This window comes from Nothobranchius furzeri, chromosome 16, assembly GCF_043380555.1.
Source record: "Nothobranchius furzeri strain GRZ-AD chromosome 16, NfurGRZ-RIMD1, whole genome shotgun sequence".
Lineage (NCBI taxonomy): Eukaryota > Metazoa > Chordata > Actinopteri > Cyprinodontiformes > Nothobranchiidae > Nothobranchius > Nothobranchius furzeri.
This window is the reverse complement of record NC_091756.1, coordinates 20,127,208-20,199,296: the sequence shown is the minus strand read 5'-3', so window position 1 is coordinate 20,199,296 and position 72,089 is coordinate 20,127,208.

Below are 72,089 nucleotides of genomic sequence, written 5' to 3'. Positions count from 1 at the left end.
TGAATGTCCTAGAGAGATCAGGTTTTTTTAGTGTACTCCAATCAACAGCCCCTACAACCACAAAAAGGAATGGAGTCATTAGCACTTATGGTTTTTAAATGGCACCCAGAATTATGTTGCACGAAGCACAATTTCACATCATTCTGGGTTCATTTGTGTGAAAACAAGGTCCAATCAGGCTGAAACGTTACAGGAAGGTAGAATCTATTGAGTTGTAAGTGATTTGAACGTTTCATGATGATAGCACTTTCCTAAGGGGGTCAAACCATGTCCCAAAGGTCACCGGGCCTGGTGTCACTTTAAAGAAGTAGTCCAGTTACCCCTTTGTGGGCTTATAACTTGGCTTCTGAATGTCCTAGAGAGGTCAGGTTTATTTTACAGTACTCCAATTAACAGCCCCCATTACCCAAAAAAGGAATGGAGTCATTAGCGCTTATTGTTTTTAAATGGCACCCAGAATTATGTTGCACGAAGCACAATTTCACATCATTCTGTGTTCATTTGTGTGAAAACAAGGTCCAATCAGGCTAAAACAATACAGGAAGGTAGAATCTATTGAGTTGTAAGTGATTTGAACGTTTCATGATGATAGCACTTTCCTAAGGGGGTCAAACCATGTCCCAAAGGTCACCGGATCTGGTGTCAATTTAAAGAAGTAGTCCAGTTATACATTTGTGGGCTTACAACTTGGGTTTGGAATATCCTAGAGAGGTCAGGTTTGTTTTAGAGTACTCCAATTAACAGCCCCCATTACCCCAAAAAGGAACGGAGTCATTAGCAGTTATGGTTTTTAAATGGCACTCAGAGTTATGTTGCACGAAGCACAATTTCACATCATTCTGGGTTCATTTGTGTGAAAACAAGGTCAGATAAGGCTGAAATGTTACACCAAGGTAGAATCTATTGAGTTGTAAGTGATCTGAACGTTTCATGATGATAGCACTTTCCTAAGGGGGTCAAACCATGTCCCAAAGGTAACCGGATCTTGTGTCAATTTAAAGAAGTAGTCCAGTTACACATTTGTGGGCTTATAACTTTGCTTCTGAATGGCCTAGAGAGATCAGGTTTGTTTTAGTGTACTCCAATCAACAGCCCCTACAACCACAAAAAGGAATGGAGTCATTAGCACTTATGGTTTTTAAATGGCACCCAGAATTATGTTGCACGAAGCAAAATTTCACATCATTCTGGGTTCATTTGTGTGAAAACAAGGTCCAATTAGGCTGAAACGTTACAGGAAGGTAGAATCTATTGAGTTGTAAGTGATCTGAACGTTTCATGATGATAGCACTTTCCTAAGGGGGTCAAACCATGTTCCAAAGGTCATCGGATCTGGTGTCAATTTAAAGAAGTAGTCCAGTTACACATTTGTGGGCTTATAACTTGGCTTCTGAATGTCCTAGAGAGATCAGGTTTGTTTCAGAGTATTCCAATCAACAGCCCCTACAACCACAAAAAGGAATGGAGTCATTAGCACTTATGGTTTGTAAATGGCACCCAGAATTATGTTGCACGAAGCACAAGTTCACATCATTCTGGGTCCATTTGTGTGAAAACAAGGTCCAATCAGGCTGAAACGTTACAAGAAGGTAGAATCTATTGAGTTGTAAGTGATCTGAACGTTTCATGATGATCGCACATTCCTATAGGGGGTCAAACCATGTCCCAAAGGTCACCGAGCCTGGTGTCACTTTAAAGAAGTAGTCCAGTTACACCTTTGTGGGCTTATAACTTGGCTTCTGAATGTCCTAGAGAGGTCAGGTTTGTTTTAGTGTACTCCAATCAACAGCCCCTACAACCACAAAAAGGAATGGAGTCATTAGCACTTATGGTTTGTAAATGGCACCCAGAATTATGTTGCACGAAGCACAATTTCACATCATTCTGGGTCCATTTGTGTGAAAACAAGGTCCAATCAGGCTGAAACGTTACAAGAAGGTAGAATCTATTGAGTTGTAAGTGATCTGAACGTTTCATGATGATCGCACATTCCTATAGGGGGTCAAACCATGTCCCAAAGGTCACCGGGCCTGGTGTCACTTTAAAGAAGTAGTCCAGTTACACCTTTGTGGGCTTATAACTTGGCTTCTGAATATCCTAGAGAGGTCAGGTTTGTTTTAGATTACTCCAATCAACAGCCCCTACAACCACAAAAAGGAATGGAGTCATTAGAACTTATGGTTTGTAAATGGCAACCAGAATTATGTTGCACGAAGCACAATTTCACATCATTCTGGGTTCATTTGTGTGAAAACAAGCTCCAATCAGGCTGAAACGTTACAGGAAGGTAGAATCTATTGAGTTGTAAGTGATCTGAACGTTTCATGATGATAGCGCTTTCCTAAGGGGGTCAAACCATGTCCCAAAGGTCACCGGGCCTGGTGTCACTTTAAAGAAGTAGTCCAGTTACCCCTTTGTGGGCTTATAACTTGGCTTCTGAATGTCCTAGAGAGGTCAGGTTTATTTTACAGTACTCCAATTAACAGCCCCCATTACCCAAAAAAGGAATGGAGTCATTAGCGCTTATTGTTTTTAAATGGCACCCAGAATTATGTTGCACGAAGCACAATTTCACATCATTCTGTGTTCATTTGTGTGAAAACAAGGTCCAATCAGGCTAAAACAATACAGGAAGGTAGAATCTATTGAGTTGTAAGTGATTTGAACGTTTCATGATGATAGCACTTTCCTAAGGGGGTCAAACCATGTCCCAAAGGTCACCGGATCTGGTGTCAATTTAAAGAAGTAGTCCAGTTATACATTTGTGGGCTTACAACTTGGCTTTGGAATATCCTAGAGAGGTCAGGTTTGTTTTAGAGTACTCCAATTAACAGCCCCCATTACCCCAAAAAGGAACGGAGTCATTAGCAGTTATGGTTTTTAAATGGCACTCAGAGTTATGTTGCACGAAGCACAATTTCACATCATTCTGGGTTCATTTGTGTGAAAACAAGGTCAGATAAGGCTGAAATGTTACACGAAGGTAGAATCTATTGAGTTGTAAGTGATCTGAACGTTTCATGATGATAGCACTTTCCTAAGGGGGTCAAACCATGTCCCAAAGGTAACCGGATCTTGTGTCAATTTAAAGAAGTAGTCCAGTTACACATTTGTGGGCTTATAACTTTGCTTCTGAATGGCCTAGAGAGATCAGGTTTGTTTTAGTGTACTCCAATCAACAGCCCCTACAACCACAAAAAGGAATGGAGTCATTAGCACTTATGGTTTTTAAATGGCACCCAGAATTATGTTGCACGAAGCAAAATTTCACATCATTCTGGGTTCATTTGTGTGAAAACAAGGTCCAATCAGGCTGAAACGTTACAGGAAGGTAGATTCTATTGAGTTGTAAGTGATCTGAACGTTTCATGATGATAGCACTTTCCTAAGGGGGTCAAACCATGTCCCAAAGGTCATCGGATCTGGTGTCAATTTAAAGAAGTAGTCCAGTTACACATTTGTGGGCTTATAACTTGGCTTCTGAATGTCCTAGAGAGATCAGGTTTGTTTCAGAGTATTCCAATCAACAGCCCCTACAACCACAAAAAGGAATGGAGTCATTAGCACTTATGGTTTGTAAATGGCACCCAGAATTATGTTGCACGAAGCACAAGTTCACATCATTCTGGGTCCATTTGTGTGAAAACAAGGTCCAATCAGGCTGAAACGTTACAAGAAGGTAGAATCTATTGAGTTGTAAGTGATCTGAACGTTTCATGATGATCGCACATTCCTATAGGGGGTCAAACCATGTCCAAAAGGTCACCGAGCCTGGTGTCACTTTAAAGAAGTAGTCCAGTTACACCTTTGTGGGCTTATAACTTGGCTTCTGAATGTCCTAGAGAGGTCAGGTTTGTTTTAGTGTACTCCAATCAACAGCCCCTACAACCACAAAAAGGAATGGAGTCATTAGCACTTATGGTTTGTAAATGGCACCCAGAATTATGTTGCACGAAGCACAATTTCACATCATTCTGGGTCCATTTGTGTGAAAACAAGGTCCAATCAGGCTGAAACGTTACAAGAAGGTAGAATCTATTGAGTTGTAAGTGATCTGAACGTTTCATGATGATCGCACATTCCTATAGGGGGTCAAACCATGTCCCAAAGGTCACCGGGCCTGGTGTCACTTTAAAGAAGTAGTCCAGTTACACCTTTGTGGGCTTATAACTTGGCTTCTGAATATCCTAGAGAGGTCAGGTTTGTTTTAGATTACTCCAATTAACAGCCCCTATTACCCCAAAAAGGAATGGAGTTATTAGCACTTATGGTTTTTAAATGGCACCCAGAATTATGTTGCACAAAGCACAATTTCACATCATTCTGGGTTCATTTGTGTGAAAACAAGGTCCAATCAGGCTGAAACGTTACAAGAAGGTAGAATCTATTGAGTTGTAAGTGATCTGAACATTTCATGATGATAACACTTTCCTAAGGGGGTCAAATCATGTCCCAAAGGTCACCGGATCTGGTGTCAATTTAAAGAAGTAGTCCAGTTACACATTTGTGGGCTTATAACTTGGCTTCTGAATGTCCTAGAGAGATCAGGTTCGTTTTAGTGTACTCCAATCAACAGCGCCTACAACCACAAAAAGGAATGGAGTCATTAGCACTTATGGTTTGTAAATGGCACCCAGAATTATGTTGCACGAAGCACAATTTCACATCATTCTGGGTCCATTTGTGTGAAAACAAGGTCCAATCAGGCTGAAACGTTACAAGAAGGTAGAATCTATTGAGTTGTAAGTGATCTGAATGTTTCTTGATGATCGCACATTCCTATAGGGGGTCAAACCATGTCCCAAAGGTAACCGGATCTTGTGTCAATTTAAAGAAGTAGTCCAGTTACACATTTGTGGGCTTATAACTTTGCTTCTGAATGGCCTAGAGAGATCAGGTTTGTTTTAGTGTACTCCAATCAACAGCCCCTACAACCACAAAAAGGAATGGAGTCATTAGCGCTTATGGTTTTTAAATGGCACCCAGAATTATGTTGCACGAAGCAAAATTTCACATCATTCTGGGTTCATTTGTGTGAAAACAAGGTCCAATCAGGCTGAAACGTTACAGGAAGGTAGATTCTATTGAGTTGTAAGTGATCTGAACGTTTCATGATGATAGCACTTTCCTAAGGGGGTCAAACCATGTCCCAAAGGTCATCGGATCTGGTGTCAATTTAAAGAAGTAGTCCAGTTACACATTTGTGGGCTTATAACTTGGCTTCTGAATGTCCTAGAGAGATCAGGTTTGTTTCAGAGTATTCCAATCAACAGCCCCTACAACCACAAAAAGGAATGGAGTCATTAGCACTTATGGTTTGTAAATGGCACCCAGAATTATGTTGCACGAAGCACAAGTTCACATCATTCTGGGTCCATTTGTGTGAAAACAAGGTCCAATCAGGCTGAAACGTTACAAGAAGGTAGAATCTATTGAGTTGTAAGTGATCTGAACGTTTCATGATGATCGCACATTCCTATAGGGGGTCAAACCATGTCCCAAAGGTCACCGAGCCTGGTGTCACTTTAAAGAAGTAGTCCAGTTACACCTTTGTGGGCTTATAACTTGGATTCTGAATGTCCTAGAGAGGTCAGGTTTGTTTTAGTGTACTCCAATCAACAGCCCCTACAACCACAAAAAGGAATGGAGTCATTAGCACTTATGGTTTGTAAATGGCACCCAGAATTATGTTGCACGAAGCACAATTTCACATCATTCTGGGTCCATTTGTGTGAAAACAAGGTCCAATCAGGCTGAAACGTTACAAGAAGGTAGAATCTATTGAGTTGTAAGTGATCTGAACGTTTCATGATGATCGCACATTCCTATAGGGGGTCAAACCATGTCCCAAAGGTCACCGGGCCTGGTGTCACTTTAAAGAAGTAGTCCAGTTACACCTTTGTGGGCTTATAACTTGGCTTCTGAATATCCTAGAGAGGTCAGGTTTGTTTTAGATTACTCCAATTAACAGCCCCTATTACCCCAAAAAGGAATGGAGTTATTAGCACTTATGGTTTTTAAATGGCACCCAGAATTATGTTGCACAAAGCACAATTTCACATCATTCTGGGTTCATTTGTGTGAAAACAAGGTCCAATCAGGCTGAAACGTTACAAGAAGGTAGAATCTATTGAGTTGTAAGTGATCTGAACATTTAATGATGATATCACTTTCCTAAGGGGGTCAAACCATGTCCCAAAGGTCACCGGATCTGGTGTCAATTTAAAGAAGTAGTCCAGTTACACATTTGTGGGCTTATAACTTGGCTTCTGAATGTCCTAGAGAGATCAGGTTCGTTTTAGTGTACTCCAATCAACAGCGCCTACAACCACAAAAAGGAATGGAGTCATTAGCACTTATGGTTTGTAAATGGCACCCAGAATTATGTTGCACGAAGCACAATTTCACATCATTCTGGGTCCATTTGTGTGAAAACAAGGTCCAATCAGGCTGAAACATTACAAGAAGGTAGAATATATTGAGTTGTAAGTGATCTGAACGTTTCATGATGATCGCACATTCCTATAGGGGGTCAAACCATGTCCCAAAGGTCACCGGGCCTGGTGTCACTTTAAAGAAGTAGTCCAGTTACACCTTTGTGGGCTTATAACTTGGCTTCTGAATATCCTAGAGAGGTCAGGTTTGTTTTAGATTACTCCAATCAACAGCCCCTACAACCACAAAAAGGAATGGAGTCATTAGAACTTATGGTTTGTAAATGGCAACCAGAATTATGTTGCACGAAGCACAATTTCACATCATTCTGGGTTCATTTGTGTGAAAACAAGCTCCAATCAGGCTGAAACGTTACAGGAAGGTAGAATCTATTGAGTTGTAAGTGATCTGAACGTTTCATGATGATAGCGCTTTCCTAAGGGGGTCAAACCATGTCCCAAAGGTCACCGGGCCTGGTGTCACTTTAAAGAAGTAGTCCAGTTACCCCTTTGTGGGCTTATAACTTGGCTTCTGAATGTCCTAGAGAGGTCAGGTTTATTTTACAGTACTCCAATTAACAGCCCCCATTACCCAAAAAAGGAATGGAGTCATTAGCGCTTATTGTTTTTAAATGGCACCCAGAATTATGTTGCACGAAGCACAAATTCACATCATTCTGTGTTCATTTGTGTGAAAACAAGGTCCAATTAGGCTAAAACAATACAGGAAGGTAGAATCTATTGAGTTGTAAGTGATTTGAACGTTTCATGATGATAGCACTTTCCTAAGGGGGTCAAACCATGTCCCAAAGGTCACCGGATCTGGTGTCAATTTAAAGAAGTAGTCCAGTTATACATTTGTGGGCTTACAACTTGGCTTTGGAATATCCTAGAGAGGTCAGGTTTGTTTTAGAGTACTCCAATTAACAGCCCCCATTACCCCAAAAAGGAACGGAGTCATTAGCACTTATGGTTTTTAAATGGCACTCAGAGTTATGTTGCACGAAGCACAATTTCACATCATTCTGGGTTCATTTGTGTGAAAACAAGGTCAGATAAGGCTGAAATGTTACACGAAGGTAGAATCTATTGAGTTGTAAGTGATCTGAACGTTTCATGATGATAGCACTTTCCTAAGGGGGTCAAACCATGTCCCAAAGGTAACCGGATCTTGTGTCAATTTAAAGAAGTAGTCCAGTTACACATTTGTGGGCTTATAACTTTGCTTCTGAATGGCCTAGAGAGATCAGGTTTGTTTTAGTGTACTCCAATCAACAGCCCCTACAACCACAAAAAGGAATGGAGTCATTAGCACTTATGGTTTTTAAATGGCACCCAGAATTATGTTGCACGAAGCAAAATTTCACATCATTCTGGGTTCATTTGTGTGAAAACAAGGTCCAATCAGGCTGAAACGTTACAGGAAGGTAGATTCTATTGAGTTGTAAGTGATCTGAACGTTTCATGATGATAGCACTTTCCTAAGGGGGTCAAACCATGTCCCAAAGGTCATCGGATCTGGTGTCAATTTAAAGAAGTAGTCCAGTTACACATTTGTGGGCTTATAACTTGGCTTCTGAATGTCCTAGAGAGATCAGGTTTGTTTCAGAGTATTCCAATCAACAGCCCCTACAACCACAAAAAGGAATGGAGTCATTAGCACTTATGGTTTGTAAATGGCACCCAGAATTATGTTGCACGAAGCACAAGTTCACATCATTCTGGGTCCATTTGTGTGAAAACAAGGTCCAATCAGGCTGAAACGTTACAAGAAGGTAGAATCTATTGAGTTGTAAGTGATCTGAACGTTTCATGATGATCGCACATTCCTATAGGGGGTCAAACCATGTCCCAAAGGTCACCGAGCCTGGTGTCACTTTAAAGAAGTAGTCCAGTTACACCTTTGTGGGCTTATAACTTGGATTCTGAATGTCCTAGAGAGGTCAGGTTTGTTTTAGTGTACTCCAATCAACAGCCCCTACAACCACAAAAAGGAATGGAGTCATTAGCACTTATGGTTTGTAAATGGCACCCAGAATTATGTTGCACGAAGCACAATTTCACATCATTCTGGGTCCATTTGTGTGAAAACAAGGTCCAATCAGGCTGAAACGTTACAAGAAGGTAGAATCTATTGAGTTGTAAGTGATCTGAACGTTTCATGATGATCGCACATTCCTATAGGGGGTCAAACCATGTCCCAAAGGTCACCGGGCCTGGTGTCACTTTAAAGAAGTAGTCCAGTTACACCTTTGTGGACTTATAACTTGGCTTCTGAATGTCCTAGAGAGATCAGGTTTTTTTAGTGTACTCCAATCAACAGCCCCTACAACCACAAAAAGGAATGGAGTCATTAGCACTTATGGTTTTTAAATGGCACCCAGAATTATGTTGCACGAAGCACAATTTCACATCATTCTGGGTTCATTTGTGTGAAAACAAGGTCCAATCAGGCTGAAACGTTACAGGAAGGTAGAATCTATTGAGTTGTAAGTGATTTGAACGTTTCATGATGATAGCACTTTCCTAAGGGGGTCAAACCATGTCCCAAAGGTCACCGGGCCTGGTGTCACTTTAAAGAAGTAGTCCAGTTACCCCTTTGTGGGCTTATAACTTGGCTTCTGAATGTCCTAGAGAGGTCAGGTTTATTTTACAGTACTCCAATTAACAGCCCCCATTACCCAAAAAAGGAATGGAGTCATTAGCGCTTATTGTTTTTAAATGGCACCCAGAATTATGTTGCACGAAGCACAATTTCACATCATTCTGTGTTCATTTGTGTGAAAACAAGGTCCAATCAGGCTAAAACAATACAGGAAGGTAGAATCTATTGAGTTGTAAGTGATTTGAACGTTTCATGATGATAGCACTTTCCTAAGGGGGTCAAACCATGTCCCAAAGGTCACCGGATCTGGTGTCAATTTAAAGAAGTAGTCCAGTTATACATTTGTGGGCTTACAACTTGGGTTTGGAATATCCTAGAGAGGTCAGGTTTGTTTTAGAGTACTCCAATTAACAGCCCCCATTACCCCAAAAAGGAACGGAGTCATTAGCAGTTATGGTTTTTAAATGGCACTCAGAGTTATGTTGCACGAAGCACAATTTCACATCATTCTGGGTTCATTTGTGTGAAAACAAGGTCAGATAAGGCTGAAATGTTACACCAAGGTAGAATCTATTGAGTTGTAAGTGATCTGAACGTTTCATGATGATAGCACTTTCCTAAGGGGGTCAAACCATGTCCCAAAGGTAACCGGATCTTGTGTCAATTTAAAGAAGTAGTCCAGTTACACATTTGTGGGCTTATAACTTTGCTTCTGAATGGCCTAGAGAGATCAGGTTTGTTTTAGTGTACTCCAATCAACAGCCCCTACAACCACAAAAAGGAATGGAGTCATTAGCACTTATGGTTTTTAAATGGCACCCAGAATTATGTTGCACGAAGCAAAATTTCACATCATTCTGGGTTCATTTGTGTGAAAACAAGGTCCAATTAGGCTGAAACGTTACAGGAAGGTAGAATCTATTGAGTTGTAAGTGATCTGAACGTTTTATGATGATAGCACTTTCCTAAGGGGGTCAAACCATGTTCCAAAGGTCATCGGATCTGGTGTCAATTTAAAGAAGTAGTCCAGTTACACATTTGTGGGCTTATAACTTGGCTTCTGAATGTCCTAGAGAGATCAGGTTTGTTTCAGAGTATTCCAATCAACAGCCCCTACAACCACAAAAAGGAATGGAGTCATTAGCACTTATGGTTTGTAAATGGCACCCAGAATTATGTTGCACGAAGCACAAGTTCACATCATTCTGGGTCCATTTGTGTGAAAACAAGGTCCAATCAGGCTGAAACGTTACAAGAAGGTAGAATCTATTGAGTTGTAAGTGATCTGAACGTTTCATGATGATCGCACATTCCTATAGGGGGTCAAACCATGTCCCAAAGGTCACCGAGCCTGGTGTCACTTTAAAGAAGTAGTCCAGTTACACCTTTGTGGGCTTATAACTTGGCTTCTGAATGTCCTAGAGAGGTCAGGTTTGTTTTAGTGTACTCCAATCAACAGCCCCTACAACCACAAAAAGGAATGGAGTCATTAGCACTTATGGTTTGTAAATGGCACCCAGAATTATGTTGCACGAAGCACAATTTCACATCATTCTGGGTCCATTTGTGTGAAAACAAGGTCCAATCAGGCTGAAACGTTACAAGAAGGTAGAATCTATTGAGTTGTAAGTGATCTGAACGTTTCATGATGATCGCACATTCCTATATGGGGTCAAACCATGTCCCAAAGGTCACCGGGCCTGGTGTCACTTTAAAGAAGTAGTCCAGTTACACCTTTGTGGGCTTACAACTTGGCTTCTGAATATCCTAGAGAGGTCAGGTTTGTTTTAGATTACTCCAATTAACAGCCCCTATTACCCCAAAAAGGAATGGAGTTATTAGCACTTATGGTTTTTAAATGGCACCCAGAATTATGTTGCACAAAGCACAATTTCACATCATTCTGGGTTCATTTGTGTGAAAACAAGGTCCAATCAGGCTGAAACGTTACAAGAAGGTAGAATCTATTGAGTTGTAAGTGATCTGAACATTTCATGATGATAACACTTTCCTAAGGGGGTCAAATCATGTCCCAAAGGTCACCGGATCTGGTGTCAATTTAAAGAAGTAGTCCAGTTACACATTTGTGGGCTTATAACTTGGCTTCTGAATGTCCTAGAGAGATCAGGTTCGTTTTAGTGTACTCCAATGAACAGCGCCTACAACCACAAAAAGGAATGGAGTCATTAGCACTTATGGTTTGTAAATGGCACCCAGAATTATGTTGCACGAAGCACAATTTCACATCATTCTGGGTCCATTTGTGTGAAAACAAGGTCCAATCAGGCTGAAACGTTACAGGAAGTAGAATCTATTGAGTTGTAAGTGATCTGAACGTTTCATGATGATAGCGCTTTCCTAAGGGGGTCAAACCATGTCCCAAAGGTCACCGGGCCTGGTGTCACTTTAAAGAAGTAGTCCAGTTACCCCTTTGTGGGCTTATAACTTGGCTTCTGAATGTCCTAGAGAGGTCAGGTTTATTTTACAGTACTCCAATTAACAGCCCCCATTACCCAAAAAAGGAATGGAGTCATTAGCGCTTATTGTTTTTAAATGGCACCCAGAATTATGTTGCACGAAGCACAAATTCACATCATTCTGTGTTCATTTGTGTGAAAACAAGGTCCAATTAGGCTAAAACAATACAGGAAGGTAGAATCTATTGAGTTGTAAGTGATTTGAACGTTTCATGATGATAGCACTTTCCTAAGGGGGTCAAACCATGTCCCAAAGGTCACCGGATCTGGTGTCAATTTAAAGAAGTAGTCCAGTTATACATTTGTGGGCTTACAACTTGGCTTTGGAATATCCTAGAGAGGTCAGGTTTGTTTTAGAGTACTCCAATTAACAGCCCCCATTACCCCAAAAAGGAACGGAGTCATTAGCACTTATGGTTTTTAAATGGCACTCAGAGTTATGTTGCACGAAGCACAATTTCACATCATTCTGGGTTCATTTGTGTGAAAACAAGGTCAGATAAGGCTGAAATGTTACACGAAGGTAGAATCTATTGAGTTGTAAGTGATCTGAACGTTTCATGATGATAGCACTTTCCTAAGGGGGTCAAACCATGTCCCAAAGGTAACCGGATCTTGTGTCAATTTAAAGAAGTAGTCCAGTTACACATTTGTGGGCTTATAACTTTGCTTCTGAATGGCCTAGAGAGATCAGGTTTGTTTTAGTGTACTCCAATCAACAGCCCCTACAACCACAAAAAGGAATGGAGTCATTAGCACTTATGGTTTTTAAATGGCACCCAGAATTATGTTGCACGAAGCAAAATTTCACATCATTCTGGGTTCATTTGTGTGAAAACAAGGTCCAATCAGGCTGAAACGTTACAGGAAGGTAGATTCTATTGAGTTGTAAGTGATCTGAACGTTTCATGATGATAGCACTTTCCTAAGGGGGTCAAACCATGTCCCAAAGGTCATCGGATCTGGTGTCAATTTAAAGAAGTAGTCCAGTTACACATTTGTGGGCTTATAACTTGGCTTCTGAATGTCCTAGAGCGATCAGGTTTGTTTCAGAGTATTCCAATCAACAGCCCCTACAACCACAAAAAGGAATGGAGTCATTAGCACTTATGGTTTGTAAATGGCACCCAGAATTATGTTGCACGAAGCACAAGTTCACATCATTCTGGGTCCATTTGTGTGAAAACAAGGTCCAATCAGGCTGAAACGTTACAAGAAGGTAGAATCTATTGAGTTGTAAGTGATCTGAACGTTTCATGATGATCGCACATTCCTATAGGGGGTCAAACCATGTCCCAAAGGTCACCGAGCCTGGTGTCACTTTAAAGAAGTAGTCCAGTTACACCTTTGTGGGCTTATAACTTGGATTCTGAATGTCCTAGAGAGGTCAGGTTTGTTTTAGTGTACTCCAATCAACAGCCCCTACAACCACAAAAAGGAATGGAGTCATTAGCACTTATGGTTTGTAAATGGCACCCAGAATTATGTTGCACGAAGCACAATTTCACATCATTCTGGGTCCATTTGTGTGAAAACAAGGTCCAATCAGGCTGAAACGTTACAAGAAGGTAGAATCTATTGAGTTGTAAGTGATCTGAACGTTTCATGATGATCGCACATTCCTATAGGGGGTCAAACCATGTCCCAAAGGTCACCGGGCCTGGTGTCACTTTAAAGAAGTAGTCCAGTTACACCTTTGTGGACTTATAACTTGGCTTCTGAATGTCCTAGAGAGATCAGGTTTTTTTAGTGTACTCCAATCAACAGCCCCTACAACCACAAAAAGGAATGGAGTCATTAGCACTTATGGTTTTTAAATGGCACCCAGAATTATGTTGCACGAAGCACAATTTCACATCATTCTGGGTTCATTTGTGTGAAAACAAGGTCCAATCAGGCTGAAACGTTACAGGAAGGTAGAATCTATTGAGTTGTAAGTGATTTGAACGTTTCATGATGATAGCACTTTCCTAAGGGGGTCAAACCATGTCCCAAAGGTCACCAGGCCTGGTGTCACTTTAAAGAAGTAGTCCAGTTACCCCTTTGTGGGCTTATAACTTGGCTTCTGAATGTCCTAGAGAGGTCAGGTTTATTTTACAGTACTCCAATTAACAGCCCCCATTACCCAAAAAAGGAATGGAGTCATTAGCGCTTATTGTTTTTAAATGGCACCCAGAATTATGTTGCACGAAGCACAATTTCACATCATTCTGTGTTCATTTGTGTGAAAACAAGGTCCAATCAGGCTAAAACAATACAGGAAGGTAGAATCTATTGAGTTGTAAGTGATTTGAACGTTTCATGATGATAGCACTTTCCTAAGGGGGTCAAACAATGTCCCAAAGGTCACCGGATCTGGTGTCAATTTAAAGAAGTAGTCCAGTTATACATTTGTGGGCTTACAACTTGGGTTTGGAATATCCTAGAGAGGTCAGGTTTGTTTTAGAGTACTCCAATTAACAGCCCCCATTACCCCAAAAAGGAACGGAGTCATTAGCAGTTATGGTTTTTAAATGGCACTCAGAGTTATGTTGCACGAAGCACAATTTCACATCATTCTGGGTTCATTTGTGTGAAAACAAGGTCAGATAAGGCTGAAATGTTACACGAAGGTAGAATCTATTGAGTTGTAAGTGATCTGAACGTTTCATGATGATAGCACTTTCCTAAGGGGGTCAAACCATGTCCCAAAGGTAACCGGATCTTGTGTCACTTTAAAGAAGTAGTCCAGTTACACATTTGTGGGCTTATAACTTGGCTTCTGAATGTCCTAGAGAGGTCAGGTTTGTTTTAGTGTACTCCAATCAACAGCCCCTACAACCACAAAAAGGATTGGAGTCATTAGCACTTATGGTTTGTAAATGGCACCCAGAATTATGTTGCACGAAGCACAATTTCACATCATTCTGGGTCCATTTGTGTGAAAACAAGGTCCAATCAGGCTGAAACGCTACAAGAAGGTAGAATCTATTGAGTTGTAAGTGATCTGAACGTTTCATGATGATCGCACATTCCTATAGGGTATCAAACCATGTCCCAAAGGTCACCGGGCCTGGTGTCACATTAAAGAAGTAGTCCAGTTACCCCTTTGTGGGCTTATAACTTGGCTTCTGAATGTCCTAGAGAGATCAGGTTTGTTTTAGTGTACTCCAATCAACAGCCCCTACAACCACAAAAAGGAATGGAGTCATTAGCACTTATGGTTTGTAAATGGCACCCAGAATTATGTTGCACAAAGCACAATTTCACATCATTCTGGGTCCATTTGTGTGAAAACAAGGTCCAATCAGGCTGAAACGTTACAGGAAGGTAAAATCTATTGAGTTGTAAGTGATCTGAACGTTTCATGATGATCGCACATTCCTATAGGGGGTCAAACCATGTCCCAAAGGTCACCGGGCCTGGTGTCACTTTAAAGAAGTAGTCCAGTTACACATTTGTGGGCTTATAACTTGGCTTCTGAATGTCCTAGAGAGGTCAGGTTTGTTTTAGTGTACTCCAATCAACAGCCCCTACAACCACAAAAAGGAATGGAGTCATTAGCACTTATGGTTTGTAAATGGCACCCAGAATTATGTTGCACGAAGCACAATTTCACATCATTCTGGGACCATTTCTGTGAAAACAAGGTCCAATCAGGCTGAAACGTTACAAGAAGGTAGAATCTATTGAGTTGTAAGTGATCTGAACGTTTCATGATGATCGCACATTCCTATAGGGGGTCAAACCATGTCCCAAAGGTCACCAGGCCTGGTGTCACTTTAAAGAAGTAGTCCAGTTACCCCTTTGTGGGCTTATAACTTGGCTTCTGAATGTCCTAGAGAGGTCAGGTTTATTTTACAGTACTCCAATTAACAGCCCCCATTACCCAAAAAAGGAATGGAGTCATTAGCGCTTATTGTTTTTAAATGGCACCCAGAATTATGTTGCACGAAGCACAATTTCACATCATTCTGTGTTCATTTGTGTGAAAACAAGGTCCAATCAGGCTAAAACAATACAGGAAGGTAGAATCTATTGAGTTGTAAGTGATTTGAACGTTTCATGATGATAGCACTTTCCTAAGGGGGTCAAACAATGTCCCAAAGGTCACCGGATCTGGTGTCAATTTAAAGAAGTAGTCCAGTTATACATTTGTGGGCTTACAACTTGGGTTTGGAATATCCTAGAGAGGTCAGGTTTGTTTTAGAGTACTCCAATTAACAGCCCCCATTACCCCAAAAAGGAACGGAGTCATTAGCAGTTATGGTTTTTAAATGGCACTCAGAGTTATGTTGCACGAAGCACAATTTCACATCATTCTGGGTTCATTTGTGTGAAAACAAGGTCAGATAAGGCTGAAATGTTACACGAAGGTAGAATCTATTGAGTTGTAAGTGATCTGAACGTTTCATGATGATAGCACTTTCCTAAGGGGGTCAAACCATGTCCCAAAGGTAACCGGATCTTGTGTCACTTTAAAGAAGTAGTCCAGTTACACATTTGTGGGCTTATAACTTGGCTTCTGAATGTCCTAGAGAGGTCAGGTTTGTTTTAGTGTACTCCAATCAACAGCCCCTACAACCACAAAAAGGATTGGAGTCATTAGCACTTATGGTTTGTAAATGGCACCCAGAATTATGTTGCACGAAGCACAATTTCACATCATTCTGGGTCCATTTGTGTGAAAACAAGGTCCAATCAGGCTGAAACGCTACAAGAAGGTAGAATCTATTGAGTTGTAAGTGATCTGAACGTTTCATGATGATCGCACATTCCTATAGGGTATCAAACCATGTCCCAAAGGTCACCGGGCCTGGTGTCACATTAAAGAAGTAGTCCAGTTACCCCTTTGTGGGCTTATAACTTGGCTTCTGAATGTCCTAGAGAGATCAGGTTTGTTTTAGTGTACTCCAATCAACAGCCCCTACAACCACAAAAAGGAATGGAGTCATTAGCACTTATGGTTTGTAAATGGCACCCAGAATTATGTTGCACAAAGCACAATTTCACATCATTCTGGGTCCATTTGTGTGAAAACAAGGTCCAATCAGGCTGAAACGTTACAGGAAGGTAAAATCTATTGAGTTGTAAGTGATCTGAACGTTTCATGATGATCGCACATTCCTATAGGGGGTCAAACCATGTCCCAAAGGTCACCGGGCCTGGTGTCACTTTAAAGAAGTAGTCCAGTTACACATTTGTGGGCTTATAACTTGGCTTCTGAATGTCCTAGAGAGGTCAGGTTTGTTTTAGTGTACTCCAATCAACAGCCCCTACAACCACAAAAAGGATTGGAGTCATTAGCACTTATGGTTTGTAAATGGCACCCAGAATTATGTTGCACGAAGCACAATTTCACATCATTCTGGGTCCATTTGTGTGAAAACAAGGTCCAATCAGGCTGAAACGCTACAAGAAGGTAGAATCTATTGAGTTGTAAGTGATCTGAACGTTTCATGATGATCGCACATTCCTATAGGGTATCAAACCATGTCCCAAAGGTCACCGGGCCTGGTGTCACTTTAAAGAAGTAGTCCAGTTACACCTTTGTGGGCTTATAACTTGGCTTTTGAATATCCTAGAGAGGTCAGGTTTGTTTTAGAGTACTCCAATTAACAGCCCCAATTACCCCAAAAAGGAATGGAGTCATTAGCACTTATGGTTTTTAAATGGCACCCAGAATTATGTTGCACGAAGCACAATTTCACATCATTCTGGGTCCATTTGTGTGAAAACAAGGTCCAATCAGGCTGAAACGTTACAAGAAGGTAGAATCTATTGAGTTGTAAGTGATCTGAACGTTTCATGATGATCGCACATTCCTATAGGGGGTCAAACCATGTCCCAAAGGTCACCGGGCCTGGTGTCACTTTAAAGAAGTAGTCCAGTTACACCTTTGTGGGCTTATAACTTGGCTTTTGAATATCCTAGAGAGGTCAGGTTTGTTTTAGAGTACTCCAATTAACAGCCCCAATTACCTCAAAAAGGAATGGAGTCATTAGCACTTATGGTTTGTAGATGGCATCCAGAATTATGTTGCACGAAGCATAATTTCACATCATTCTGGGTTCATTTGTTTGAAAACAAGGTCCAATCAGGCTGAAACGCTACAAGAAGTTAGAATCTATTGAGTTGTAAGTGATCTGAACGTTTCATGATGATCGCACATTCCTATAGGAGGTCAAACCATGTGCCAAAGGTCACCGGGCCTTGTGTCACATTAAAGAAGTAGTCCAGTTACCCCTTTGTGGGCTTATAACTTGGCTTCTGAATGTCCTAGAGAGATCAGGTTTGTTTTCGTGTACTCCAATCAACAGCCCCTACAACCACAAAAAGGAATGGAGTCATTAGCACTTATGGTTTGTAAATGGCACCCAGAATTATGTTGCACAAAGCACAATTTCACATCATTCTGGGTCCATTTGTGTGAAAACAAGGTCCAATCAGGCTGAAACGTTACAGGAAGGTAAAATCTATTGAGTTGTAAGTGATCTGAACGTTTCATGATGATCGCACATTCCTATAGGGGGTAAAACCATGTCCCAAAGGTCACCGGGCCTGGTGTCACATTAAAGAAGTAGTCCAGTTACCCCTTTGTGGGCTTATAACTTGGCTTCTGAATGTCCTAGAGAGATCAGGTTTGTTTTAGTGTACTCCAATCAACAGCCCCTACAACCACAAAAAGGAATGGAGTCATTAGCACTTATGGTTTGTAAATGGCACCCAGAATTATGTTGCACAAAGCACAATTTCACATCATTCTGGGTCCATTTGTGTGAAAACAAGGTCCAATCAGGCTGAAACGTTACAGGAAGGTAAAATCTATTGAGTTGTAAGTGATCTGAACGTTTCATGATGATCGCACATTCCTATAGGGGGTCAAACCATGTCCCAAAGGTCACCGGGCCTGGTGTCACTTTAAAGAAGTAGTCCAGTTACACATTTGTGGGCTTATAACTTGGCTTCTGAATGTCCTAGAGAGGTCAGGTTTGTTTTAGTGTACTCCAATCAACAGCCCCTACAACCACAAAAAGGATTGGAGTCATTAGCACTTATGGTTTGTAAATGGCACCCAGAATTATGTTGCACGAAGCACAATTTCACATCATTCTGGGTCCATTTGTGTGAAAACAAGGTCCAATCAGGCTGAAACGCAACAAGAAGGTAGAATCTATTGAGTTGTAAGTGATCTGAACGTTTCATGATGATCGCACATTCCTATAGGGTATCAAACCATGTCCCAAATGTCACCGGGCCTGGTGTCACTTTAAAGAAGTAGTCCAGTTACACCTTTGTGGGCTTATAACTTGGCTTTTGAATATCCTAGAGAGGTCAGGTTTGTTTTAGAGTACTCCAATTAACAGCCCCCATTACCCCAAGAAGGAATGGAGTCATTAGCACTTATGGTTTTTAAATGGCACCCAGAATTATGTTGCACGAAGCACAATTTCACATCATTCTGGGTTCATTTGTGTGAAAACAAGGTCCATTCAGGCTGAAACGTTTCAGGAAGGTAGAATCTATTGAGTTGTAAGTGATTTGAACGTTTCATGATGATAGCACTTTCCTAAGGGGGTCAACCCATGTCCCAAAGGTCACCGGATCTGGTGTCAATTTAAAGTAGTCCAGTTACACATTTGTGGGCTTATAACTTGGCTTCTGAATGTCCTAGAGAGATCAGGTTTGTTTTAGTGTACTCCAGTCAACAGCCCCTACAACCACAAAAAGGAATGGAGTCATTAGCATTTATGGTTTGTAAATGGCACCCAGAATTATGTTGCACGAAGCACAATTTAACATCATTCTGGGTCCATTTGTGTGAAAACAAGGTCCAATCAGGCTGAAATGTTACAAGAAGGTAGAATCTATTGAGTTGTAAGTGATCTGAACGTTTCATGATGATCGCACATTCCTATAGGGGGTCAAACCATGTCCCAAAGGTCACCGGGCCTGGTGTCACTTTAAAGAAGTAGTCCAGTTACACTTTTGTGGGCTTATAACTTGGCTTCTGAATGTCCTAGAGAGGTCAGGTTTGTTTTAGTGTACTCCAATCAACAGCCCCTACAACCACAAAAAGGAATGGAGTCATTAGCACTTATGGTTTGTAAATGGCACCCAGAATTATGTTGCACGAAGCACAATTTCACATCATTCTGGGTCCATTTGTGTGAAAACAAGGTCCAATCAGGCTGAAACGTTACAAGAAGGTAGAATCTATTGAGTTGTAAGTGATCTGAACGTTTCATGATGATCGCACCTTCCTATAGGGGGTCAAACCATGTCCCAAAGGTCACCGGGCCTGGTGTCACTTTAAAGAAGTAGTCCAGTTACACCTTTGTGTGCTTATAACTTGGCTTTTGAATATCCTAGAGAGGTCAGGTTTGTTTTAGAGTACTCCAATTAACAGCCCCAATTACCTCAAAAAGGAATGGAGTCATTAGCACTTATGGTTTGTAGATGGCACCCAGAATTATGTTGCACGAAGCATAATTTCACATCATTCTGGGTTCATTTGTGTGAAAACAAGGTCCAATCAGGCTGAAACGCTACAAGAAGTTAGAATCTATTGAGTTGTAAGTGATCTGAACGTTTCATGATGATCGCACATTCCTATAGGAGGTCAAACCATGTGCCAAAGGTCACCGGGCCTGGTGTCACATTAAAGAAGTAGTCCAGTTACCCCTTTGTGGGCTTATAACTTGGCTTCTGAATGTCCTAGAGAGATCAGGTTTGTTTTAGTGTACTCCAATCAACAGCCCCTACAACCACAAAAAGGAATGGAGTCATTAGCACTTATGGTTTGTAAATTGCACCCAGAATTATGTTGCACAAAGCACAATTTCACATCATTCTGGGTCCATTTGTGTGAAAATAAGGTCCAATCAGGCTGAAACGCTACAAGAAGGTAGAATCTATTGAGTTGTAAGTGATCTGAACGTTTCATGATGATCGCACATTCCTATAGGGTATCAAACCATGTCCCAAAGGTCACCGGGCCTGGTGTCACATTAAAGAAGTAGTCCAGTTACCCCTTTGTGGGCTTATAACTTGGCTTCTGAATGTCCTAGAGAGATCAGGTTTGTTTTAGTGTACTCCAATCAACAGCCCCTACAACCACAAAAAGGAATGGAGTCATTAGCACTTATGGTTTGTAAATGGCACCCAGAATTATGTTGCACAAAGCACAATTTCACATCATTCTGGGTCCATTTGTGTGAAAACAAGGTCCAATCAGGCTGAAACGTTACAGGAAGGTAAAATCTATTGAGTTGTAAGTGATCTGAACGTTTCATGATGATCGCACATTCCTATAGGGGGTCAAACCATGTCCCAAAGGTCACCGGGCCTGGTGTCACTTTAAAGAAGTAGTCCAGTTACACATTTGTGGGCTTATAACTTGGCTTCTGAATGTCCTAGAGAGGTCAGGTTTGTTTTAGTGTACTCCAATCAACAGCCCCTACAACCACAAAAAGGATTGGAGTCATTAGCACTTATGGTTTGTAAATGGCACCCAGAATTATGTTGCACGAAGCACAATTTCACATCATTCTGGGTCCATTTGTGTGAAAACAAGGTCCAATCAGGCTGAAACGCAACAAGAAGGTAGAATCTATTGAGTTGTAAGTGATCTGAACGTTTCATGATGATCGCACATTCCTATAGGGTATCAAACCATGTCCCAAAGGTCACCGGGCCTGGTGTCACTTTAAAGAAGTAGTCCAGTTACACCTTTGTGGGCTTATAACTTGGCTTTTGAATATCCTAGAGAGGTCAGGTTTGTTTTAGAGTACACCAAATAACAGCCCCCATTACCCCAAGAAGGAATGGAGTCATTAGCACTTATGGTTTTTAAATGGCACCCAGAATTATGTTGCACGAAGCACAATTTCACATCATTCTGGGTTCATTTGTGTGAAGACAAGGTCCAATCAGGCTGAAACGTTACACGAAGGTAGAATCTATTGAGTTGTAAGTGATCTGAACGTTTCATGATGATAGCACTTTCCTATGGGGGTCAAACCATGTCCCAAAGGTCACCGGATCTGGTGTCAATTTAAAGAAGTAGTCCAGTTACACATTTGTGGGCTTGTAACTTGGCTTCTGAATGTCCTAGAGAGATCAGGTTTGTTTTAGTGTACTCCAATCAACAGCCCCTACAACCACAAAAAGGAATGGAGTCATTAGAACTTATGGTTTGTAAATGGCAACCAGAATTATGTTGCACGAATTACAATTTCACATCATTCTAGGTCCATTTGTGTGAAAACAAGGTCCAATCAGGCTGAAACGTTACAGGAAGGTAGAATCTATTGAGTTGTAAGTGATCTGAACGTTTCATGATGATAGCACTTTCCTAAGGGGGTCAAACCATGTCCCAAAGGTCACCGGATCTGGTGTCAATTTAAAGAAGTAGTCCAGTTACACCTTTGTGGGATTATAACTTGGCTTTTGAATATCCTAGAGAGGTCAGGTTTGTTTTAGAGTACTCCAATTAACAGCCCCAATTACCCCAAAAAGGAATGGAGTCATTAGCACTTATGGTTTTTAAATGGCACCCAGAATTATGTTGCACGAAGCACAATTTCACATCATTCTGGGTCCATTTGTGTGAAAACAAGGTCCAATCAGGCTGAAACGTTACAAGAAGGTAGAATCTATTGAGTTGTAAGTGATCTGAACGTTTCATGATGATCGCACATTCCTATAGGGGGTCAAACCATGTCCCAAAGGTCACCGGGCCTGGTGTCACTTTAAAGAAGTAGTCCAGTTACCCCTTTGTGGGCTTATAACTTGGCTTTTGAATATCCTAGAGAGGTCAGGTTTGTTATAGAGTACTCCAATTAACAGCGCCAATTACCCCAAAAAAGGAATGGAGTCATTAGCACTTATGGTTTGTAGATGGCACCCAGAATTATGTTGCACGAAGCATAATTTCACATCATTCTGGGTTCATTTGTGTGAAAACAAGGTCCAATCAGGCTGAAACGCTACAAGAAGTTAGAATCTATTGAGTTGTAAGTGATCTGAACGTTTCATGATGATCGCACATTCCTATAGGGGTCAAACCATGTGCCAAAGGTCACCGGGCCTGGTGTCACATTAAAGAAGTAGTCCAGTTACCCCTTTGTGGGCTTATAACTTGGCTTCTGTATGTCCTAGAGAGATCAGGTTTGTTTTAGTGTACTCCAATCAACAGCCCCTACAACCACAAAAAGGAATGGAGTCATTAGCACTTATGGTTTGTAAATGGCACCCAGAATTATGTTGCACGAAGCACAATTTCACATCATTCTGGGTCCGTTTGTGTGAAAACAAGGTCCAATCAGGCTGAAACGTTACAGGAAGGTAAAATCTATTGAGTTGTAAGTGATCTGAACGTTTCATGATGATTGCACATTCCTATAGGGGGTCAAACCATGTCCCAAAGGTCACCGGGCCTGGTGTCACTTTAAAGAAGTAGTCCAGTTACACATTTGTGGGCTTATAACTTGGCTTCTGAATGTCCTAGAGAGGTCAGGTTTGTTTTAGTGTACTCCAATCAACAGCCCCTACAACCACAAAAAGGATTGGAGTAATTAGCACTTATGGTTTGTAAATGGCACCCAGAATTATGTTGCACGAAGCACAATTTCACATCATTCTGGGTCCATTTGTGTGAAAACAAGGTCCAATCAGGCTGAAATGTTACAAGAAGGTAGAATCTATTGAGTTGTAAGTGATCTGAACGTTTCATGATGATCGCACATTCCTATAGGGGGTCAAACCATGTCCCAAAGGTCACCGGGCCTGGTGTCACTTTAATAGAAGTAGTCCAGTTACACTTTTGTGGGCTTATAACTTGGCTTCTGAATGTCCTAGAGAGGTCAGGTTTGTTTTAGTGTACTCCAATCAACAGCCCCTACAACCACAAAAAGGAATGGAGTCATTAGCACTTATGGTTTGTAAATGGCACCCAGAATTATGTTGCACGAAGCACAATTTCACATCATTCTGGGTCCATTTGTTTGAAAACAAGTTCCAATCAGGCTGAAACGTTACAAGAAGGTAGAATCTATTGAGTTGTAAGTGATCTGAACGTTTCATGATGATCACACATTCCTATAGGGTATCAAACCATGTCCCAAAGGTCACCGGGCCTGGTGTCACTTTAAAGAAGTAGTCCAATTACACCTTTGTGGGCTTATAACTTGGCTTTTGAATATCCTAGAGAGGTCAGGTTTGTTTTAGAGTACTCCAATTAACAGCCCCAATTACCCCAAAAAGGAATGGAGTCATTAGCACTTATGGTTTGTAAATGGCACCCAGAATTATGTTGCACGAAGCACAATTTCACATCATTCTGGGTCCATTTGTTTGAAAACAAGGTCCAATCAGGCTGAAACGTTACAAGAAGGTAGAATCTATTGAGTTGTAAGTGATCTGAACGTTTCATGATGATCACACATTCCTATAGGGTATCAAACCATGTCCCAAAGGTCACCGGGCCTGGTGTCACTTTAAAGAAGTAGTCCAGTTACACCTTTGTGGGCTTATAACTTGGCTTTTGAATATCCTAGAGAGGTCAGGTTTGTTTTAGAGTACTCCAATTAACAGCCCCAATTACCCCAAAAAGGAATGGAGTCATTAGCACTTATGGTTTTTAAATGGCACCCAGAATTATGTTGCACGAAGCACAATTTCACATCATTCTGGGTCCATTTGTGTGAAAACAAGGTCCAATCAGGCTGAAACGTTACAAGAAGGTAGAATCTATTGAGTTGTAAGTGATCTGAACGTTTCATGATGATCGCACATTCCTATAGGGGGTCAAACCATGTCCCAAAGGTCACCGGGCCTAGTGTCACATTAAAGAAGTAGTCCAGTTACCCCTTTGTGGGCTTATAACTTGGCTTCTGAATGTCCTAGAGAGATCAGGTTTGTTTTAGTGTACTCCAATCAACAGCCCCTACAACCACAAAAAGGAATGGAGTCATTAGCACTTATGGTTTGTAAATGGCACCCAGAATTATGTTGCACGAAGCACAATTTCACATCATTCTGGGTCCATTTGTTTGAAAACAAGGTCCAATCAGGCTGAAACGTTACAAGAAGGTAGAATCTATTGAGTTGTAAGTGATCTGAACGTTTCATGATGATCACACATTCCTATAGGGTATCAAACCATGTCCCAAAGGTCACCGGGCCTGGTGTCACTTTAAAGAAGTAGTCCAGTTACACCTTTGTGGGCTTATAACTTGGCTTTTGAATATCCTAGAGAGGTCAGGTTTGTTTTAGAGTACTCCAATTAACAGCCCCAATTACCCCAAAAAGGAATGGAGTCATTAGCACTTATGGTTTTTAAATGGCACCCAGAATTATGTTGCACGAAGCACAATTTCACATCATTCTGGGTCCATTTGTGTGAAAACAAGGTCCAATCAGGCTGAAACGTTACAAGAAGGTAGAATCTATTGAGTTGTAAGTGATCTGAACGTTTCATGATGATCGCACATTCCTATAGGGGGTCAAACCATGTCCCAAAGGTCACCGGGCCTAGTGTCACATTAAAGAAGTAGTCCAGTTACCCCTTTGTGGGCTTATAACTTGGCTTCTGAATGTCCTAGAGAGATCAGGTTTGTTTTAGTGTACTCCAATCAACAGCCCCTACAACCACAAAAAGGAATGGAGTCATTAGCACTTATGGTTTGTAAATGGCACCCAGAATTATGTTGCAAGAAGCACAATTTCACATCATTCTGGGTCCATTTGTGTGAAAACAAGGTCCAATCAGGCTGAAACGTTACAGGAAGGTAAAATCTATTGAGTTGTAAGTGATCTGAACGTTTCATGATGATCGCACATTCCTATAGGGGGTCAAACCATGTCCCAAAGGTCACCGGGCCTGGTGTCACTTTAAAGAAGTAGTCCAGTTACACATTTGTGGGCTTATAACTTGGCTTCTGAATGTCCTAGAGAGGTCAGGTTTGTTTTAGTGTACTCCAATCAACAGCCCCTACAACCACAAAAAGGATTGGAGTCATTAGCACTTATGGTTTGTAAATGGCACCCAGAATTATGTTGCACGAAGCACAATTTCACATCATTCTGGGTCCATTTGTGTGAAAACAAGGTCCAATCAGGCTGAAACGCTACAAGAAGGTAGAATCTATTGAGTTGTAAGTGATCTGAACGTTTCATAATGATCGCACATTCCTATAGGGGGTCAAACCATGTGCCAAAGGTCACCGGGCCTGGTGTCACTTTAAAGAAGTAGTCCAGTTACACCTTTGTGGGCTTATAACTTGGCTTCTGAATATCCTAGAGAGGTCAGGTTTGTTTTAGATTACTCCAATTAACAGCCCCTATTACCCCAAAAAGGAATGGAGTTATTAGCACTTATGGTTTGTAAATGGCACCCAGAATTATGTTGCACGAAGCACAATTTCACATCATTCTGAGTTCATTTGTGTGAAGACAAGGTCCAATCAGGCTGAAACGTTAAACGAAGGTAGAATCTATTGAGTTGTAAGTGATCTGAACGTTTCATGATGATAGCACTTTCCTATGGGGGTCAAACCATGTCCCAAAGGTCACCGGATCTGGTGTCAATTTAAAGAAGTAGTCCAGTTACACATTTGTGGGCTTGTAACTTGGCTTCTGAATGTCCTAGAGAGATCAGGTTTGTTTTAGTGTACTCCAATCAACAGCCCCTACAACCACAAAAAGGAATGGAGTCATTAGAACTTATGGTTTGTAAATGGCAACCAGAATTATGTTGCACGAATTACAATTTCACATCATTCTAGGTCCATTTGTGTGAAAACAAGGTCCAATCAGGCTGAAACGTTACAGGAAGGTAGAATCTATTGAGTTGTAAGTGATCTGAACGTTTCATGATGATAGCACTTTCCTAAGGGGGTCAAACCATGTCCCAAAGGTCACCGGATCTGGTGTCAATTTAAAGAAGTAGTCCAGTTACACCTTTGTGGGCTTATAACTTGGCTTTTGAATATCCTAGAGAGGTCAGGTTTGTTTTAGAGTACTCCAATTAACAGCCCCAATTACCCCAAAAAGGAATGGAGTCATTAGCACTTATGGTTTTTAAATGGCACCCAGAATTATGTTGCACGAAGCACAATTTCACATCATTCTGGGTCCATTTGTGTGAAAACAAGGTCCAATCAGGCTGAAACGTTACAAGAAGGTAGAATCTATTGAGTTGTAAGTGATCTGAACGTTTCATGATGATCGCACATTCCTATAGGGGGTCAAACCATGTCCCAAAGGTCACCGGGCCTGGTGTCACTTTAAAGAAGTAGTCCAGTTACCCCTTTGTGGGCTTATAACTTGGCTTTTGAATATCCTAGAGAGGTCAGGTTTGTTATAGAGTACTCCAATTAACAGCCCCAATTACCCCAAAAAGGAATGGAGTCATTAGCACTTATGGTTTGTAGAGGGCACCCAGAATTATGTTGCACGAAGCATAATTTCAAATCATTCTGGGTTCATTTGTGTGAAAACAAGGTCCAATCAGGCTGAAACGCTACAAGAAGTTAGAATCTATTGAGTTGTAAGTGATCTGAACGTTTCATGATGATCGCACATTCCTATAGGGGTCAAACCATGTGCCAAAGGTCACCGGGCCTGGTGTCACATTAAAGAAGTAGTCCAGTTACCCCTTTGTGGGCTTATAACTTGGCTTCTGTATGTCCTAGAGAGATCAGGTTTGTTTTAGTGTACTCCAATCAACAGCCCCTACAACCACAAAAAGGAATGGAGTCATTAGCACTTATGGTTTGTAAATGGCACCCAGAATTATGTTGCACGAAGCACAATTTCACATCATTCTGGGTCCATTTGTGTGAAAACAAGGTCCAATCAGGCTGAAACGTTACAGGAAGGTAAAATCTATTGAGTTGTAAGTGATCTGAACGTTTCATGATGATCGCACATTCCTATAGGGGGTCAAACCATGTGCCAAAGGTCACCGGGCCTGGTGTCACTTTAAAGAAGTAGTCCAGTTAAACCTTTGTGGGCTTATAACTTGGCTTCTGAATATCCTAGAGAGGTCAGGTTTGTTTTAGATTACTCCAATTAACAGCCCCTATTACCCCAAAAAGGAATGGAGTTATTAGCACTTATGGTTTTTAAATGGCACCCAGAATTATGTTGCACGAAGCACAATTTCACATCATTCTGGGTTCATTTGTGTGAAAACAAGGTCCAATCAGGCTGAAACGTTACACGAAGGTAGAATCTATTGAGTTGTAAGTGATCTGAACGTTTCATGATGATAGCACTTTCCTATGGGGGTCAAACCATGTGCCAAAGGTCACCGGGCCTGGTGTCACTTTAAAGAAGTAGTCCAGTTACACATTTGTGGGCTTGTAACTTGGCTTCTGAATGTCCTAGAGAGATCAGGTTTGTTTTAGTGTACTCCAATCAACAGCCCCTACAACCACAAAAAGGAATCGAGTCATTAGAACTTATGGTTTGTAAATGGCAACCAGAATTATGTTGCACGAATTACAATTTCACATCATTCTAGGTCCATTTGTGTGAAAACAAGGTCCAATCAGGCTGAAACGTTACAGGAAGGTAGAATCTATTGAGTTGTAAGTGATCTGAACGTTTCATGATGATAGCACTTTCCTAAGGGGGTCAAACCATGTCCCAAAGGTCACCGGATCTGGTGTCAATTTAAAGAAGTAGTCCAGTTACACCTTTGTGGGCTTATAACTTGGCTTTTGAATATCCTAGAGAGGTCAGGTTTGTTTTAGAGTACACAAATTAACAGCCCCAATTACCCCAAAAAGGAATGGAGTCATTAGCACTTATGGTTTTTAAATGGCACCCAGAATTATGTTGCACGAAGCACAATTTCACATCATTCTGGGTCCATTTGTGTGAAAACAAGGTCCAATCAGGCTGAAACGTTACAAGAAGGTAGAATCTATTGAGGTGTAAGTGATCTGAACGTTTCATGATGATCGCACATTCCTATAGGGGGTCAAACCATGTCCCAAAGGTCACCGGGCCTGGTGTCACTTTAAAGAAGTAGTCCAGTTACAACTTTGTGGGCTTATAACTTGGCTTTTGAATATCCTAGAGAGGTCAGGTTTGTTTTAGAGTAGTCCAATTAACAGCCCCAATTACCCCAAAAAGGAATGGAGTCATTAGCACTTATGGTTTGTAAATGGCACCCAGAATTATGTTGCACGAAGCACAATTTCACATCATTCTGGGTCCATTTGTGTGAAAACAAGGTCCAATCAGGCTGAAAAGCTACAAGAAGGTAGAATCTATTGAGTTTTAAGTGATCTGAACGTTTCATGATGATCGCACATTCCTATAGGGGGTCAAACCATGTGCCAAAGGTCACCGGGCCTGGTGTCACTTTAAAGAAGTAGTCCAGTTACACCTTTGTGGGCTTATAACTTGGCTTCTGAATATCCTAGAGAGGTCAGGTTTGTTTTAGATTACTCCAATTAACAGCCCCTATTACCCCAAAAAGGAATGGAGTTATTAGCACTTATGGTTTTTAAATGGCACCCAGAATTATGTTGCACGAAGCACAATTTCACATCATTCTGGGTTCATTTGTGTGAAAACAAGGTCCAATCAGGCTGAAACGTTACACGAAGGTAGAATCTATTGAGTTGTAAGTGATCTGAACATTTCATGAGGATAACACTTTCCTAAGGGGGTCAAACCATGTCCCAAAGGTCACCGGATCTGGTGTCAATTTAAAGAAGTTGTCCAGTTACACATTTGTGGGCTTATAACTTGGCTTCTGAATGTCCTAGAGGGATCAGGTTTGTTTTAGTGTACTCCAATCAACAGCCCCTACAACCACAAAAAGGAATGGAGTCATTAGCACTTATGGTTTGTAAATGGCACCCAGAATTATGTTGCACGAAGCACAATTTCACATCATTCTGGGTCCATTTGTGTGAAAACAAGGTCCAATCAGGCTGAAACGTTACAAGAAGGTAGAATCTATTGAGTTGTAAGTGATCTGAACGTTTCATGATGATCGCACATTCCTATAGGGGGTCAAACCATGTCCCAAAGGTCACCGGGCCTGGTGTCACTTTAAAGAAGTAGTCCAGTTACACATTTGTGGGCTTATAACTTGGCTTCTGAATGTCCTAGAGAGGTCAGGTTTGTTTTAGTGTACTCCAATCAACAGCCCCTACAACCACAAAAAGGACTGGAGTCATTAGCACTTATGGTTTGTAAATTGCACCCAGAATTATGTTGCACGAAGCACAATTTCACATTATTCTGGGTCCATTTGTGTGAAAACAAGGTCCAATCAGGCTGAAACGCTACAAGAAGGTAGAATCTATTGAGTTGTAAGTGATCTGAATGTTTCATGATGATCGCACATTCCTATAGGGTATCAAACCATGTCCCAAAGGTCACCGGGCCTGGTGCCACTTTAAAGAAGTAGTCCAGTTACACCTTTGTGGGCTTATAACTTGGCTTTTGAATATCCTAGAGAGGTCAGGTTTGTTTTACAGTACTCCAATTAACAGCCCCCATTACCCCAAAAAGGAATGGAGTCATTAGCACTTATGGTTTTTAAATGGCACCCAGAATTATGTTGCACGAAGCACAATTTCACATCATTCTGGGTTCATTTGTGTGAAAACAAGGTCCAATCAGGCTGAAACGTTACAGGAAGGTAGAATCTATTGAGTTGTAAGTGATCTGAACGTTTCATGATGATAGCACTTTCCTAAGGGGGTCAAACCATGTCCCAAAGGTCACCGGATCTGGTGTCAATTTAAAGTAGTCCAGTTACAAATTTGTGGGCTTATAACTTGTCTTCTGAATGTCCTAGAGAGATCAGGTTTGTTTTAGTGTACTCCAGTCAACAGCCCCTACAACCACAAAAAGGAATGGAGTCATTAGCATTTATGGTTTGTAAATGGCACCCAGAATTATGTTGCACGAAGCACATTTTCACATTATTCTGGGTCCATTTGTTTGAAAACAAGGTCCAATCAGGCTGAAACGCTACAAGAAGGTAGAATCTATTGAGTTGTAAGTGATCTGAACGTTTCATGATGATCGCACATTCCTATAGGGGGTCCATCCATGTCCCAAAGGTCACCGGGCCTGGTGCCACTTTAAAGAAGTAGTCCAGTTACACCTTTGTGGGCTTATAACTTGGCTTTTGAATATCCTAGAGAGGTCAGGTTTGTTTTAGAGTACTCCAATTAACAGCCCCCATTACCCCAAAAAGGAATGGAGTCATTAGCACTTATGGTTTTTAAATGGCACCCAGAATTATGTTGCACGATGCACAATTTCACATCATTCTGGGTTCATTTGTGTGAAAACAAGGTCCAATCAGGCTGAAACGTTACAGGAAGGTAGAATCTATTGAGTTGTAAGTGATCTGAACGTTTCATGATGATAGCACTTTCGTAAGGGGGTCAAACCATGTCCCAAAGGTCACCGGATCTGGTGTCAATTTAAAGTAGTCCAGTTACACATTTGTGGGCTTATAACTTGTCTTCTGAATGTCCTAGAGAGATCAGGTTTGTTTTAGTGTACTCCAGTCAACAGCCCCTACAACCACAAAAAGGAATGGAGTCATTAGCACTTATGGTTTGTAAATGGCACCCAGAATTATCTTGCACGAAGCACAATTTCACATCATTCTGGGTCCATTTGTTCGAAAACAAGGTCCAATCAGGCTGAAACGTTACAAGAAGGTAGAATCTATTGAGTTGTAAGTGATCTGAACGTTTCATGATGATCGCACATTCCTATAGGGGGTCAAACCATGTCCCAAAGGTCACCGGGCCTGGTGTCACTTTAAAGAAGTAGTCCAGTTACACCTTTGTGGGCTTATAACTTGGCTTTTGAATATCCTAGAGAGGTCAGGTTTGTTTTAGAGTACTCCAATTAACAGCCCCAATTACCCCAAAAAGGAATGGAGTCATTAGCACTTATAATTTGTAAATGGCACCCAGAATTATGTTGCACGAAGCATAATTTCACATCATTCTGGGTTCATTTGTGTGAAAACAAGGTCCAATCAGGCTGAAACGTTACAGGAAGGTAGAATCTATTGAGTTGTAAGGGATCTGAACGTTTCATGATGATAACACTTTCCTAAGGGGGTCAAACCATGTCCCAAAGGTAACCGGATCTGGTGTCAATTTAAAGAAGTAGTCCAGTTACACATTTGTGGGCTTGTAACTTGGCTTCTGAATGTCCTAGGGAGATCAGGTTTGTTTTAGTGTACTCCAATCAACAGCCCCTACAACCACAAAAAGGAATGGAGTCATTAGAACTTATGCTTTGTAAATGGCAACCAGAATTATGTTGCACGAATTACAATTTCACATCATTCTAGGTCCATTTGTGTGAAAACAAGGTCCAATCAGGCTGAAACGTTACAGGAAGGTAGAATCTATTGAGTTGTAAGTGATCTGAACGTTTCATGATGACAGCTCTTTCCTAAGGGGGTCAAACCATGTCCCAAAGGTCACCGGATCTGGTGTCAATTTAAAGAAGTAGTCCAGTTACACCTTTGTGGGCTTATAACTTGGCTTCTGAATGGCCTAGAGAGATCAGGTTTGTTTTAGTGTACTCCAATCAACAGCCCCTACAACCACAAAAAGGAATGGAGTCATTAGCACTTATGGTTTTTAAATGGCACCCAGAATTATGTTGCACGAAGCACAATTTCACATCATTCTGGGTTCATTTGTGTGAAAACAAGGTCCAATCAGGCTGAAACGTTACAGGAAGGTAGAATCTATTGAGTTGTGAGTGATCTGAACGTTTCATGATGATAGCACTTTCCTAAAGGGGTCAAACCATGTCCCAAAGGTCACCGGGCCTGGTGTCACTTTAAAGAAGTAGTCCAGTTACCCCTTTGTGGGCTTATAACTTGGCTTCTGAATGTCCTAGAGAGATCAGGTTTGTTTTAGTGTTCTCCAATCAACAGCCCCTACAACCACAAAAAGGAATGGAGTCATTAGCACTTATGGTTTGTAAATGGCACCCAGAATTATGTTGCACGAAGCACAATTTCACATCATTCTGGGTCCATTTGTGTGAAAACAAGGACCAATCAGGCTGAAACGTTACAGGAAGGTAAAATCTATTGAGTTGTAAGTGATCTGAACGTTTCATGATGATCGCACATTCCTATATGGGGTCAAACCATGTCCCAAAGGTCACCGGGCCTGGTGTCACTTTAAAGAAGTAGTCCAGTTACACATTTGTGGGCTTATAACTTGGCTTCTGAATGTCCTAGAGAGGTCAGGTTTGTTTTAGTGTACTCCAATCAACAGCCCCTACAACCACAAAAAGGATTGGAGTCATTAGCACTTATGGTTTGTAAATGGCACCCAGAATTATGTTGCACGAAGCACAATTTCACATCATTCTGGGTCCATTTGTGTGAAAACAAGGTCCAATCAGGCTGAAACGCTACAAGAAGGTAGAATCTATTGAGTTGTAAGTGATCTAACCGTTTCATGATGATCGCACATTCCTATAGGGTATCAAACCATGTCCCAAAGGTCACCGGGCCTGGTGCCACTTTAAAGAAGTAGTCCAGTTACACCTTTGTGGGCTTATAACTTGGCTTTTGAATATCCTAGAGAGGTCAGGTTTGTTTTAGAGTACTCCAATTAACAGCCCCCATTACCCCAAAAAGGAATTGAGTCATTAGCACTTATGGTTTTTAAATGGCACCCAGAATTATGTTGCACGAAGCACAATTTCACATCATTCTGGGTTCATTTGTGTGAAAACAAGGTCCAATCAGGCTGAAACATTACAGGAAGGTAGAATCTATTGAGTTGTAAGTGATCTGAACGTTTCATGATGATAGCACTTTCCTAAGGGGGTCAAACCATGTCCCAAAGGTCACCGGATCTGGTGTCAATTTAAAGTAGTCCAGTTACACATTTGTGGGCTTATAACTTGGCTTCTGAATGTCCTAGAGAGATCAGGTTTGTTTTAGTGTACTCCAGTCAACAGCCCCTACAACCACAAAAAGGAATGGAGTCATTAGCATTTATGGTTTGTAAATGGCACCCAGAATTATTTTGCACGAAGCACAATTTCACATCATTCTGGGTCCATTTGTGTGAAAACAAGGTCCAATCAGGCTGAAACGTTACAAGAAGGTAGAATCTATTGAGTTGTAAGTTATCAGAACGTTTCATGATGATCGCACATTCCTATAGGGGGTCAAACCATGTCCCAAAGGTCACCGGGCCTGGTGTCACTTTAAAGAAGTAGTCCAGTTACAACTTTGTGGGCTTATAACTTGGCTTCTGAATGTCCTAGAGAGGTCAGGTTTGTTTTAGTGTACTCCAATCAACAGCCCCTACAACCACAAAAAGGAATGGAGTCATTCGCACTTATGGTTTATAAATGGCACCCAGAATTATGTTGCACGAAGCACAATTTCTCATCATTCTGGGTCCATTTGTTTGAAAACAAGGTCCAATCAGGCTGAAACGTTACAAGAAGGTAGAATCTATTGAGTTGTAAGTGATCTGAACGTTTCATGATGATCACACATTCCTATAGGGTATCAAACCATGTCCCAAAGGTCACTGGGCCTGGTGTCACTTTAAAGAAGTAGTCCAGTTACACCTTTGTGGGCGTATAACTTGGCTTTTGAATATCCTAGAGAGGTCAGGTTTGTTTTAGAGTACTCCAATTAACAGCCCCAATTACCCTAAAAAGGAATGGAGTCATTAGCACTTATGGTTTGTAAATGGCACCCAGAATTATGTTGCACGAAGCATAATTTCACATCATTCTGGGTTCATTTGTGTGAAAACAAGGTCCAATCAGGCTGAAACGTTACAGGAAGGTAGAATCTATTGAGTTGTAAGTGATCTGAACGTTTCATGATGATCGCACATTCCTATAGGGGGTCAAACCATGTCCCAAAGGTAACCGGATCTGGTGTCAATTTAAAGAAGTAGTCCAGTTACACATTTGTGGGCTTATAACTTGGCTTCTGAATGTCCTAGAGAGATCAGGTTTGTTTTAGTGTACTCCAATCAACAGCCCCTACAACCACAAAAAGGAATGGAGTCATTAGCACTTATGGTTTTTATATGGCACCCAGAATTATGTTGCTCAAAGCACAATTTCACATCATTCTGGGTGCATTTGTGTGAAAACAAGGTCCAATCAGGCTGAAACGTTACAAGAAGGTAGAATCTATTGAGTTGTAAGTGATCTGAACGTTTCATGATGATCGCACATTCCTATAGGGGGTCAAACCATGTTCCAAAGGTCACCGGATCTGGTGTCAATTTAAAGAAGTAGTCCAGTTACACATTTGTGGGCTTATAACTTGGCTTCTGAATGTCCTAGAGAGATCAGGTTTGTTTCAGAGTACTCCAATCAACAGCCCCTACAACAACAAAAAGGAATGGAGTCATTAGCACTTATGGTTTGTAAATGGCACCCAGATTTATAATGCACGAAGCACAATTTCACATCATTCTGGGTCCATTTGTGTGAAAACAAGGTCCAATCAGGCTGAAACGTTACAAGAAGGTAGAATCTATTGAGTTGTAAGTGATCTGAACGTTTCATGATGATCGCACATTCCTATAGGGGGTCAAACCATGTCCCAAAGGTCACCGGGCTTGGTGTCACTTTAAAGAAGTAGTCCAGTTACACCTTTGTGGGCTTATAACTTGGCTTCTGAATGTCCTAGAGAGGTCAGGTTTGTTTTACTGTACTCCAATCAACAGCCCCTACAACCACAAAAAGGAATGGAGTCATTAGCACTCATGGTTTGAAAATGGCACCCAGAATTATGTTGCACGAAGCACAATTTCACATCATTCTGGGTCCATTTGTGTGAAAACAAGGTCCAATCCGGCTGAAACGTTACAAGAAGGTAGAATCTATTGAGTTGTAAGTGATCTGAACGTTTCATGATGATCGCACATTCCTATAGGGGGTCAAACCATTTCCCAAAGGTCAACGGGCCTGGTGTCATTTTAAAGAAGTAGTCCAGTTACACCTTTGTGGGCTTATAACTTGGCTTTTGAATATCCTAGAGAGGTCAGGTTTGTTTTAGAGTACTCCAATTAACAGCCCCAATTACCCCAAAAAGGAATGGAGTCATTAGCACTTATGGTTTGTTAATGGCACCCAGAATTATGTTGCACGAAGCACAATTTCACATCATTCTGGGTCCATTTGTGTGAAAACAAGGTCCAATCAGGCTGAAACGTTACAAGAAGGTAGAATCTATTGAGTTGTAAGTGATCTGAACGTTTCATGATGATCGCACATTCCTATAGGGGGTCAAACCATGTCCCAAAGGTCACCGGGCCTGGTGTCACTTTAAAGAAGTAGTCCAGTTACACCTTTGTGGGCTTATAACTTGGCTTTTGAATATCCTAGAGAGGTCAGGTTTGTTTTAGAGTACTCCAATTAACAGCCCCAATTACCCCAAAAAGGAATGGAGTCATTAGCACTTTCGGTTTGTAAAGAGCACCCAGAATTATGTTGCACGAAGCATTATTTCACATCAATCTGGGTTCATTTGTGTGAAAACAAGGTCCAATCAGGCTGAAACGTTACAGGAAGGTAGAATTTATTGAGTTGTAAGGGATCTGAACGTTTCATGATGATAACACTTTCCTAAGGGGGTCAAACCATGTCCCAAAGGTAACCGGATCTGGTGTCAATTTAAAGAAGTAGTCCAGTTACACATTTGTGGGCTTATAACTTGGCTTCTGAATGTCCTAGAGAGATCAGGTTTGTTTTAGTATACTCCAATCAACAGCCCCTACAACCACAAAAAGGAATGGAGTCATTAGCACTTATGGTTTTTAAATGGCACCCAGAATTATGTTGCACGAAGCACAATTTCACATCATTCTGGGTTCATTTGTGTGAAAACAAGGTCCAATCAGGCTGAAACGTTACATGAAGGTAGAATCTATTGAGTTGTAAGTGATCTGAACGTTTCATGATGATAGCACTTTCCTAAGGGGGTCAAACCATGTCCCAAAGGTCACCGGATCTGGTGTCAATTTAAAGAAGTAGTCCAGTTACACATTTGTGGGCTTATAACTTGGCTTCTGAATGTCCTATAGAGATCAGATTTGTTTCAGAGTACTCCAATCAACAGCCCCTTCAACCACAAAAAGGAATGGAGTCATTAGCACTTATGGTTTGTAAATGGCACCCAGAATTATAATGCACGAAGCACAATTTCACATCATTCTGGGTCCATTTGTGTGAAAACAAGGTCCAATCAGGCTGAAACGTTACAAGAAGGTAGAATCTATTGAGTTGTAAGTGATCTGAACGTTTCATGATGATCGCACATTCCTATAGGGGGTCAAACCATGTCCCAAAGGTCACCGGATCTGGTGTCAATTTAAAGAAGTAGTCCAGTTACACATTTGTGGGCTTATAACTTGGCTTCTGAATGTCCTAGAGAGATCAGGTTTGTTTCAGAGTACTCCAATCAACAGCCCCTACAACAACAAAAAGGAATGGAGTCATTAGCACTTATGGTTTGAAAATGGCACCCAGAATTATGTTGCACGAAGCACAATTTCACATCATTCTGGGTCCATTTGTGTGAAAACAAGGTCCAATCCGGCTGAAACGTTACAATAAGGTAGAATCTATTGAGTCGTAAGTGATCTGAACGTTTCATGATGATCGCACATTCCTATAGGGGGTCAAACCATGTCCCAAAGGTCACTGGATCTGGTGTCAATTTAAAGAAGTAGTCCAGTTACACATTTGTGGGCTTATAACTTTGCTTCTGCATGTCATAGAGAGATCATATTTCTTTCAGAGTACTCCAATAAACAGCCCCTGTGAGGTTCTGTGTGTGTGTGTGTGTGTGTGTGTGTGTGTGTGTGTGTGTGTGTGTGTGTGGTTCCTCACCTCTTCTCCTCAGGTGTTACAGGCAGGCCGCACCAGGTGCCATTGATCAGATGCAATTAAGGTGGAGCACTTAAAGCTGGCCGGAGGAGGAAAGCAGATGCCAGATGATTAAGCCACACAGCTTGGTAATCAGGTCAGCTCTGTGTTTCCTTGCGCTTCCCAGTGTTTCTCTCACAAGTAATGTTTTGTCTCGCAGTCGTCCCGACCTTCTGAGTTCCCAGGATCTCCCAGCGTCTTCCCTGAACCGTGGTGTCTGCTTCACCCAGTGCTCCTCCTGGCTGCGGTGCTTCAGCCTTTTCATCCACGCCCTGTTGGATCCTCCTCTTCTCCACCTGCCTGTCCACCCTCGAGCCTCCAGCAAAATCTCAACCTCAGCCTGCCACACTCCCACACTGGACCTCACCTCCTCTCCAAACACTCCTCGCCACGCAGACCAGTAAGCTCACCCCCTTCAATTCTTTTATCAGAACAGTCTCCTTGCTCCTCGACTCACCTTCTGTTTCCCCTTCAGAACCGCCTCTGCAAACCCGTCCAGAGTTCCTCCACCATTTTGAGAACCTGCTGAACTTTTCAATAAAACTGTTAAACTTTCTCCTGTGTCCGGGTGTGTTCGCTCCAGAGTCTCCTAGAATCATGACAGAATCATCTGGCCATTCAGACTCTGCGGCACACCTGCGCACTGCTCTGTCCGAACAAGGCATCCTGTTGGGCCGACACGAAACGGCTCTCCAGAACATGTCTCAGCAACAGGATACGTTACTCCAAGGAATGAATCATCTCACTAAACTCTTTCATGATCTGAGTTCTAGGCTCCCTCATCTGATCCACAACCGTCGGCACCAGTCCCGGTCCGCCGTGATCCTTCAGCATCGTCCGGTTTCCGTGATGCGGTTTCTCCGACTCCTAATCCGTTCTCTGGCGAGTTAGGTAAGGCAAAGGGCTTTCTATTGCAATGTTCCTTAGCTTTTGACCGCAGTCCCCACTCTTTTCAGACAGATGAGAGTAAAATTTCATATGTCATCTCCCTCCTTAATGACAAGGCTCTGCTTTGGGCCCAGGCTACTCTTGGCTCCGACAGTCTTTCAGATCACTCATTTGACTATTTTCTTGAACAATTTAAGCAGACTTTCTGCCCAAAAATTAGCGAGGAACAAGCCACCAAGAGATTATGTAATCTAAGACAGGGTAGTAGATCAGTAGCTGAGATGACAGTCGATTTCCGCATTTTGGCTGCGGAATCAGGTTGGAACGGTCCCGCGCTGAAAGGGGCGTTTCAACATGCGCTTAATGAGAATCTGAAAGACGAGTTGGCCAGCAGAGACGAGCCCGACACCTTGGAGGAATTAATCAATCTCGCTATAAGGATCGACAACCGTCTTAGAGAGCGAGCAAAACTTAGAGGTCCGGGTCCCCGATTCCCTGCTCCGCGTCGGGCTGAACTAACTACATCGCCGTCTCCTCTCGGGGTTTCGGCTCCGCCCCTTGTGTCCAGTGCACCGCCAAACTTGCCTCCCTCTGAGCCCATGCAGATCGGCCGTGCTCGGCTTTCTCCGGCGGAGAGACAGCGTCGTATGGAATCTCGTTGCTGCCTATACTGCGGTTCCCCTGACCATTTCATTGCAGCCTGCCAGCTCCGCCCAAAAGAGTTTGCTCGTCAGTAAAAGTGGGGGTACTGACGAGCAACCTAAATAAAAGTAATCTTCGCCTCACGCTTTCCGCCACCATCCAAATTAATTGTCTTCAGGTCCAAACTAGTGCCCTCATAGATTCTGGTTCAGAGCAAAATTTAATTAGTGCTGGTTTTGTTCAACAACATTGCATTCCCATCCTAGAGCTCGATCATCCAGTGCAGGTTTCTGCACTGGATGGTTGTTCTCTTACTACAATCACCCATCAGACTGAAACGGTTAACCTAGTGGTTTCTGGTAACCACTGTGAAAAAATTACATTTTTGGTTTTCCCAGTCAATGATTCACCTGTAGTTTTAGGTTACCCCTGGTTGTCCCAGCACAATCCCTCCATCAATTGGTCCCAGGCCCGTGTGGAATCTTGGAGCCCTACCTGCATTCGCGAATGCCTCCATTCTGCCGTTCCCATTCAGGTTTCCTCCGTCCCAGAACATTCTGAGCCCACTGATCTCACTAACGTCCCCACAGAATACCATGATCTTCACAGGGTTTTTAGTAAGGAGCGTGCCCTCTCCCTTCCGCCTCATCGGCCCTATGACTGTTCCATAGACCTTCTCCCAGGGGCCCCTCTTCCCTCCGGTCGTCTGTTTAGCCTCTCAAAACAAGAACGTGAGACTATGGAGGAATACATTAACGATTCATTAAAAGCAGGCATCATCCGACACTCCACTTCCCCCATGGGAGCAGGCTTTTTCTTCGTGGGGAAAAAAGATGGAACCCTGAGGCCCTGCATTGACTATCGTGCCCTGAACAACATCACCATAAAGAACAGGTACTCCCTCCCTTTAATTGCTTCTGCTTTCGAGCCTGTCCAGGAAGCTCTATTTTTTACCAAGCTTGATCTCAGGAACGCTTACCATTTGGTCCGGATCAAGGAAGGGGATGAGTGGAAAACAGCGTTTAAAACACACATTGGACATTTTGAGTACCTGGTCATGCCCTTCGGCCTTTGCAACGCCCCAGCAATATTCCAAAATCTGATAAATGATGTACTCCGGGATTTTTTGAATGTCTTTGTTTTTGTCTATCTGGACGACATTCTAATCTTCTCCAAATCATTCTCAGACCACCAGGTCCACGTCCGCCGAGTCCTACAACGCCTCCTGGAAAACAACCTCTTTGTGAAAGCTGAGAAATGTGAGTTTCACACACGTTCCATCACTTTCCTTGGTTACATCCTCGGGGGTGGGCAGGTGAAGACAGATCCAGAAAAGATCAAGGCAGTAAAGGATTGGCCCATTCCAGAGTCGAGAAAACAACTGCAGCGATTTTTGGGTTTTGCTAATTTTTATAGGCGGTTCATTCGCAATTTCAGCATTCTGGCAGCCCCATTAACTGCTCTCACCTCCACTAAGCAGATTTTCCGTTGGACCAAAGACGCAGACCAGGCTTTTCTGTCCCTTAAGCAGAAATTTGTTGATGCTCCCATTCTGGTTACACCTGACAGCAAGGCCCAGTTCATTCTGGAAGTGGATGCCTCCAACACTGGCGTGGGGGCAGTCTTGTCCCAACGTTCATCTGCTGATCAGAAGCTCCACCCCTGTGCCTTCTACTCCAAGCGTTTCACCCCCACTGAAGGCCGGTATGACATAGGGGATCGAGAGCTTCTGGCCATCAAACTTTCCTTTGAGGAGTGGAGGCATTGGCTCGAAGGTACCGAGTTACCAGTAATCGTTTGGACTGACCACAAAAATTTGTCATATCTACAATCGGCCAAGCGTCTAAATCCCCGACAGTTTCGTTGGTCACTGTTCTTCTCCCGTTTTAATTTTGTTATCACGTACAGGCCAGGCACCCGAAATGTCAAGCCAGACGCTCTTTCACGCCAGTTTTCACCCGACGATCCCTCTGAAGCCCCAGAACCCATCTTACCGGCCACATGTTTGGTGGGCAGTCTCACCTGGGACATTGAGAGACAGATCCACAAGGCCCAGGAGACTGAACCAGACCCGGGTGGGGGTCCCCCTAACCGACTCTATGTCCCCGCAAGTGTCCGGTCCCAGGTCATCCGGTGGTCGCACTGCTCCAGGTTCTCCTGCCACCCAGGGGTGAGTCGTACCATAGCCTTTGTTCGCCGTTACTTCTGGTGGCCTGGCCTGAATAAGGATGTCACGAGCTATGTTACTGCCTGCACTACCTGCATTCGTAGTAAGAACTCTCACCGTCCACCTGCTGGGCTCCTGCAGCCTCTTCCAGTTCCAGCCCGACCATGGTCCCACATCGCGCTGGATTTTGTAACAGGTCTCCCCATCTCCAAAGGCAAGTCAGTCGTCCTCACTATAGTAGATCGTTTTTCTAAGGCATGTCACCTGGTCCCGCTGTCCAAACTACCCTCAGCTGCTACTACCGCTCGACTTTTGTTTCTCCACGTGGTCCGACTACATGGCATCCCATCTGAGATCCTTTCAGACCGCGGACCCCAATTCATCGCCAAAGTGTGGAAGGACTTCTGTCGCTCCATTGGGGCTGAACCCTGTTTGTCTTCTGGCTTTCATCCCCAGATGAACGGCCAATGTGAGAGGCTCAACCAGGAAGTCGAGGACACCCTCCGTTGCCTCTGTGCCGATAACCCTACATCATGGAGCCTCCACCTTCCTTGGGTTGAGTACTCTCACAATACTCACGTCTCTGCCGCCTCAGGTCTGTCTCCATTTGAGGCCTCACTCGGGAATAAACCACCTCTCCTTCCTGGCACCTTCCCCGATTCCATCACTCCCTCTGTCCGTTCTCACATGATGGCCTGCAAACGAGTTTGGAACCATACTCGGTCCGACCTGCAGCGCACCTCAGCCCAAAACAAGAGGTATGCTGACCGGCGTCGCATTTCAGCCCCCGCATACTCCGTTGGTCAGGAGGTCTGGCTGTCATCCCAGCATTTCCCGCTCAAGGGCGCTCCCAGGAAATTGTCTCCCCGGTTTCTGGGCCCTTTCCCTATTGCTGCTATCATCAGTCCTTCAGCTGTCCGTCTGAGACTCCCTAGCCACCTTCGTGTTCACCCAGTTTTTCATGTTTCCCAGATCAGACCGGTATCCTCGAGCCCCCTGTTCCCTCCTGCCGATCCCCCTCCGCCCGCCCGGGTTGTTGATGGCCATCCCGCCTTCTCTGTGTCCCGGATCCTGGACGTCCGACCTCGGGGACGTGGTCGCCAATACTTGGTCGACTGGCTGGGTTATGGTCCTGAGGAACGCTCCTGGGTTCCTCGTTCTGCTATCCTGGATCCGTCCCTCATCCGTGACTTTGAGCGGTCTGTTGCCTCGACCTCTCGGGGTCGGCCGCCGGGTGGCGTCCGTTGAGGGGGGGGTACTGTGAGGTTCTGTGTGTGTGTGTGTGTGTGTGGTTCCTCACCTCTTCTCCTCAGGTGTGACAGGCAGGCCGCACCAGGTGCCATTGATCAGAGGCAATTAAGGTGGAGCACTTAAAGCTGGCCGGAGGAGGAAAGCAGATGCCAGATGATTAAGCCACACAGCTTGGTAATCAGGTCAGCTCTGTGTTTCCTTGCGCTTCCCAGTGTTTCTCTCACAAGTAATGTTTTGTCTCGCAGTCGTCCCGACCTTCTGAGTTCCCAGGATCTCCCAGCGTCTTCCCTGAACCGTGGTGTCTGCTTCACCCAGTGCTCCTCCTGGCTGCGGTGCTTCAGCCTTTTCATCCACGCCCTGTTGGATCCTCCTCTTCTCCACCTGCCTGTCCACCCTCGAGCCTCCAGCAAAATCTCAACCTCAGCCTGCCACACTCCCACACTGGACCTCACCTCCTCTCCAAACACTCCTCGCCACGCAGACCAGTAAGCTCACCCCCTTCAATTCTTTTATAAGAACAGTCTCCTTGCTCCTCGACTCACCTTCTGTTTCCCCTTCAGAACCGCCTCTGCAAACCCGTCCAGAGTTCCTCCACCATTTTGAGAACCCGCTGAACTTTTCAATAAAACTGTTAAACTTTCTCCTGTGTCCGGGTGTGTTCGCTCCAGAGTCTCCTAGAATCATGACAGCCCCTTCAACCACAAAAAGGAATGGAGTCATTAGCACTTATGGTTTGTAAATTGCACCCAGAATTATAATGCACAAAGCACAATTTCACATCATTCTGGGTCCATTTGTGTGAAAACAGGGTCCAATCAGGCTGAAACGTTACAAGAAGGTAGAATCTATTGAGTTGTAAGTGATCTGAACGTTTCATGATGATCGCACATTCCTATAGGGGGTCAAACCATGTCCCAAAGGTCACCGGATCTGGTGTCAATTTAAAGAAGTAGTCCAGTTACACATTCGTAGGCTTATAACTTGGCTTCTGAATGTCCTAGAGAGATCAGGTTTGTTTCAGAGTACTCCAATCAACAGCCCCTACAACAACAAAAAGGAATGGAGTCATTAGCACTTATGGTTTGTAAATGGCACCCAGAATTATAATGCACGAAGCACAATTTCACATCATTCTGGGTCCATTTGTGTGAAAACAAGGTCCAATCAGGCTGAAACGTTACAAGAAGGTAGAATCTATTGAGTTGTAAGTGATCTGAACGTTTCATGATGATCGCACATTCCTATTGGGGGTCAAACCATGTCCCAAAGGTCACCGGGCTTGGTGTCACTTTAAAGAAGTAGTCCAGTTACACCTTTGTGGGCTTATAACTTGGCTTCTGAATGTCCTAGAGAGGTCAGGTTTGTTTTAGTGTACTCCAATCAACAGCCCCTACAACCACAAAAAGGAATGGAGTCATTAGCACTCATGGTTTGAAAATGGCACCCAGAATTATGTTGCACGAAGCACAATTTCACATCATTCTGGGTCCATTTGTGTGAAAACAAGGTCCAATCCGGCTGAAACGTTACAAGAAGGTAGAATCTATTGAGTTGTAAGTGATCTGAACGTTTCATGATGATCGCACATTCCTATAGGGGGTCAAACCATGTCCCAAAGGTCAACGGGCCTGGTGTCACTTTAAAGTAGTCCAGTTACACCTTTGTGGGCTTATAACTTGGCTTTTGAATATCCTAGAGAGGTCAGGTTTGTTTTAGAGTACTCCAATTAACAGCCCCAATTACCCCAAAAAGGAATGGAGTCATTAGCACTTATGGTTTGTTAATGGCACCCAGAATTATGTTGCACGAAGCACAATTTCACATCATTCTGGGTCCATTTGTGTGAAAACAAGGTCCAATCAGGCTGAAACGTTACAAGAAGGTAGAATCTATTGAGTTGTAAGTGATCTGAACGTTTCATGATGATTGCACATTCCTATAGGGGGTCAAACCATGTCCCAAAGGTCACCGGGCCTGGTTTCACTTTAAAGAAGTAGTCCAGTTACGCCTTTGTGGGCTTATAACTTGGCTTTTGAATATCCTAGAGAGGTCAGGTTTGTTTTAGAGTACTCCAATTAACAGCCCCAATTACCCCAAAAAGGAATGGAGTCATTAGCACTTATGGTTTGTAAATGGCACCCAGAATTATGTTGCACGAAGCATAATTTCACATCATTCTGTGTTCATTTGTGTGAAAACAAGGTCCAATCAGGCTGAAACGTTACAGGAAGGTAGAATCTATTGAGTTGTAAGGGATCTGAACGTTTCATGATGATAACATTTTCCTAAGGGGGTCAAACCATGTCCCAAAGGTAACCGGATCTGGTGTCAATTTAAAGAAGTAGTCCAGTTACACATTTGTGGGCTTATAACTTGGCTTCTGAATGTCCTAGAGAGGTCAGGTTTGTTTTAGTATACTCCAATCAACAGCCCCTACAACCACAAAAAGGAATGGAGTCATTAGCACTTATGGTTTTTAAATGGCACCCAGATTTATGTTGCACGAAGCACAATTTCACATCATTCTGGGTTCATTTGTGTGAAAACAAGGTCCAATCAGGCTGAAACGTTACAGGAAGGTAGAATCTATTGAGTTGTAAGTGATCTGAACGTTTCATGGTGATAGCACTTTCCTAAGGAATCAAACCATGTCCCAAAGGTCACCGGATCTGGTGTCAATTTAAAGAAGTAGTCCAGTTACACATTTGTGGGCATATAACTTGGCTTCTGCATGTCCTATAGAGATCAGGTTTGTTTCAGAGTACTCCAATCAACAGCCCCTACAACAACAAAAAGGAATGGAGTCATTAGCACTTATAGTTTGTAAATGGCACCCAGAATTATAATGCACGAAGCACAATTTCACATCATTCTGGGTCCATTTGTGTGAAAACAAGGTCCAATCAGGCTGAAACGTTACAAGAAGGTAGAATCTATTGAGTTGTAAGTGATCTGAACGTTTCATGATGATCGCACATTCCTATAGGGGGTCAAACCATGTCCCAAAGGTCACTGGGCCTGTTGTCACTTTAAAGAAGTAGTCCAGTTACACCTTTGTGGGCTTATAACTTGGCTTCTGAATGTCATAGAGAGATCAGATTTGTTTCAGAGTACTCCAATCAACAGCCACTACAACCACAAAAAGGAATGGAGTCATTAGCACTTATGGTTTTTAAATGGCACCCAGAATTATGTTGCACGAAGCATAATTTCACATAATTCTGGGTTCATTTGTGTGAAAACAAGGTCCAATCAGGCTGAAACGTTACAGTTAGGTAGAATCTATTGAGTTGTAAGTGATCTGAATGTTTCATGATGATAGCACTTTCCTAAGGGGGTCAAACCATGTCCCAAAGGTCACTGGATCTGGTGTCAATTTAAAGAAGTAGTCCAGTTACACATTTGTGGGCTTATAACTTGGCTTCTGCATGCCCTAGAGAGATCAGATTTGTTTCAGAGTACTTCAATCAACAGCCCCTTCAACCACAAAAAGGAATGGAGTCATTAGCACTTATGGTTTGTAAATGGCACCCAGAATTATAATGCACGAAGCACAATTTCACATCATTCTGGGTCCATTTGTGTGAAAACAAGGTCCAATCAGGCTGAAACGTTACAAGAAGGTAGAATCTATTGAGTTGTAAGTGATCTGAACGTTTCATGATGATCGCACATTCCTAAAGGGGGTCAAACCATGTCCCAAAGGTCACTCGGCCTGTTGTCACTTTAAAGAAGTAGTCCAGTTACACCTTTGTGGGCTTATAACTTGGCTTCTGAATGTCATAGAGAGATCAGATTTGTTTCAGAGTACTCCAATCAACAGCCACTACAACCACAAAAAGGAATGGAGTCATTAGCACTTATGGTTTTTAAATGGCACCCAGAATTATGTTGCACGAAGCATAATTTCACATAATTCTGGGTTCATTTGTGTGAAAACAAGGTCCAATCAGGCTGAAACGTTACAGTTAGGTAGAATCTATTGAGTTGTAAGTGATCTGAACGTTTCATGATGATAGCACTTTCCTAAGGGGGTCAAACCATGTCCCAAAGGTCACTGGATCTGGTGTCAATTTAAAGAAGTAGTCCAGTTACACATTTGTGGGCTTATAACTTGGCTTCTGCATGCCCTAGAGAGATCAGATTTGTTTCAGAGTACTTCAATCAACAGCCCCTTCAACCACAAAAAGGAATGGAGTCATTAGCACTTATGGTTTGTAAATGGCACCCAGAATTATAATGCACGAAGCACAATTTCACATCATTCTGGGTCCATTTGTGTGAAAACAAGGTCCAATCAGGCTGAAACGTTACAAGAAGGTAGAATCTATTGAGTTGTAAGTGATCTGAACGTTTCATGATGATCGCACATTCCTATAGGGGGTCAAACCATGTCCCAAAGGTCACCGGATCTGGTGTCAATTTAAAGAAGTAGTCCAGTTACACCTTTGTGGGCTTATAACTTGGCTTTTGAATAGCCTAGAGAGGTCAGGTTTGTTTTAGAGTACTCCAAATAACAGCCCCAATTACCCCAAAAAGGAATGGAGTCATTAGCACTTATGGTTTGTTAATGGCACCCAGAATTATGTTGCAAGAAGCACAATTTCACATCATTCTGGGTCCATTTGTGTGAAAACAAGGTCCAATCAGGCTGAAACGTTACAAGAAGGTAGAATCTATTGAGTTGTAAGTGATCTGAACGTTTCATGATGAACGCACATTCCTATAGGGGGTCAAACCATGTCCCAAAGGTCACCGGGCCTGGTTTCACTTTAAAGAAGTAGTCCAGTTACACCTTTGTGGGCTTATAACTTAGCTTTTGAATATCCTAGAGAGGTCAGGTTTGTTTTAGAGTACTCCAATTAACAGCCCCAATTACCCCAAAAAGGAATGGAGTCATTAGCACTTATGGTTTGTAAATGGCACTCAGAATTATGTTGCACGAAGCATAATTTCACATCATTCTGGGTTCATTTGTGTGAAAACAATGTCCAATCAGGCTGAAACGTTACTGGAAGGTAGAATCTATTGAGTTGTAAGGGATCTCAACGTTTCATGATGATAACACTTTCCTAAGGGGGTCAAACCATGTCCCAAAGGTAACCGGATCTGGTGTCAATTTAAAGAAGTAGTCCAGTTACACATTTGTGGGCTTATAACTTGGCTTCTGAATGTCCTAGAGAGGTCAGGTTTGTTTTAGTATACTCCAATCAACAGCCCCTACAACCACAAAAAGGAATGGAGTAATTAGCACTTATGGTTTTTAAATGGCACCCAGAATTATGTTGCACGAAGCACAATTTCACATCATTCTGGGTTCATTTGTGTGAAAACAAGGTCCAATCAGGCTGAAACGTTACAGGAAGGTAGAATCTATTGAGTTGTAAGTGATCTGAACGTTTCATGATGATAGCACTTTCCTAAGGGGGTCAAACCATGTCCCAAAGGTCACCGGATCTGGTGTCAATTTAAAGAAGTAGTCCTGTTACACATTTGTGGGCTTATAACTTGGATTCTGCATGTCCTATAGAGATCAGATTTGTTTCAGAGTACTCCAATCAACAGCCCCTTCAACCACAAAAAGGAATGGAGTCATTAGCACTTATGGTTTGTAAATGGCACCCAGAATTATAATGCACGAAGCACAGTTTCACATCATTCTGGGTCCATTTGTGTGAAAACAAGGTCCAATCAGGCTGAAACGTTACAAGAAGGTAGAATCTATTGAGTTGTAAGTGATCTGAACGTTTCATGAGGATCGCACATTCCTATAGGGGGTCAAACCATGTCCCAAAGGTCACCGGATCTGGTGTCAATTTAAAGAAGTAGTCCAGTTACACATTTGTGGGCTTATAACTTGGCTTCTGAATGTCCTAGAGAGATCAGGTTTGTTTCAGAGTACTCCAATCAACAGCCCCTACAACAACAAAAAGGAATGGAGTCATTAGCACTTATGGTTTGTAAATGGCACCCAGAATTATAATGCACGAAGCACAATTTCACATCATTCTGGGTCCATTTGTGTGAAAACAAGGTCCAATCAGGCTGAAACGTTACAAGAAGGTAGAATCTATTGAGTTGTAAGTGATCTGAACGTTTCATGATGATCGCACATTCCTATAGGGGGTCAAACCATGTCCCAAAGGTCACTGGGCCTGGTGTCACTTTAAAGAAGTAGTCCAGTTACACCTTTGTGGGCTTATAACTTGGCTTCTGAATGTCCTAGAGAGGTCAGGTTTGTTTTACTGTACTCCAATCAACAGCCCCTACAACCACAAAAAGGAATGGAGTCATTAGCACTTATGGTTTGAAAATGGCACCCAGAATTATGTTGCACGAAGCACAATTTCACATCATTCTGGGTCCATTTGTGTGAAAACAAGGTCCAATCCGGCTGAAACGTTACAAGAAGGTAGAATCTATTGAGTTGTAAGTGATCTGAACGTTTCATGATGATCGCACATTCCTATAGGGGGTCAAACCATGTCCCAAAGGTCAACGGGCCTGGTGTCACTTTAAAGAAGTAGTCCAGTTACACCTTTGTGGGCTTATAACTTGGCTTTTGAATATCCTAGAGAGGTCAGGTTTGTTTTAGAGTACTCCAATTAACAGCCCCAATTACCCCAAAAAGGAATGGAGTCATTAGCACTTATGGTTTTTAAATGGCACCCAGAATTATGTTGCACGAAGCACAATTTCACATCATTCTGGGTTCATTTGTGTGAAAACAATGTCCAATCAGGCTGAAACGTTACAGGAAGGTAGAATCTATTGAGTTGTAAGTGATCTGAACATTTCATGATGATAACACTTTCCTAAGGTGGTCAAACCATGTCCCAAAGGTCACTGGATCTGGTGTCAATTTAAAGTAGTAGTCCAGTTACACATTTGTGGGCTTATAACTTGGCTTCTGAATGTCCTAGAGGGATCAGGTTTGTTTTAGTGTACTCCAATCAACAGCCCCTACAACCACAAAAAGGAATGGAGTCATTAGCACTTATGGTTTTTAAATGGCACCCAGAATTATGTTGCACGAAGCACAATTTCACATCATTCTGGGTCCATTTGTGTGAAAACAAGGTCCAATCAGGCTGAAACGTTACAGGAAGGTAGAATCTATTGAGTTGTAAGTGATCTGAACGTTTCATGATGATAGCACTTTCCTAAGGGGGTCAAACCATGTCCCAAAGGTCACTGGATCTGGTGTCAATTTAAAGAAGTAGTCCAGTTACACATTTGTGGGCTTATAACTTGGCTTCTGAATGTCCTAGAGAGGTCAGGTTTATTTCAGAGTACTCCAATCAACAGCCACTACAACCACAAAAAGGAATGGAGTCATTAGCACTTATGGTTTGTAAATGGCACCCAGAATTATGTTGCACGAAGCACAATTTGACATCATTCTGGGTTCATTTGTGTGAAAACAAGGTCCAATCAGGCTGAAACGTTACAGGAAAGTAGAATCTATTGAGTTGTAAGTGATCTGAACGTTTCATGATGATAACATTTTCCTAAGGGGGTCAAAACATGTCCCAAAGGTAACCGGATCTGGTGTCAATTTAAAGAAGTAGTCCAGTTACACATTTGTGGGCTTATAACTTGGCTTCTGAATGTCCTAGAGAGATCAGGTTTCTTTTAGTGTACTCCAATCAACAGCCCCTACAACCACAAAAAGGAATGGAGTCATTAGCACTTATGGTTTTTAAATGGCACCCAGAATTATGTTGCACGAAGCACAATTTCACATCATTCTGGGTTCATTTGTGTGAAAACAAGGTCCAATCAGGCTGAAACGTTACAAGAAGGTAGAATCTATTGAGTTGTAAGTGATCTGAACGTTTCATGATGATAGCACATTCCTAAGGGGGTCAAACCATGTCCCAAAGGTCACCGGATCTGGTGTCAATTTAAAGTAGTAGTCCAGTTACACATTTGTGGGCTTATAACGTGGCTTCTGAATGTCCTAGAGAGATCCGGTTTGTTTTAGTGTACTCCAATCAACAGCCCCTACAACCACAAATAGGAATGGAGTCATTAGCACTTATGGTTTGTAAATGGCACCCAGAATTATGTTGCACGAAGCACAATTTCACATCAATCTGGGTCCATTTGTGTGAAAACAAGGTCCAATCAGGCTGAAACATTACAAGAAGGTAGAATCTATTGAGTTGTAAGTGATCTGAACGTTTCATGGTGATAGCACTTTGCTAAGGGGGTCAAACCATGTCCCAAAGGTCTCCGGATCTGGTGTCAATTTAAAGAAGTAGTCCAGTTACACCTTTGTGGGCTTATAACTTGGCTTCCGAATATCCTAGAGAGGTCAGGTTTGTTTTAGATTACTCCAATTAACAGCCCGTATTACCCCAAAAAGGAATGGAGTCATTAACACTTATGGTTTTTAAATGGCACCCAGAATTATGTTGCACGAAGCACAATTTCACATAATTCTGGGTCCATTTGTGTGAAAACAAGGTCCAATCAGGCTGAAACGTTACAAGAAGGTAGAATCTATTGAGTTGTAAGTGATCTGAACGTTTCATGATGATAGCACTTTCCTAAGGGGTCAAACCATGTCCCAAAGGTCACAGGATCTGGTGTCAATTTAAAGAAGTAGTCCAGTTACACATTTGTGGGCTTATAACTTGGCTTCTGAATGTCCTAGAGAGATCAGGTTTGTTTTAGTGTACTCCAATCAACAGCCCCTACAACCACAAAAAGTAATGGAGTCATTAGCACTTATGGTTTGTAAATGGCACCCAGAATTATGTTGCACGAAGCACAATTTCACATCATTCTGGGTCCATTTGTGTGAAAACAAGGTCCAATCAGGCTGAAACGTTGCAAGAAGGTAGAATCTATTGAGTTGTAAGAGATCTGAACATTTCATGATGATAGCACTTTCCTAAGGGGGTCAAACCATGTCCCAAAGGTCACCGGATCTGGTGTCAATTTAAAGAAGTAGTCCAGTTACACATTTGTGGGCTTGTAACTTGGCATCTGAATGTCCTAGAGAGATCAGGTTTGTTTTAGTGTACTCCAATCAACAGCCCCTACAACCACAAAAAGGAATGGAGTCATTAGAACTTATAGTTTGAAAATGGCAACCAGAATTATGTTGCACGAAGCACAATTTCACATCATTCTAGGTCCATTTGTGTGAAAACAAGGTCCAATCAGGCTGAAACGTTACAGGAAGGTAGAATCTATTGAGTTGTAAGTGATCTGAACGTTTCATGATGATCGCACATTCCTATAGGGGGTCAAACCATGTCCCAAAGGTCACCGGGCCTGGTGTCACTTTAAAGAAGTAGTCCAGTTACACATTTGTGGGCTTATAACTTGGCTTCTGAATGTCCTAGAGAGGTCAGGTTTGTTTTAGTGTACTCCAATCAACAGCCCCTACAACCACAAGAAGGAATGGAGTCATTAGCACTTATGGTTTGTAAATGGCACCCAGAATTATGTTGCACGAAGCACAATTTCACATCATTCTGGGTCCATTTGTGTGAAAACAAGGTCCAATCAGGCTGAAACGTTACAAGAAGGTCGAATCTTTTGAGTTGTAAGTGATCTGAACGTTTCATGATGATCGCACATTCCTATAGGGGGTCAAACCATGTCCCAAAGGTCATCGGGCCTGGTGTCACTTGAAAGAAGTAGTCCAGTTACACATTTGTGGGCTCATAACTTGGCTTCTGAATATCCTAGAGAGGTCAGGTTTGTTTTAGAGTACTCCAATTAACAGGCCCCATTACCCCAAAAAGGATTGGAGTCATTAGCACTTATGGTTTTTAAATGGCACCCAGAATTATGTTGCACGAAGCACAATTTCACATCATTCTGGGTTCATTTGTGTGAAAACAAGGTCCAATCAGGCTGAAACTTTACAGGAAGGTAGAATCTATTGAAATATAAGTGATCTGAACGTTTCATGATGATAGCACTTTCCTAAGGGGGTCAAACCATGTCCCAAAGGTCACCGGGCCTGGTGTCACTTTAAAGAAGTAGTCCAGTTACACCTTTGTGGGCTTATAACTTGGCTTCTGAATGTCCTAGAGAGGTCAGGTTTGTTTTAGTGTTCTCCAATCAACAGCCCCTACAACCTCAAAAAGGAATGGAGTCATTAGCACTTATGGTTTTTAAATGGCACCCAGAATTATGTTGCACGAAGCACAATTTCACATCATTCTGGGTTCATTTGTGTGAAAACAAGGTCCAATCAGGCTGAAACGTTACAGGAAGGTAGAATCTATTGAGTTGTAAGTGATCTGAACGTTTCATGATGATAGCACTTTCCTAAGGGGGTCAAACCATGTCCCAAAGGTCACCGGATCTGGTGTCAATTAAAAGAAGTAGTCCAGTTACACCTTTGTGGGCTTATAACTTGGCTTCTGAATGTCCTAGAGAGGTCAGGTTTGTTTTAGTGTTCTCCAATCAACAGCCCCTACAACCTCAAAAAGGAATGGAGTCATTAGCACTTATGGTTTTTAAATGGCACCCAGAATTATGTTGCACGAAGCACAATTTCACATCATTCTGGGTTCATTTGTGTGAAAACAAGGTCCAATCAGGCTGAAACGTTACAGGAAGGTAGAATCTATTGAGTTGTAAGTGATCTGAACGTTTCATGATGATAGCACTTTCCTAAGGGGGTCAAACCATGTCCCAAAGGTCACCGGATCTGGTGTCAATTAAAAGAAGTAGTCCAGTTACACCTTTGTGGGCTTATAACTTGGCTTCTGAATGGCCTAGAGAGATCAGGTTTGTTTTAGTGTACTCCAATCAACAGCCCCTACAACCACAAAAAGGAATGGAGTCATTAGCACTTATGGTTTGTAAATGGCACCCAGAATTATGTTGCACGAAGCACAATTTCACATCATTCTGGGTCCATTTGTGTGAAAACAAGGTCCAATCAGGCTGAAACGTTACAGGAAGGTAGAATCTATTGAGTTGTAAGTGATCTGAACGTTTCATGATGATCACACATTCCTATAGGGGGTCAAACCATGTCCCAAAGGTCACTGGGCCTGGTGTCACTTTAAAGAAGTAGTCCAGTTACACATTTGTGGGCTCATAACTTGGCTTCTGAATGTCCTAGAGAGGTCAGGTTTGTTTTAGTGTACTCCAATCAACAGCCCCTACAACCACAAAAATGAATGGAGTCATTAGCACTTATGGTTTGTAAATGGCACCCAGAATTATGTTGCACGAAGCACAATTTCACATCATTCTGGGTCCATTTCTGTGAAAACAAGGTCCAATCAGGCTGAAACCCTACAAGAAGGTAGAATCTATTGAGTTGTAAGTGATCTGAACATTTCATGATGATCACACATTCCTATAGGGTATCAAACCATGTCCCAAAGGTCAACGGGCCTGGTGTCACTTTAAAGAAGTAGTCCAGTTACACCTTTGTGGGCTTATAACTTGGCTTTTGAATATCCTAGAGAGGTCAGGTTTTTTAGAGTACTCCAATTAACAGCCCCCATTACCCCAAAAAGGAATGGAGTCATTAGCACTCATGGTTTTTAAATGGCACCCAGAATTATGTTGCACGAAGCACAATTTCACATCATTCTGGGTTCATTTGTGTGAAAACAAGGTCCAATCAGGCTGAAACGTTACAGGAAGGTAGAATCTATTGAGTTGTAAGTGATCTGAACGTTTCATGATGATAGCACTTTCCTAAGGGGGTCAAACCATGTCCCAAAGGTCACCGGATCTGGTGTCAATTTAAAGAAGTAGTCCAGTTACACATTTGTGGGCTTATAACTTGGCTTCTGAATGTCCTAGAGAGGTCAGGTTTGTTTTAGTGTACTCCAATCAACAGCCCCTACAACCACAAAAAGGAATGTAGTCATTAGCATTTATGGTTTGTAAATGGCACCCAGAATTATGTTGCACGAAGCACAATTTCACAACATTCTGGGCCCATTTGTGTGAAAACAAATTCCAATCAGGCTGAAACGTTACAAGAAGGTAGAATCTATTGAGTTGTAAGTGATCTGAACGTTTCATGATGATCGCACATTCCTATAGGGGGTCAAACCATGTCCCAAAGGTCACCGGGCCTGGTGTAACTTTAAAGAAGTAGTCCAGTTACACCTTTGTGGGCTTATAACTTGGCTTCTGAATGTCCTAGAGAGGTCAGGTTTGTTTTAGTGTACTCCAATCAACAGCCCCTACAACCACAAAAAGGATTGGAGTCATTAGCACTTATGGTTTGTAATTGGCACCCAGAATTATGTTGCACGAAGCACAATTTCACATCATTCTGGGTCCATTTGTTTGAAAACAAGGTCCAATCAGGCTGAAACGTTACAAGAAGGTAGAATCTATTGAGTTGTAAGTGATCTGAACGTTTCATGATGATCGCACATTCCTATAGGGTATCAAACCATGTCCCAAAGGTCACCGGGCCAGGTGTCACTTTAAAGAAGTAGTCCAGTTACACCTTTGTGGGCTTATAACTTGGCTTTTGAATATCCTAGAGAGGTCAGGTTTGTTTTAGAGTACTCCAGTTAACAGCCCCAATTACCCCAAAAAGGAATGGAGTCATTAGCACTTATGGTTTTTAAATGGCACCCAGAATTATGTTGCACGAAGCACAATTTCACATCATTCTGGGTCCATTTGTGTGAAAACAAGGTCCAATCAGGCTGAAACGTTACAAGAAGGTAGAATCTATTGAGTTGTAAGTGATCTGAACGTTTCATGATGATCACACATTCCCTATAGGGGGTCAAACCATGTCCCAAAGGTCACCGTGCCTATTGTCACTTTAAAGAAGTAGTCCAGTTACACCTTTGTGGGCTTATAACCTGGCTTCTGAATATCCTAGAGAGGTCAGGTTTGTTTTACTGTACTCCAGTCAACAGCCCCTACAACCACAAAAAGGAATGGAGTCATTAGCACTTATGGTTTGTAAATGGCACCCAGAATTATGTTGCACGAAGCACAATTTCACATCATTCTGGGTCCATTTGTGTGAAAACAAGGTCCAATCAGGCTGAAACGTTACAAGAAGGTAGAATCTATTGAGTTGTAAGTGATCTGAACGTTTCATGAGGATCGCACATTCCTATAGGGGGTCAAACCATGTCCCAAAGGTCACCGGGCCTGGTGTCACTTTAAAGAAGTTGTCCAGTTACACCTTTGTGGGCTTATAACTTGGCTTTTGAATATCCTAGAGAGGTCAGGTTTGTTTTAGAGTACTCCAATTAACAGCCCCAATTACCCCAAAAAGGAATGGAGTCATTAGCACTTATGGTTTGTAAATGGCACCCAGAATTATGTTGCACGAAGCATAATTTCACATCATTCTGGGTTCATTTGTGTGAAAACAAGGTCCAATCAGACTGAAACGTTACAAGAAGGTAGAATCTATTGAGTTGTAAGTGATCTGAACGTTTCATGATGATAGCACTTTCCTAAGGGGGTCAAACCATGTCCCATAGGTCACTGGATCTGGTGTCAATTTAAAGAAGTAGTCCAGTTACACATTTGTGGGCTTATAACTTGGCTTCTGAATGTCCTAGAGAGGTCAGGTTTGTTTTACTGTACTCCAATCAACAGCCCCTACAACCACAAAAAGGAATGGAGTGATTAGCACTTATGGTTTGAAAATGGCACCCAGAATTATGTTGCACAAAGCACAATTTCACATCATTCTGGGTCCATTTGTGTGAAAACAAGGTCCAATCTGGCTGAAACGTTACAAGAAGGTAGAATCTATTGAGTTGTAAGTGATCTGAACGTTTCATGATGATAGCACTTTCCTAATTAGGTCAAACCATATCCCAAAGGTCACTGGATCTGGTGTCAATTTAAAGAAGTAGTCCAGTTACACATTTGTGGGCTTATAACTTGGCTTCTGAATGTCCTAGAGAGATCAGGTTTGTTTCAGAGTACTCCAATCAACAGCCCCTACAACCACAAAAAGGAATGGAGTCATTAGCACTTATGGTTTGTAAATGGCACCCAGAATTATGTTGCACGAAGCACAATTTCACATCATTCTGGGTTCATTTGTGTGAAAACAAGGTCCAATCAGTCTGAAACGTTACAGGAAAGTAGAATCTATTGAGTTGTAAGTGATCTGAACGTTTCATGATGATAACATTTTCCTAAGGGGGTCAAACCATGTCCCAAAGGTAACCGGATCTGGTGTCAATTTAAAGAAGTAGTCCAGTTACACATTTGTGGGCTTATAACTTGGCTTCTGAATGTCCTAGAGAGATCAGGTTTGTTTTAGTGTACTCCAATCAACAGCCCCTACAACCACAAAAAGGAATGGAGTCATTAGCACTTATGGTTTTTAAATGGCACCCAGCATTATGTTGCACGAAGCACAATTTCACATCATTCTGGGTCCATTTGTGTGAAAACAAGGTCCAATCAGGCTGAAACGTTACAGGAAGGTAGAATCTATTGAGTTGTAAGTGATCTGAACGTTTCATGATGATCGCACATTCCTATAGGGGGTCAAACCATGTCCCAAAGGTCACCGGGCCTGGTGTCACTTTAAAGAAGTAGTCCAGTTACACATTTGTGGGCTTATAACTTGGCTTCTGAATGTCCTAGAGAGGTCAGGTTTGTTTTAGTGTACTCCAATCAACAGCCCCTACAACCACAAAAAGGAATGGAGTCATTAGCACTTATGGTTTGTAAATGGCACCCAGAATTATGTTGCACGAAGCACAATTTCACATCATTCTGGGTCCATTTGTGTGAAAACAAGGTCCAATCAGGCTGAAACGTTACAAGAAGGTAGAATCTTTTGAGTTGTAAGTGATCTGAACGTTTCATGATGATCGCACATTCCTATAGGGGGTCAAACCATGTCCCAAAGGTCATCGGGCCTGGTGTCACTTTAAAGAAGTAGTCCAGTTACACATTTGTGGGCTCATAACTTGGCTTCTGAATATCCTAGAGAGGTCAGGTTTGTTTTATAGTACTCCAATTAACAGGCCCCATTACCCCAAAAAGGAATGGAGTCATTAGCACTTATGGTTTTTAAATGGCACCCAGAATTATGTTGCACGAAGCACAATTTCACATCATTCTGGGTTCATTTGTGTGAAAACAAGGTCCAATCAGGCTGAAACTTTACAGGAAGGTAGAATCTATTGAAATATAAGTGATCTGAACGTTTCATGATGATAGCACTTTCCTAAGGGGGTCAAACCATGTCCCAAAGGTCACCGTGCCTATTGTCACTTTAAAGAAGTAGTCCAGTTACACCTTTGTGGGCTTATAACCTGGCTTCTGCATGCCCTAGAGAGATCAGATTTGTTTCAGAGTACTTCAATCAACAGCCCCTTCAACCACAAAAAGGAATGGAGTCATTAGCACTTATGGTTTGTAAATGGCACCCAGAATTATAATGCACGAAGCACAATTTCACATCATTCTGGGTCCATTTGTGTGAAAACAAGGTCCAATCAGGCTGAAACGTTACAAGAAGGTAGAATCTATTGAGTTGTAAGTGATCTGAACGTTTCATGATGATCGCACATTCCTATAGGGGGTCAAACCATGTCCCAAAGGTCACCGGATCTGGTGTCAATTTAAAGAAGTAGTCCAGTTACACATTTGTGGGCTTATAACTTGGCTTCTGAATGTCCTAGAGAGATCAGGTTTGTTTCAGAGTACTCCAATCAACAGCCCCTACAACCACAAAAAGGAATGGAGTCATTAGCACTTATAGTTTGTAAATGGCACCCAGAATTATGTTGCACGAAGCACAATTTCACATCATTCTGGGTCCATTTGTGTGAAAACAAGGTCCAATCAGGCTGAAACGTTACAAGAAGGTAGAATCTATTGAGTTGTAAGTGATCTGAACGTTTCATGATGATCACACATTCCCTATAGGGGGTCAAACCATGTCCCAAAGGTCACCGTGCCTATTGTCACTTTAAAGAAGTAGTCCAGTTACACCTTTGTGGGCTTATAACCTGGCTTCTGAATATCCTAGAGAGGTCAGGTTTGTTTTACTGTACTCCAGTCAACAGCCCCTACAACCACAAAAAGGAATGGAGTCATTAGCACTTATGGTTTGTAAATGGCACCCAGAATTATGTTGCACGAAGCACAATTTCACATCATTCTGGGTCCATTTGTGTGAAAACAAGGTCCAATCAGGCTGAAACGTTACAAGAAGGTAGAATCTATTGAGTTGTAAGTGATCTGAACGTTTCATGAGGATCGCACATTCCTATAGGGGGTCAAACCATGTCCCAAAGGTCACCGGGCCTGGTGTCACTTTAAAGAAGTAGTCCAGTTACACCTTTGTGGGCTTATAACTTGGCTTTTGAATATCCTAGAGAGGTCAGGTTTGTTTTAGAGTACTCCAATTAACAGCCCCAATTACCCCAAAAAGGAATGGAGTCATTAGCACTTATGGTTTGTAAATGGCACCCAGAATTATGTTGCACGAAGCATAATTTCACATCATTCTGGGTTCATTTGTGTGAAAACAAGGTCCAATCAGACTGAAACGTTACAAGAAGGTAGAATCTATTGAGTTGTAAGTGATCTGAACGTTTCATGATGATAGCACTTTCCTAAGGGGGTCAAACCATGTCCCATAGGTCACTGGATCTGGTGTCAATTTAAAGAAGTAGTCCAGTTACACATTTGTGGGCTTATAACTTGGCTTCTGAATGTCCTAGAGAGGTCAGGTTTGTTTTACTGTACTCCAATCAACAGCCCCTACAACCACAAAAAGGAATGGAGTGATTAGCACTTATGGTTTGAAAATGGCACCCAGAATTATGTTGCACAAAGCACAATTTCACATCATTCTGGGTCCATTTGTGTGAAAACAAGGTCCAATCTGGCTGAAACGTTACAAGAAGGTAGAATCTATTGAGTTGTAAGTGATCTGAACGTTTCATGATGATAGCACTTTCCTAATTAGGTCAAACCATATCCCAAAGGTCACTGGATCTGGTGTCAATTTAAAGAAGTAGTCCAGTTACACATTTGTGGGCTTATAACTTGGCTTCTGAATGTCCTAGAGAGGTCAGGTTTGTTTTAGTGTACTCCAATCAACAGCCCCTACAACCACAAAAAGGAATGGAGTCATTAGCACTTATGGTTTGTAAATGGCACCCAGAATTATGTTGCACGAAGCACAATTTCACATCATTCTGGGTCCATTTGTGTGAAAACAAGGTCCAATCAGGCTGAAACGTTACAAGAAGGTAGAATCTTTTGAGTTGTAAGTGATCTGAACGTTTCATGATGATCGCACATTCCTATAGGGGGTCAAACCATGTCCCAAAGGTCATCGGGCCTGGTGTCACTTTAAAGAAGTAGTCCAGTTACACATTTGTGGGCTCATAACTTGGCTTCTGAATATCCTAGAGAGGTCAGGTTTGTTTTAGAGTACTCCAATTAACAGGCCCCATTACCCCAAAAAGGAATGGAGTCATTAGCACTTATGGTTTTTAAATGGCACCCAGAATTATGTTGCACGAAGCACAATTTCACATCATTCTGGGTTCATTTGTGTGAAAACAAGGTCCAATCAGGCTGAAACTTTACAGGAAGGTAGAATCTATTGAAATATAAGTGATCTGAACGTTTCATGATGATAGCACTTTCCTAAGGGGGTCAAACCATGTCCCAAAGGTCATCGGGCCTGGTGTCACTTTAAAGAAGTAGTCCAGTTACCCCTTTGTGGGCTTATAACTTGGCTTCTGAATGTCCTAGAGAGGTCAGGTTTGTTTTAGTGTTCTCCAATCAACAGCCCCTACAACCTCAAAAAGGAATGGAGTCATTAGCACTTATGGTTTTTAAATGGCACCCAGAATTATGTTGCACGAAGCACAATTTCACATCATTCTGGGTTCATTTGTGTGAAAACAAGGTCCAATCAGGCTGAAACGTTACAGGAAGGTAGAATCTATTGAGTTGTAAGTGATCTGAACGTTTCATGATGATAGCACTTTCCTAAGGGGGTCAAACCATGTCCCAAAGGTAACCGGATCTGGTGTCACTTTAAAGAAGTAGTCCAGTTACACCTTTGTGGGCTTATAACTTGGCTTCTGAATGTCCTAGAGAGGTCAGATTTGTTTTACTGTACTCCAGTCAACAGCCCCTACAACCACAAAAAGGAATGGAGTCATTAGCACTTATGGTTTGTAAATGGCACCCAGAATTATGTTGCACGAAGCACAATTTCACATCATTCTGGGTCCATTTGTGTGAAAACAAGGTCCAATCAGGCTGAAACGTTACAATAAGGTAGAATCTATTGAGTTGTAAGTGATCTGAACGTTTCATGAGGATCGCACATTCCTATAGGGGGTCAAACCATGTCCCAAATGTCACCGGGCCTGGTGTCACTTTAAAGAAGTAGTCCAGTTACACCTTTGTGGGCTTATAACTTGGCTTTTGAATATCCTAGAGAGGTCAGGTTTGTTTTAGAGTACTCCAATTAACAGCCCCAATTACCCCAAAAAGGAATGGAGTCATTAGCACTTATGATTTGTAAATGGCACCCAGAATTATGTTGCACGAAGCACAATTTCACATCATTCTGGGTTCATTTGTGTGAAAACAAGGTCCAATCAGGCTGAAACGTTACAGGAAAGTAGAATCTATTGAGTTGTAAGTGATCTGAACGTTTAATGATGATAACATTTTCCTAAGGGGGTCAAACCATGTCCCAAAGGTAACCGGATCTGGTGTCAATTTAAAGAAGTAGTCCAGTTACACATTTGTGGGCTTATAACTTGGCTTCTGAATGTCCTAGAGAGATCAGGTTTGTTTTAGTGTACTCCAATCAACAGCCCCTACAACCACAAAAAGGAATGGAGTCATTAGCACTTATGGTTTTTAAATGGCACCCAGCATTATGTTGCACGAAGCACAATTTCACATCATTCTGGGTCCATTTGTTTGAAAACAAGGTCCAATCAGGCTGAAACGTTACAAGAAGGTAGAATCTATTGAGTTGTAAGTGATCTGAACGTTTTATGATGATCGCATATTCCTATAGGGTATCAAACCATGTCCCAAAGGTCACCGGGCCAGGTGTCACTTTAAAGAAGTAGTCCAGTTACACCTTTGTGGGCTTATAACTTGGCTTTTGAATATCCTAGAGAGGTCAGGTTTGTTTTAGAGTACTCCAATTAACAGCCCCAATTACCCCAAAAAGGAATGGAGTCATTAGCACTTATGGTTTTTAAATGGCACCCAGAATTATGTTGCACGAAGCACAATTTCACATCATTCTGGGTTCATTTGTGTGAAAACAAGGTCCAATCAGGCTGAAACGTTACAGGAAGGTAGAATCTATTGAGTTGTAAGTGATCTGAACGTTTCATGATGATAGCACTTTCCTAAGGGGGTCAAACCATGTCCCAAAGGTAACCGGATCTGGTGTCACTTTAAAGAAGTAGTCCAGTTACACCTTTGTGGGCTTATAACTTGGCTTCTGAATGTCCTAGAGAGGTCAGATTTGTTTTACTGTACTCCAGTCAACAGCCCCTACAACCACAAAAAGGAATGGAGTCATTAGCACTTATGGTTTGTAAATGGCACCCAGAATTATGTTGCACGAAGCACAATTTCACATCATTCTGGGTCCATTTGTGTGAAAACAAGGTCCAATCAGGCTGAAACGTTACAATAAGGTAGAATCTATTGAGTTGTAAGTGATCTGAACGTTTCATGAGGATCGCACATTCCTATAGGGGGTCAAACCATGTCCCAAATGTCACCGGGCCTGGTGTCACTTTAAAGAAGTAGTCCAGTTACACCTTTGTGGGCTTATAACTTGGCTTTTGAATATCCTAGAGAGGTCAGGTTTGTTTTAGAGTACTCCAATTAACAGCCCCAATTACCCCAAAAAGGAATGGAGTCATTAGCACTTATGATTTGTAAATGGCACCCAGAATTATGTTGCACGAAGCACAATTTCACATCATTCTGGGTTCATTTGTGTGAAAACAAGGTCCAATCAGGCTGAAACGTTACAGGAAAGTAGAATCTATTGAGTTGTAAGTGATCTGAACGTTTAATGATGATAACATTTTCCTAAGGGGGTCAAACCATGTCCCAAAGGTAACCGGATCTGGTGTCAATTTAAAGAAGTAGTCCAGTTACACATTTGTGGGCTTATAACTTGGCTTCTGAATGTCCTAGAGAGATCAGGTTTGTTTTAGTGTACTCCAATCAACAGCCCCTACAACCACAAAAAGGAATGGAGTCATTAGCACTTATGGTTTTTAAATGGCACCCAGCATTATGTTGCACGAAGCACAATTTCACATCATTCTGGGTCCATTTGTGTGAAAACAAGGTCCAATCAGGCTGAAACGTTACAGGAAGGTAGAATCTATTGAGTTGTAAGTGATCTGAACGTTTCATGATGATAGCACTTTCCTAAGGGGGTCAAACCATGTCCCAAAGGTCACCGGATGTGGTGTCAATTTAAAGAAGTAGTCCAGTTACACATTTGTGGGCTTATAACTTGGCTTCTGAATGTCCTAGAGAGATCAGGTTTGTTTTAGTGTATTCCAGTCAAAAGCCCCTACAACCACAAAAAGGAATGGATTCATTAGCATTTATGGTTTGTAAATGTCACCCAGAATTATGTTGCATGAAGCACAATTTCACATCATTCTGGGCCCATTTGTGTGAAAACAAGGTCCAATCAGGCTGAAACGTTACAAGAAAGTAGAATCTATTGAGTTGTAAGTGATCTGAACGTTTCATGATGATCGCACATTCCCATAGGGGGTCAAACCATGTCCCAAAGGTCACCGGGCCTGGTGTAACTTTAAATAAGTAGTCCAGTTACACCTTTGTGGGCTTATAACTTGGCTTCTGAATGTCCTAGAGAGGTCAGGTTTGTTTTAGTGTACTCCAATCAACAGCCCCTACAACCACAAAAAGGAATGGAGTCATTAGCACTTATGGTTTGTAATTGGCACCCAGAATTATGTTGCACGAAGCACAATTTCACATCATTCTGGGTCCATTTGTTTGAAAACAAGGTCCAATCAGGCTGAAACGTTACAAGAAGGTAGAATCTATTGAATTGTAAGTTATCTGAACGTTTCATGATGATCGCACATTCCTATAGGGTATCAAACCATGTCCCAAAGGTCACCGGGCCAGGTGTCACTTTAAAGAAGTAGTCCAGTTACACCTTTGTGGGCTTATAACTTGGCTTTTGAATATCCTAGAGAGGTCAGGTTTGTTTTAGAGTACTCCAATTAACAGCCCCAATTACCCCAAAAAGGAATGGAGTCATTAGCACTTATGGTTTTTAAATGGCACCCAGAATTATGTTGCACGAAGCACAATTTCACATCATTCTGGGTTCATTTGTGTGAAAACAAGGTCCAATCAGGCTGAAACGTTACAGGAAGGTAGAATCTATTGAGTTGTAAGTGATCTGAACGTTTCATGATGATAGCACTTTCCTAAGGGGGTCAAACCATGTCCCAAAGGTCATCGGGCCTGGTGTCACTTTAAAGAAGTAGTCCAGTTACACATTTGTGGGCTCATAACTTGGCTTCTGAATATCCTAGAGAGGTCAGGTTTGTTTTAGAGTACTCCAATTAACAGGCCCCATTACCCCAAAAAGGAATGGAGTCATTAGCACTTATGTTTTTTAAATGGCACCCAGAATTATGTTGCACGAAGCACAATTTCACATCATTCTGGGTTCATTTGTATGAAAACAAGGTCCAATCAGGCTGAAACTTTACAGGAAGGTAGAATCTATTGAAATATAAGTGATCTGAACGTTTCATGATGATAGCCCTTTCCTAAGGGGGTCAAACCATGTCCCAAAGGTAACCGGATCTGGTGTCACTTTAAAGAAGTAGTCCAGTTACACCTTTGTGGGCTTATAACTTGGCTTCTGAATGTCCTAGAGAGGTCAGGTTTGTTTTAGTGTTCTCCAATCAACAGCCCCTACAACCACAAAAAGGAATGGAGTCATTAGCACTTATGGTTTTTAAATGGCACCCAGAATTATGTTGCACGAAGCACAATTTCACATCATTCTGGGTTCATTTGTGTGAAAACAAGGTCCAATCAGGCTGAAACGTTACAGGAAGGTAGAATCTATTGAGTTGTAAGTGATCTGAACGTTTCATGATGATAGCACTTTCCTAAGGGGGTCAAACCATGTCCCAAAGGTCACCGGATTAGGTGTCAATTAAAAGAAGTAGTCCAGTTACACCTTCGTGGGCTTATAACTTGGCTTCTGAATGGCCTAGAGAGATCAGGTTTGTTTTAGTGTACTCCAATCAACAGCCCCTACAACCACAAAAAGGAATGTAGTCATTAGCATTTATGGTTTGTAAATGGCACCCAGAATTATGTTGCACGAAGCACAATTTCACATCATTCTGGGCCCATTTGTGTGAAAACAAGGTCCAATCAGGCTGAAACGTTACAAGAAGGTAGAATCTATTGAGTTGTAAGTGATCTGAACGTTTCATGATGATCGCACATTCCTATAGGGGGTCAAACCATGTCCCAACGGTCACCGGGCCTGGTGTAACTTTAAAGAAGTAGTCCAGTTACACCTTTGTGGGCTTATAACTTGGCTTCTGAATGTCCTAGAGAGGTCAGGTTTGTTTTAGTGTACTCCAATCAACAGCCCCTACAACCACAAAAAGGATTGGAGTCATTAGCTCTTATGGTTTGTAATTGGCACCCAGAATTATGTTGCACGAAGCACAATTTCACATCATTCTGGGTCCATTTGTTTGAAAACAAGGTCCAATCAGGCTGAAACGTTACAAGAAGGTAGAATCTATTGAGTTGTAAGTGATCTGAACGTTTCATGATGATCGCACATTCCTATAGGGTATCAAACCATGTCCCAAAGGTCACCGGGCCAGGTGTCACTTTAAAGAAGTAGTCCAGTTACACCTTTGTGGGCTTATAACTTGGCTTTTGAATATCCTAGAGAGGTCAGGTTTGTTTTAGAGTACTCCAATTAACAGCCCCAATTACCCCAAAAAGGAATGGAGTCATTAGCACTTATGGTTTTTAAATGGCACCCAGAATTATGTTGCACGAAGCACAATTTCACATCATTCTGGGTTCATTTGTGTGAAAACAAGATCCAATCAGGCTGAAACGTTACAGAAAGGTAGAATCTATTGAGTTGTAAGTGATCTGAACGTTTCATGATGATAGCACTTTCCTAAGGGGGTCAAACCATGTCCCAAAGGTAACCGGATCTGGTGTCACTTTAAAGAAGTAGTCCAGTTACACCTTTGTGGGCTTATAACTTGGCTTCTGAATGTCCTAGAGAGGTCAGATTTGTTTTACTGTACTCCAATCAACAGCCCCTACAACCACAAAAAGGAATGGAGTCATTAGCACTTATGGTTTGTAAATGGCACCCAGAATTATGTTGCACGAAGCACAATTTCACATCATTCTGGGTCCATTTGTGTGAAAACAAGGTCCAATCAGGCTGAAACGTTACAGGAAGGTAGAATCTATTGAGTTGTAAGTGATCTGAACGTTTCATGATGATCGCACATTCCTATAGGGGGTCAAACCATGTCCCAAAGGTCACCGGGCCTGGTGTCACTTTAAAGAAGTAGTCCAGTTACACATTTGTGGGCTCATAACTTGGCTTCTGAATGTCCTAGAGAGGTCAGGTTTGTTTAAGTGTACTCCAATCAACAGCCCCTACAACCACAAAAAGGAATGGAGTCATTAGCACTTATGGTTTGTAAATGGCACCCAGAATTATGTTGCACGAAGCACAATTTCACATCATTCTGGGTCCATTTGTGTGAAAACAAGGTCCAATCAGGCTGAAACGCTACAAGAAGGTAGAATCTATTGAGTTGTAAGTGATCTGAACATTTCATGATGATCACACATTCCTATAGGGTATCAAACCATGTCCCAAAGGTCAACGGGCCTGGTGTCACTTTAAAGAAGTAGTCCAGTTACACCTTTGTGGGCTTATAACTTGGCTTTTGAATATCCTAGAGAGGTCAGGTTTTTTTAGAGTACTCCAATTAACAGCCCCCATTACCCCAAAAAGGAATGGAGTCATTAGCACTCATGGTTTTTAAATTGCACCCAGAATTATGTTGCACGAAGCACAATTTCACATCATTCTGGGTTCATTTGTGTGAAAACAAGGTCCAATCAGGCTGAAACGTTACAGGAAGGTAGAATCTATTGAGTTGTAAGTGATCTGAACGTTTCATGATGATAGCACTTTCCTAAGGGGGTCAAACCATGTCCCAAAGGTCACCGGATCTGGTGTCAATTTAAAGAAGTAGTCCAGTTACACATTTGTGGGCTTATAACTTGGCTTCTGAATGTCCTAGAGAGATCAGGTTTGTTTTAGTGTACTCCAGTCAACAGCCCCTACAACCACAAAAAGGAATGTAGTCATTAGCATTTATGGTTTGTAAATGGCACCCAGAATTATGTTGCACGAAGCACAATTTCACATCATTCTGGGCCCATTTGTGTGAAAACAAGGTCCAATCAGGCTGAAACGTTACAAGAAGGTAGAATCTATTGAGTTGTAAGTGATCTGAACGTTTCATGATGATCGCACATTCCTATAGGGGGTCAAACCATGTCCCAACGGTCACCGGGCCTGGTGTAACTTTAAAGAAGTAGTCCAGTTACACCTTTGTGGGCTTATAACTTGGCTTCTGAATGTCCTAGAGAGGTCAGGTTTGTTTTAGTGTACTCCAATCAACAGCCCCTACAACCACAAAAAGGATGGGAGTCATTAGCTCTTATGGTTTGTAATTGGCACCCAGAATTATGTTGCACGAAGCACAATTTCACATCATTCTGGGTCCATTTGTTTGAAAACAAGGTCCAATCAGGCTGAAACGTTACAAGAAGGTAGAATCTATTGAGTTGTAAGTGATCTGAACGTTTCATGATGATCGCACATTCCTATAGGGGGTCAAACCATGTCCCAAAGGTCACCGGGCCTGGTGTCACTTTAAAGAAGTAGTCCAGTTACACCTTTGTGGGCTTATAACTAGGCTTTTGAATATCCTAGAGAGGTCAGGTTTGTTTTAGAGTACTCCAATTAACAGCCCCAATTACCCCAAAAAGGAATGGAGTCATTAGCACTTATGGTTTGTAAATGGCACCCAGAATTATGTTGCACGAAGCATAATTTCACATCATTCTGGGTTCATTTGTGTGAAAACAAGGTCCAATCAGGCTGAACCGTTACAAGAAGGTAGAATCTATTGAGTTGTAAGTGATCTGAACGTTTCATGATGATAGCACTTTCCTAAGGGGGTCAAGCCATGTCCCATAGGTCACTGGATCTGGTGTCAATTTAAAGAAGTAGTCCAGTTACACATTTGTGGGTTTATAACTTGGCTTCTGAATGTCCTAGAGAGGTCAGGTTTTTTTTACTGTACTACAATCAACAGCCCCTACAACCACAAAAAGGAATGGAGTCATTAGCACTTATGGTTTGTAAATGGCACCCAGAATTATGTTGCACGAAGCACAATTTCACATCATTCTGGGTCCATTTGTGTGAAAACAAGGTCCAATCAGGCTGAAACGTTACAGGAAGGTAGAATCTATTGAGTTGTAAGTGATCTGAACGTTTCATGATGATCGCACATTCCTATAGGGTATCAAACCATGTCCCAAAGGTCAACGGGCCTGGTGTCACTTTAAAGAAGTAGTCCAGTTACACCTTTGTGGGCTCATAACTTGGCTTCTGAATATCCTAGAGAGGTCAGGTTTTTTTAGAGTACTCCAATTAACAGCCCCCATTACCCCAAAAAGGAATGGAGTCATTAGCACTCATGGTTTTTAAATGGCACTCAGAATTATGTTGCACGAAGCACAATTTCACATCATTCTGGGTTCATTTGTGTGAAAACAAGGTCCAATCAGGCTGAAACGTTACAAGAAGGTAGCATCTATTGAGTTGTAAGTGATCTGAACGTTTCATGATGATAGCACTTTCCTAAGGGGGTCAAACCATGTCCCAAAGGTCACCGGATCTGGTGTCAATTTAAAGAAGTAGTCCAGTTACACATTTGTGGGCTTATAACTTGGCTTCTGAATGTCCTAGAGAGATCAGGTTTGTTTTAGTGTACTCCAGTCAACAGCCCCTACAACCACAAAAAGGAATGTAGTCATTAGCATTTATGGTTTGTAAATGGCACCCAGAATTATGTTGCACGAAGCACAATTTCACATCATTCTGGGCCCATTTGTGTGAAAACAAGGTCCAATCAGGCTGAAACGTTACAAGAAGGTAGAATCTATTGAGTTGTAAGTGATCTGAACGTTTCATGATGATCGCACATTCCTATAGGGGGTCAAACCATGTCCCAACGGTCACCGGGCCTGGTGTAACTTTAAAGAAGTAGTCCAGTTACACCTTTGTGGGCTTATAACTTGGCTTCTGAATGTCCTAGAGAGGTCAGGTTTGTTTTAGTGTACTCCAATCAACAGCCCCTACAACCACAAAAAGGATGGGAGTCATTAGCTCTTATGGTTTGTAATTGGCACCCAGAATTATGTTGCACGAAGCACAATTTCACATCATTCTGGGTCCATTTGTTTGAAAACAAGGTCCAATCAGGCTGAAACGTTACAAGAAGGTAGAATCTATTGAGTTGTAAGTGATCTGAACGTTTCATGATGATCGCACATTCCTATAGGGTATCAAACCATGTCCCAAAGGTCACCGGGCCAGGTGTCACTTTAAAGAAGTAGTCCAGTTACACCTTTGTGGGCTTATAACTTGGCTTTTGAATATCCTAGAGAGGTCAGGCTTGTTTTAGAGTACTCCAATTAACAGCCCCAATTACCCCAAAAAGGAATGGAGTCATTAGCACTTATGGTTTTTAAATGGCACCCAGATTTATGTTGCACGAAGCACAATTTCACATCATTCTGGGTTCATTTGTGTGAAAACAAGGTCCAATCAGGCTGAAACGTTACATGAAGGTAGAATCTATTGAGTTGTAAGTGATCTGAACGTTTCATGATGATAGCACTTTCCTAAGGGGGTCAAACCATGTCCCAAACGTAACCGGATCTGGTGTCACTTTAAAGAAGTAGTCCAGTTACACCTTTGTGGGCTTATAACTTGGCTTCTGAATGTCCTAGAGAGGTCAGATTTTTTTTACTGTACTCCAATCAACAGCCCCTACAACCACAAAAAGGAATGGAGTCATTAGCACTTATGGTTTGTAAATGGCACCCAGAATTATGTTGCATGAAGCACAATTTCACATCATTCTGGGTCCATTTGTGTGAAAACAAGGTCCAATCAGGCTGAAACGTTACAAGAAGGTAGAATCTATTGAGTTGTAAGTGATCTGAACGTTTCATGATGATCACACATTCCTATAGAGGGTCAAACCATGTCCCAAAGGTCACCGTGCCTGTTGTCACTTTAAAGAAGTAGTCCAGTTACACCTTTGTGGGCTTATAACCTGGCTTCTGAATGTCCTAGAGAGGTCAGGTTTGTTTTACTGTACTCCACTCAACAGCCCCTACAACCACAAAAAGGAATGGAGTCATTAGCACTTATGGTTTGTAAATGGCACCCAGAATTATGTTGCACGAAGCACAATTTCACATCATTCTGGGTCCATTTGTTTGAAAACAAGGTCCAATCAGGCTGAAACGTTACAAGAAGGTAGAATCTATTGAGTTGTAAGTGATCTGAACGTTTCATGATGATCGCACATTCCTATAGGGTATCAAACCATGTCCCAAAGGTCACCGGGCCAGGTGTCACTTTAAAGAAGTAGTCCAGTTACACCTTTGTGGGCTTATAACTTGGCTTTTGAATATCCTAGAGAGGTCAGGTTTGTTTTAGAGTACTCCAATTAACAGCCCCAATTACCCCAAAAAGGAATGGAGTTATTAGCACTTATGGTTTGTAAATGGCACCCAGAATTATGTTGCACGAAGCACAATTTCACATCATTCTGGGTCCATTTGTGTGAAAACAAGGTCCAATCAGGCTGAAACGTTACAAGAAGGTAGAATCTATTGAGTTGTAAGTGATCTGAACGTTTCATGATGATCGCACATTCCTATAGGGGGTCAAACCATGTCCCATAGGTCACCGGATCTGGTGTCAATTTAAAGAAGTAGTCCAGTTACACATTTGTGGGCTTATAACTTGGCTTCTGAATGTCCTAGAGAGGTCAGGTTTGTTTTACTGTACTCCAATCAACAGCCCCTACAACCACAAAAAGGAATGGAGTCATTAGCACTTATGGTTTGAAAATGGCACCCAGAATTATGTTGCACGAAGCACAATTTCACATCATTCTGGGTCCATTTTTGTGAAAACAAGGTCCAATCCGGCTGAAACGTTACAAGAAGGTAGAATCTATTGAGTTGTAAGTGATCTGAACGTTTCATGATAATCGCACATTCCTATAGGGGGTAAAACCATGTCCCAAAGGTCACTGGATCTGGTGTCAATTTAAAGAAGTAGTCCAGTTACACATTTGTGGGCTTATAACTTGGCTTCTGAATGTCCTAGAGAGATCGGGTTTGTTTCAGTGTACTCCAATCAACAGCCCCTACAACCACAAAAAGGAATGGAGTCATTAGCACTTATGGTTTTTAAATGGCACCCAGAATTATGTTGCACGAAGCACAATTTCACATCATTCTGGGTCCATTTGTGTGAAAACAAGGTCCAATCAGGCTGAAACGTTACAGGAAGGTAGAATCTATTGAGTTGTAAGTGATCTGAACGTTTCATGATGATAGCACTTTCCTAAAGGGGTCAAACCATGTCCCAAAGGTCACTGGATCTGGTGTCAATTTAAAGGAGTAGTCCAGTTACACATTTGTGGGCTTATAACTTGGCTTCTGAATGTCCTAGAGAGATCAGGTTTGTTTCAGAGTACTCCAATCAACAGCCCCTACAACCACAAAAAGGAATGGAGTCATTAGCACTTATAGTTTGTAAATGGCACCCAGAATTATGTTGCACGAAGCACAATTTCACATCATTCTGGGTCCATTTGTGTGAAAACAAGGTCCAATCAGGCTGAAACGTTACAGGAAGGTAGAATCTATTGAGTTGTAAGTGATCTGAACGTTTCATGATGATAGCACTTTCCTAAAGGGGTCAAACCATGTCCCAAAGGTCACTGGATCTGGTGTCAATTTAAAGGAGTAGTCCAGTTACACATTTGTGGGCTTATAACTTGGCTTCTGAATGTCCTAGAGAGATCAGGTTTGTTTCAGAGTACTCCAATCAACAGCCCCTACAACCACAAAAAGGAATGGAGTCATTAGCACTTATAGTTTGTAAATGGCACCCAGAATTATGTTGCACGAAGCACAATTTCACATCATTCTGGGTCCATTTGTGTGAAAACAAGGTCCAATCAGGCTGAAACGTTACAGGAAGGTAGAATCTATTGAGTTGTAAGTGATCTGAACGTTTCATGATGATAGCACTTTCCTAAAGGGGTCAAACCATGTCCCAAAGGTCACTGGATCTGGTGTCAATTTAAAGGAGTAGTCCAGTTACACATTTGTGGGCTTATAACTTGGCTTCTGAATGTCCTAGAGAGATCAGGTTTGTTTCAGAGTACTCCAATCAACAGCCCCTACAACCACAAAAAGGAATGGAGTCATTAGCACTTATGGTTTGTAAATGGCACCCAGAATTATGTTGCACGAAGCACAATTTCACA